The 71,783-nt window shown below is 47.3% G+C and overlaps 3 protein-coding genes across 3 annotated transcripts; 1 reads left to right on the top strand and 2 right to left on the bottom strand.

Annotated features, from left to right (window-relative positions):
• Nucleotides 1-18,470: 18,470 nt before the first annotated feature.
• Nucleotides 18,471-46,891, top strand: LOC122383523 (putative thiamine transporter SLC35F3). The gene is made up of 10 exons (XM_043370031.1): nt 18,471-18,782; nt 22,906-22,982; nt 23,224-23,364; nt 24,300-24,474; nt 24,808-24,986; nt 25,491-25,619; nt 35,417-35,606; nt 40,458-40,547; nt 46,201-46,330; nt 46,777-46,891. Exons 1-10 carry the CDS (start codon nt 18,518-18,520, stop codon nt 46,889-46,891), a joined length of 1,491 nt encoding a protein of 496 aa, XP_043225966.1. The 5' UTR covers nt 18,471-18,517.
• Nucleotides 41,095-43,960, bottom strand: LOC122383533 (low-density lipoprotein receptor-related protein 2-like). Its single transcript, XM_043370045.1, has one exon. The coding sequence runs from the start codon at nt 43,928-43,930 to the stop codon at nt 41,576-41,578; it is 2,355 nt and encodes a 784-aa protein (XP_043225980.1). The 5' UTR covers nt 43,931-43,960; the 3' UTR covers nt 41,095-41,575.
• Nucleotides 46,892-51,961: 5,070 nt separating the features above from the next.
• LOC122383532 (protein obstructor-E-like) lies at nt 51,962-68,226 on the bottom strand. The gene is made up of 5 exons (XM_043370043.1): nt 67,960-68,226; nt 64,413-64,967; nt 55,693-55,887; nt 54,299-54,515; nt 51,962-52,766 (listed from the first exon to the last, which is right to left on the bottom strand). Exons 1-5 carry the CDS (start codon nt 68,003-68,005, stop codon nt 52,655-52,657), a joined length of 1,125 nt encoding a protein of 374 aa, XP_043225978.1. The 5' UTR covers nt 68,006-68,226; the 3' UTR covers nt 51,962-52,654.
• Between the last annotated feature and the right edge of the window lie 3,557 nt (nt 68,227-71,783).

Raw genomic sequence — 71,783 nt, 5'->3', positions numbered from 1 at the left:
GTTTTTAATCCACAGCGCAATCATGTGGTCTATTTATTTCCCCTTTATTTTTTCAAGGAAGAACGGACAGTGGTCGCAGATATCAAAGGCCAAGAACAACCAGTCAATTATGTGATATCCAATTGAGCATAATCAAAAGACGCTGTCACAGACCACAGTAATGCGCAGTGAGCACAAACACATCAACCGAAAAACATTGCATTAGTTGGCGGCAGTATTCTCCTGCGAAATCGACATTGTGGCCACGGACCAGCAATCACGATCTGACAGCCCTTAGAAACAAGTACAGAAGAAAAACACATATGACGGACGTTCCAACAATAGCTGGAAGCCATAGCGCAATATTTGTTGCAAGAGGCTACCCTGACAGAGATAACTTTCTGACAAAGAAGGTGCGGGGAACAACAGAGCGCACCCAGTGCTGCCAGATGGTGAAGGCTGTAATCCTCCAGATCAGTTACAAAAATCCTCCAGATTCCTCCAAATCCTATTGGTAGATATAGCCAAAGGCGGTCTTGGACGCTGCGGGGGGCTATACCCCCCAAAAAGTTTCCCCAAATTCTAAAACCTCATCGGATTTCGAATCCTTTCGCACTGCTGTGCAGTTTAAAGTTTAAAAGATACTTTTTCTAATAAAAGTTGTTTAGTTTTCGTTTTATCCTAAAAAAAACGAAAATTTTCGTCAATTTCGGGCGCTGCAGGGGGGCCAGGGCATTTGCCCCAAATGTCCCCCTTAGATCCGCCAGTAGTTTGGTACCCTCGTAGATATAGCTACAGACTGAGACATTCTGCAGTCTCACGGTGATAAAGGACGTGATATATCCTAACGGGTAGGGTGACGCTGGGCAGGAAAATGCCTTTTTAGTCTTGAATGTGTTATATTTTTCCATGAAATTGAATATAATAATCGGGCGACAAATCCTCCAGATTTTCCTCCAGAATCAAAAATCCTCCAAAAGCGAAATTTGTCCGCAAATAGAGTTCAAAATCCTCCAGATTTGCGGAAATCCTCCAAATCTGGCAGCACTGAGCGCACCCAAGACGATAATGTATGGACTTTCCGCCTGACCGAAGCTAAAACGAAATAAATATAGCTCATAGTCTTCATTCTTGCCTAGTGATGAAGCTTGAACTGGTACCTTTATAGTTTTGATTCTAAGATTTTATTAAGATCTTAACCCGCGCCCGGCTGGGGGTTCTGGATTTCCACGCCCTGCTGGGGGGGGGGGGGGGGTTGTGTTTGAACACTGAACACCCCCTTCTAACTCGGCTCCTGGGCCACGTAGCGATACGCTGAAGGCGGCGTTCGAAAGAGCGCCAAAACTAATGACGAAATCACTTCAGTCAATTTTTTGGTCAGGTCAAAGGTCAGGTCACCAGAGGTCATTGAAGGCAAAATTTTGCCGAGTTCCAGGTCGAATGTCGACAATTTCCAAGATGCCAACGCATAACTCGGGAACCAATAGAGCTACAGCGCCGCGGAAAAGCGCATTCGATAGCCCTATTAACCCGCGCCCCACTGCACAGTGGGGATTTTTCCGATCTAGCGCCTTTTAATTCAAAAAATCTTTTTTGGATTTTTGTTTATTTTTTGTGTCAGTGGGGCTAAGAAATGTCTGAATTTTTCATATATGGCATTGTTTTATCTGTATGTCTACAGCAAAACTAGGAAAAATGCGCCCAAAGTTCATACTCATGCGTGATTACTCAATGGGATCAGCAAGGCCCGAAAGTATAGCTCAATTTCATTGTCCTGTCCTGTTGGTTTTAATCTTGCGAGGTCTTAAAGTTGCATATCGTCTGAAAGGCACCTTTATTAGGAATGGAATGGCAAACAGAAAGTATGCCACAACCTTACTAAAGTCACAAAAATGCCCTTTACAAAAAAACCCTTACAGACACCATATTGAAGGAATGGTATTCTAAATAAATGTAGGAAATCAACAATGTTCTCCACACTTTTCCACTCCGAAATATATCCTATCGAATTCGCCACTTTCTTCTGCACAAGACAACGCCTAGTTTGGCTGCCGAAACTTGCCTGAACACGGAATATTCACATTATAGTATCTTAACACCCCACTCGAGGAGCGCTAGGGCAAACAGCACGATATAGGTATGTTCCAGACATAGGCGAATAATTTTACTTCGTGATTTATATGATGCATATTTTCTGAGACACATTCATTAGGAATAGGATGACAAGCGTAAATTATACATACCGTAACCTTATTAACCCGGCGGCCGCTGGGCCTCCGCGCCACCCGCCGGCCGCTGGGGGGGGGGGGGGCATATAGTTGCCCCCCCCTTTACTTCTGCGACGATATCGTCGCAACGCGAAGAGATAGAGAAGCGAAACTTTGCACACATCTTCCTGAATACCTAGCCGATATTGTGTCCAAATTTGGTGTCGATCCCATTTGAAGTGACGTCACAGTGACGTCATAAGTGAAATTATAGATTTGCGACTCTCATATTCCTCACGATACATCAGATATATGGGACCGAATATAAAGGGTCAATTATTGGTCAGAAACTAGATGGAAGTGTAGTTAGATGTTTTAGGATGACAGCAGGTGCTGTCTAGTTCATTTACAGTTGAGTTTCATGCTCAGCGTCATCAGAAACGGTCCATATCGGAAAACGGCAAAACTTTATGACGTCACTGTGACGTCATCTTAGGTGCTACAACCACCAAACTTTCCTCAAACATTGCCTAGGTATTCATTTGAAGCTATGCCAAGTTTCACGTTCGTAGCTCATCGGGTTTCGGAGATATTTCACAAAACGTAAAGGGGGGGGCAACTTTATGCCCCCCCCCCCAGCGGCTCGTGGGTTAACCATCGCACTTGTGGGGAGGGGGAGGGGGAAGGGGTCGGATAAAACCCCATGGTTTTCCGCAAATTACTCGCGCAAAAAGCGGCCGATCGCGCCGAAACTTTCGGTGCCCTCGAGATCATCAATTTTACATCTAACCTAAAAATTTCATGACTCTGACCCAACTGACCTTTGACCTGTGGCATATTTCTCGAGACCATGTTTGGCCGGAATCGCGATTCGGCGTATGCCAGCTCACATTATCCGCAGTTTCCAGTCTTTTTGCGGTTTTAAACGTTCAAATATGTGAAATGATGTTGGTGCCATGCATAATGGTGGGTGTCAAGGTCACGTGAAGGTCAAGTCAAGGTCATTGACCTTTGATGACCTTGGTTCACTTTTTCGAGTTTTACTTGTTTCTAAGGTAGTTTTTGGTGCTGATTTCGATTTTAGCAGCCATTTGAATATTTACGAAGTAGTTCTGGTGTCTTCGTTCCATGTTACGAAGCTATCAGTAGTAGGTGACACTTCTATGGATGGCCGGCAGGACGCCTACTAGTTGATCTAACCTGACCTGACCCGACCTGGCCTAAATGCATAAAGACATCGTCTGTGATCAAAACTAACATGAAATTCGTGATCAGCACCCCAAAATACCCCGTAACACCCTAACTTTGCGAAGTTTCAAGAGGTCTCGATTTCCTAACTTTAGTTGGGTCATTAAACTGACTTGGAAAGTCAGCTTATGACCTTGGACTTTGAAATTGGATATATTCGGCCTCATTTCGTCATAGGCAGCACGTTTGACTTTTCCGCGAAGCTCTAGCTTAATCAGGGGCCAAACGGCTGAGCGGGGGGTCCAATTGAACCCCCTATACTATGTTGATTATGCACATTTACAGGTAAAATTCTCACCAGGACACACCAGCCAACATCTGTGCACAATCTGGCTACAATTCTACCCATGGTTTGCCCTCTACGAATAAATACGTGCTAGATCGGAAAAATCCCCACTGTGCACTGGGGTCTGCGTATAACACGCCCTACTGGGGGGGGGGGGGGGGGGCTCTTCACAGGGCCTCCTAACTCCGAAACTACTGGGCCGATCGTCAAAATTCAAACGGCGTCTGATAGCCCCGGAAAAACTGTCGAACGAAACCTAATTTCATTGACCTCGAGGTCACAGGTCAGTTCAAAGTAAAAATTATTACCATTTTTGCTTGTTCACATTTTGGGCTCTGGCCGCCGTCTTACAAGTCAGATCAGGCTAATTTTTGGTTTATACACTCATGAACAGATGCTCTAGATACCCTGAGGGTACCAAACTTGTACTTTGATTTTCAGGTCAGGGTCAGGTCATCACAGGTCACGGAAATATTATATCATGCGTCGGTCACGTGACACACGTTTTATGGTCCATTTAGGCCATATATTTCGAATTTGATGTCGTCCGTGTCATTTGAGGTCATTTTTAGTCGAATTAAGCTTAGGTCAGGTCACTTTCAGGTCAAAAAAGCGCTTGCACTCGAAGAGGGATCTGACTCTGACGAGGTGTCGCTAAAATCACGCGCAAAACCAACAGCGAGCAATTGATCGGCCAACGTGGCCATCTAAGCACAACAGCTGCAATCGCTCTGGCACTCACACTATGTAGAGCAACTCGCACCGGGCAATCCGTTCGTACCAAATGGTCTGGGCTGCGTGACTTGCACACAGGGAGAAATATGACACAGAGAGCTGGGTTTGAAACAAATGCCGTCATCCCCTATACGTCCAGTGCGAGATTATTTATCTGAAAACAGTATGTAGTATTCTTTGAAACATGGGCTCCGCCACGGTTTCAGGAAAGGGGGATAGATACTGCACATTCTTATACACTAGGCTGCATTGCGGAGGTGAAATAATGGGGGTCCGCACCCCGCTCCCCCGTGGCTGAGCCCCTGGTTTGGAACAAGGTTTCCAGAGTCGTGATTAATGTGATCATAAATGTACAATGAGACATTTCACGACCGTCGAATTGTAATTAATTAACAATGAATTGCCCGCTGCTATGGTCACATTTGACCTTTAGGATCATATCAGGGCAGCAGGATTACCGTTTGTATTAGACAGCCAACATTAGTCTATTTACTTTCGGAGCACATTTTTTTTGTTATCCCTCATCATCAGTCTGCGCATAGTCAAGATAATAACTGCAGATTCGTACAAGTGTGTTTACTCAATATACATACACTTGGATTACACACTGTAATCAGGGCCCAATCTTACCAAATGCCGTGAATGCGCATATTCACGGCATTTGGTAACATTCAGAAATATTCCACATTCACTTATTCATTCGTTCAGGCAACACTCATAATCATTCACGCCATCAAAATCATTAGACAATATTAGCTGGATGTAAATAAAAAGGATATCTTAGATATCAGTGCCGTAAACTTCGCCCAGTGCTGCATAATACTATTTACGGCATTGGTAAGATTGGGCCCAGGTGTGTCATGCTGAAAGAGACCAGTGTGGCAGTCTGGGAAAATTGCAGGTAAGTAGTACGGGAGTCCCCTCCACTTGGACTAGTGTCTGTTGGTCTAGTATCGTTTGGGCTAGTTCATTTGGTCTAGTGCCACTTGAGCTAGCTTCATTTGAGCTAGTGTCATATTTGGTCTAGTTCATTTGTGCTAGTTCCCGAAATTTATTTGAAATATATAGTTCCCTGAGATGCTCGTTGTCGTATATATTTCGTTCGTTCGATTATGTATAACACACTTCAGATTTCAGATGTTCGGATGTTGGTGTACTTAGTTCAGATGCCCTTTTGCCGGAACAAACATATATGGAGTTTCTTCAAACCTTAAAGGCAACCCGCCCAAATCTTGATGTTTCGGATTTAAACGTTCAGTGTGATAGCATATCCCACGCCACGAAGGAATTCCGCCCGCTCTATGGTGCCTTCCGCTAGTCTGGTTATAAGTGTTGTCAGGCGTTTATTCATATTTTTAACAGTTTTCTTGGATTTTTGAACGTCATGACCCGCCTTAAACCTGAAAAGATCGTTAACTTGTAAATTTTCTTCGCGCTGGAGCGCTGCGAAGCAACGGAAGATGGAGGGATGGGGGGAATCCAGCATGGCCTGTATCCCCCGATGCCATCCCTCAAGCTTGTTGGTTGTTCGGGGTATGCCAGATATGGTCCTTTCCTTAACATTCCACATTTCTTTTGGAATTTGGGGGTTTCGGCGAACCCCTCTGCGCCCTTGCCTTCCTATATATGTGTCCTCAAAGTAATCATAAAGGTCTGTTAATCCCTCGATGGCAATTTGCTCGACATATTCTTGAAGTTGTTCAAAAGCTTCGTTCACATTTTCAACGTCAAGGAAGGCAAGAGCGCAGAGGGATTTCACCGCTTCTCGAACTTCCGGTTGATTAATGTAATTTTCCGTTAGGCCAGCTCCCTGAACTTTCCGCCAAACCGCTTGAGTTAAATGAAAGAAACAGCCTGCTACACTCACTTGAGGAAATTCAGTTAACAAAGCGCGCTTACTAGCAAACTCAAAGTCCATGATGCAAAGATGAGGCGCAAGATTTGGGCGAGCATCCTTTAAAATTTGGAAAAGCTTTATATATGTTTGAGTAGTTTTGTTGGGCAAAAGGGCATAAATGCAAGGAAAGACGTGTCCATTTGGCCCGCCAATGATAACATGTATGGTATATAACTGAAGAAATAAAGTAGGTGCCACTTTGAATGTTCCGTCCATCATCCAAATGTTATTTTTGCTTAATTCGTCTAGCATGACTTCGGAAGAAAAGACTATCAGTCTGTCGTTTCCATCATCTTCATTGTCATACAGCAGGAAACGATGCTCTTCTTCTCCCCGTTTTGTCGTTTTGTACTTCTCTGGAATTATAATGCCTGACCTGTTGAGTGGCGCTACTTCATGTCCGATTTCTGAATGTTTTCGTTTTCTTTGGATACGTTGCGAAATTGCCTTTCTAGTTGGAGCTTCTGTTGTGGCTTCTCTACTCAAATTCATATCACTTATAATTCTTCTTGGACGCAAATTTGACGTTTCTGCCTGTTCCATGGCTTTGTCCAATGCCGAAACAACTTCAACTCTTGCCGGAACTGGGGGGTGGTTGTGAATTTGCCTAGTAACAACTTGTCTTTCGGTATGATATCGTAATGATGTTGAAACAGATCCTTTACATCCTTTGTTTTCGCATCGCCAATTTTGAGTGGTAATATTTGAAGTATTCTTTCGGTAGACAAAACCTTCGAAGCTTAATTTGTCCCCACCCCTTGATGACTTAAAAATTTCCATAGCTACAGCCGATAACCCGTAATTTGCGTCTATCACACAACAAATTTACCTCGCTTCAGTCGAAATAGAAAAGGAATGAAAGCTAAAAAAATAAAATAACCGCAAAATCTTTTCCTCGTGAGTCTAATTATTGTGCCAAGCATGATAATACACCTCCATCATGGAAATGAGTCTGCTGAAAGCTAGACGAAATTACGGCACTAGACCAAAGGCACTAGCTCAAATGAATGGCACTTTGGCACTAGCTCAAACGAAACTAGCCAAACTGGCGCTAGACCAGCTGAAGCACTAGACCAATTGCACTAGCTCAAAAGGCACTAGACCAAATGATGCTAGACGAAGAGAGTGGCACCCGTAGTACGGGTGCGGTAGCCGAGGCCGAGGCCGATATTGACCATGTCCACTGACACATTGTCCAGAGAATTGACCACAGTCTTGTCCAGATAACTGACCACAGTCGTGTCCAGTAACTGACCACAGCCATGTCCAGAGAACAGACTTGTGATCAGCTCAGTTGAGCCGGCTCAAAAATCAGCTCAGCTCATGAGCCGGCCCAACATTTTGCCAAATTGTTGAGCTGTGAGCTGAGCCGGCTCAGTAATGCATTGAGCTGAGCTGCTGTCTGAGCTGAGCTGAATGAGCTTGAGCTGAGCCGAGCTGAATGAGCTTGAGCTGAGCTGAGCTGAGCTGATTGAGCTGAGCTGAGCTGAGCTGAGCGAGCTGAGCTGAGCTGATTGAGCTGAGCTGAGCTGAGCGAGCTGAGCTGATTGAGCTGAGCTGAGCTGAGCTGATTGAGCTGAGCTGAGCTGAGCGAGCTGAGCGAGCTGAGCTGAGCTGATCCAGTTCTAATTCTTTTCAGTTCATGCTTGGAAATTAACTCAGGCTTTGATTCTTCAGCTATGATCTAGCTATGGAGTGAGCAATTACACTGCCTTCGTGATCGCACTTAAAAATATCAAAACTCTAAAGAAATCAATAGTAATCACTAATCAAGCTTAATTTCTTTCACCCATATTGCATGGAAATTGGAAGACCAGGGTCTTGGCCAATTTACAGGCTAATACAGCCAGTCTCAAGTTTCAAGTCTGACTGCAAGATGAATACCGGCTTTGATGCTTCGCCTTGACACTCTGCTCCGCAATGTACCTACAATTCAGCATTTTTCACTTTGTTATTTAAGCAGTTATTTAAATTAATTTTATCAATAAGGGTTCTTACATCTGCATAAAATATTTACAATTAGGAATTAGCAAATAAAGTTCCTCTTCGTCGGTTGAATGTGGGCTAAGCATTAGCAACCATATCCTATTGAAAGTGGGGTGGGGCAGAGGCGCTAACTGGAACTCTCACCTTCTGATGTCCATTATATGGGAAAAGCTCCCTTATTCACACGCCGACTATGAATTCTAATAGTGTTGACATTGCCTTGGTTGAGATCAGGGTGGTGTTATAGGTTTCACTGATAACAGCACGCTGCTATCACACGTGTCAAATGGGGTTTCCATGGAGATATAAACAAACTCTTATCTCCAAGTTCCAACACTACCCCAAAATGTAACGTCAGCTCCTGGCAGGGTGCCAAGAGCGGATGGCGGCGTGGGCGTGCTGCTCTCGGCCGTGAAACACCGCCTAGTTGAGATGATTGATTCCATGACGTTTTTTTCGTCTAGAAGATTTTCGTCGGACAATTTTTCGTCCGCAGATTTTCGTCCGACTTTTTCGTCTCGCATTTTTTTCGTCTGTACATTTTTTGTCCGTGCATTTTTTCGTCGGTACATTTTTTCTGAGCGGAAACTGAGCTGAGCTGAATTGAGCGGAAACTGAGCTGAGCTGAACGGGAACTGAGTTGAGCTGAGCTGAGCTGAGCGGAAACTGAGCTGAGCTGAGCTGAGCGGAAACTGAACTGAGCTGAGCGGAAACTGAGCTGAGCTGAGCTGAGCGGAAACTGAGCTGAGCTGAGCTGAGCGTGAGCGGAGCGCAGCCGGTTTGAGCGGAACGTGAGCTGAGCTGAGCCGCGTTAAACTGAGCGGGAGCTGAGCGGGAGCGGATAAGACGGAGTTGAGCTGAGCGAGCTCACTTTTTTCTTGAGCTGTCACAAGTCTGCCAGAGAATGGACCGCAGATCTCTATCGCATTAATCACGGATCCTCGGTTATCCTCGGTTTAAAAACTAAGGATCCCTGGTTTGTTGCCGGCGTATTGACAACGGATCGGCGATTTATATTGAGCACGGATAGCCGATGTATTTACCACGTATCGCCGGCGTATTGACCTCAGATCGCCGGTGCATTCACAACCAGGGCTGCGGAGTCGATGGATTTTAGGGTGACTCCGACTCCGACTCCGACTCCGGCTTGAAAAATCGACTCCGACTCCGACTCCAACTCCGACTCCGACTACGGATGGTTTTATTAAAATCCATATCATGATATTGAAGTTCATAACGGAGACGTTTTTATCTTGCCTGAAACAATCCCTTGCGCCTTCCAAAGCTTTGCGTTGCAAATATGCGTTACAGATAACATGCAGAATTAAAAAGCAGGTTCTGAGGAATTCACAGTCTTCTGCTTCTTTCGCTGAAAACGTTCGTCCAAAACAGCAACATGGTCTTTTTTCGACAAAATCTCATTTCGAGCGCAGTATCGTCAATTAGGTGCAGTGCATGACGTTGAGACATGCAGCGTTAACTCCGACTCCGGAGTCGGAGTCGGTAAGATTTTGGCGACTCCGACTCCGACTCCGACTCCGAGCAGAACTGTCGACTCCGACCGACTCCAACTCCGACTCCGACTCCGACTCCGCAGCCCTGTTCACAACGGATCTCTAATGTATTGAACTTGGATCTCCGATGCATTGAACACAGATCTCTGATGTATTGACCAGTTGACCACGGATCTCTGGTGTATTGAACACGGATCTCTGATGTATTGACCACGGATTCCCGGCGTATTGACCACGGATCGCCGGTGTATTGACCACGGCACGTCCTCAGACTGAAGAGGGATCGGTCAGCATCGACCGGTCTGGCTCTCCTTTCATTACTGCGGCGCATATACCTACCGCCGGCACGGGCCCACGGCTGTCACCTGGAATCGATAGAGACGAGTGCATGGTCCCGTGAAGGGTCGGGCACTTTCCAAGAATAGACAAACCTGTTCAGCAGACCTGCCCGTCCGCACATTGTCCGTGTATTAAACTGAGAATTTGCTATTAATCTGATGAGGCAAAATGTTGTGCTGCCCTCGAAATTCGTCGAGATGTAACGTTGAAAAGAAGCAATTAACACACAGACGCAACCCAACAATAGACCAATGTCTAAATGCTTTTTATATCTGTTTTTATAATGCCTTCATTCACCTCTGCTAAGACAGACACTTGTCATTGTTATCACGATCGAACTCCTCATTCATTCTATTTCTAACTAAGCTAGATATCCTTTTTCCCTATAAAGATACACAATTTTCATCGCATTTTCCCCATTATTTTCACTCGTTTTTTAAATGTTATTTTTTTACCACGGACAATGGGATTTGTCGAATCCTCACATCCAAAGTTGGACTTCAATATGGTAGCAAAAGCCGTTTTCACGACGGCCATCTGGTACACATTCAGTGTTCTAAAATTGGATATTGGTTGGGTGTGCCGATGAAGAAAAAAATCCTAGGATGAGAAAAAAGAAAGTAAATAACTGCAGTATTTTTGCAAAATGGTGTAATGCCAATTTTTATGCTAACTGATAAACCAGGATTTCATGTCAGGATCTTGACAGGGTGTGGAACAAAAGGATGTGGGTGCATCAACTGTCAAGTGACAAGTGAACTGGCTGTTGGGAATACATGAAACTCTTTTCAGAGATGAAGTAAAGTCGGTCATTCATATTTTAGGGATGAAAATATTTTTCCCATTAGGTGTGATTTGCCACCAAAAAGGCTGAAAAATGAAACACTGTACACATTTGGTGCAGATTAGGTGCCGATTAGGTGCAGATCTGGTGCAGATTTGGTCAAATTAGCTTCATTGTTCTTATCAAAAGTTGTCATTTTGGGCTCCATAGATGCTTATAACTATTCCTCGTTTGTCATATTATCAAACATTATTTTCGTTATTTGAAAATATATAAGGATGACCTTTCCTCGATATTGAATAAAAAAGTGCCGAAAAATGTACTTTATTGATAGAAAATAAGTAATATATCTCTATAAATATAATATATTTCGGCCACTGGCCTTTGTCGAACCTATATAATCAAGATAAACAATAGTTTCGTTTCGCCGCATCGCGTTCCAACTGCCTCTACAAAATTACGTACATCAGTTCGTGACAAAATCAAATAACTATTACAATGTTCCTCGCACAAGCACTCAACTCCATCAAACATTATTTTCGATTAAAACACTGAAAACAATTCATGATATGAATTATGAATATATTTGTTGTAAAAAATGGTGCAGCTTCGGTCAAATTAGGTGCATTCGCCAGATAGCCCGTCGTGAAAACGGCTAATATCATCCAAACCGTACTCTCGTGCGACATGACTGAATGCCGCCCGTTGATCATGCAATGCTTTCTACGGATAACAACAATTTTCTGAGCACACTCAGCCGTTTGCTGTGACCACCGCTCTATGGCATACCGGGAATATGCTATACCTACCCCAGGGCCCAATCTTATAAACGCCGTGAAATGGATATGGCAGCACTCTAAGGCTGGATATATAGTACGCAATCTTATAAAACTCTGTAAAATCGAAAACACGGCACGCTCCCTACAGCATTGGTAGCCGCCGGTTTTGAGGATGGTCTAGCATGCTTTTAACCGTGAGCAGCTGTGCACATCTCAAAACACCGACAATCATCAGCTGTTTGCGGTTTCAGCGGCGTCCATTTCACGCCAGAATTTGTGGCGTACTTTGACGAGCTTCTCAGACAGTTTAATTCATTTAAGATAAATTCAATGTTTTTATGATATAAGTATGCAATATTTTACGTTATGATATTTTTAAGATTAAAACATCCTTCACATATTAACTCATGGTTTATTATAATGATGCTTATTATACAGACAACGATCAATTTCAAAATATGTATTTTCAGGAACTAAATGCACACTAAAACACATAAAAACGAGTGTTCATCGTTATATGGATTTATTTTTCAAATTAAAAGGGGATTTTTAATAGGATTTTAGCGCCAGTAACCATCATAGATTTTCGGCAGCCACTGCATTATAGAATCGGTATGGGTCTTTAGCCTATTCTCACGTCTCACGTATGACACAAATAACGGGCACTTCATGGCTTCTGATTAGATATTTAAATTAATGATGATATACCTTAGTTTGTCAAAAAAAAGTTAATTCCTACTCACTATTCGTATCTCCTCACTTTCTGTCTGGCACAGTTACGGATCAATGTGTTGTTTCTCTTCCTGCATCTCGATCTGACATCTGAGCCGAGTATTTTTCTTGATATGCTTTGATATGTAGACTGGGTTCTTCAATCTTTTGAGGAATTGCTTTTTAGCTTTAGGTTAGGTAACAGGTACCTATGCTTGAATAAGAAGGAAAATAAGCTGTAACTTGACCTAATTCAGTTCATGTACGTAGTCTTCGAATTTTGGTAGTTTATCTTCAAGAAGGAAAATGTCAAGAGCTTATGACAAGAAGGAAAATAAGCTATATCTTGAATTGATCCAGTTAATGTACGTATCCTGATGCTCAAATTGTAGGAGCTTCATTGTCAACGGCATTACTTAAATTACTGAAACAGTAGCCGAGCTATAATTAAATGACTATTTAAATAATTCTTTAACAAATTTATTGCAATGCCTTAACAGCAAATAAATGCAAATGATAAGTAGAAGAAACACTTTATTCACTCGAATTTCTGAGCGCGAGAATGCCCTCGCTGAAATTTATTTGGTCGGCAATCCACTTTTCAGGAGAATTCTTCAAGCATGTTTGTGTTTTCCATAGTTTGCTACCACGTTTTCCATAAATAACTTATTCATTACACATATGTGTGTCTCTAAAAGAAATAAATGCCCATAAAAATTAAAACACATGACTTTTGCTGTTCGCAAACAGTACGCATAATTTCCAATAGCGACGGCGACAAGACATTGACCAATCACGTTGCGTGTTTCCTGCTGGCGTTGATTTGTACTGTGGGCAAAATGGCGTGAATAGAATTACCATACTATTCTCTTTATAAGATTGCGTGAATAGGGTGCCGTAAATAGAGTGGGGTGGAATGATAGTACGCCATTTGGTAGCACAACCTTTATAAGATTGGGCCCTGGGGTGGTCTGGTCGCTATGGCTACCGGGAACATCATCCCAAGGCCCTATATACCCATCAACCCGCGGCGAGAGGAGCTCCCCGCAGGCCTGTCGTTCGGACCGCGTGGAGATCGGGGAACGGTGGTAAATCCCCCCTGGCCATGGCGCTGAGGGGTTTACTGCATATTGAGCCGACCCTAGGCGAGGTAGTAAAGTCAGCGACCAGAGACCATCGCTGTCACGCCACAAGACTGCCTGTGGTCGGCCGAGGGTTCATGGGATGGAGAGCCACGATAGGTGGGAGTTCATTTTGGAACTACATAGAAACATGGAACACGCTGACAGAATATTATGTAGAGAACATCTTTATGTGTGTGAAAAGGGAGCAAAGGAAGATTGAGCAGTAGTGGCGGAACACCTTCGTAGGTAACGGGGGGGGGGGGGGGAGGGGGGCACTGCCGACTTTTGGTCCCATTCTTTCCATGCAATGCCCATAGGGCTAATGTTAAAATGCCAAAATCAAAGGGAGGCACGGTGCCCCGGTGCCCTCCCCGTTCCGCCGCCTATGAGATGAAGGGAGACCCCTCCCCCGAGCACCCACTCACCTTTTGGAGACTCGAAGATTCGAACCAGACATGCATTTACTTTATCTTTGCGCCTTGCGACGATAATAGGGCATCGCAGAGATACAAATGAAAAGAGAAATGACTCTCATAGTTACCAGCAGCACGGCACAATGCAAAATTAATTACACTAGACCCTTTCATATTAGCTTCCCATCAACATTCAGACCGTGCCCCACACACCCTCACACCTCACGCGGTTGTCAACGCACTGCTCGGCGTTTTCGGCCGCTCCACGCCTGTCATCAGATCCCTCGCGGGTCACGTGACATTTGCCCCGAGGCAGACTGGCGCCGGGGGGGGGGGGGGGGGGGATTCGGCCCGTCTCGGCCGGCTCCGTGGCAACAAGAAAGGTCGCGGGGCTGGTGGTAATCAGGGGACTGACGAGCCATTGTCTTGTTTGCAGAGAGGCGTTGGTGTTGATGCTAGCTGTTTGGTTAGAGATTGGCAATGCAGTGGTAATGAGTGGTAACATTTATGACGTACATTTTAGGAGGATATATGTGGAATCAACGACAATGCCATAGGCAAGTCAACCTGGCAATGTGGTCATGGTGCTGCGGCCAGTCAAGGCCAAAAAGGTTATCAAATGCTTGTATTCAGACTTCAGTAGCTTTTGAATGCATAAGTAGGTAGACTTGACTTTTCTCTACAAAAATATTAGACGCTGTTTCCATCCTATACCTAACTAAAAGTCACTTTGGATTGCTTGCCTGGCTTGCCTATTCATATTCCCAGCGCTCCTAGACTTCTCACAGCCGTATAGCCGTAAGTACCACAGCAATGACCAGTGGCGTAACCACGGTTTCAGAACTTTTCCAGGGCGTCGCCACAAACCTTTGCTTGAGTCTGGTCGCCAACACCCACCTACCCCCAAATCTGCGTTCCTCGTTGGATTTCGGCCACTCTAATTTAAAGACGATGGAGAATAATATTTAGTTGAAAAAAACGAAGAAGTTACCTACGCGGTAGTAGGCATATTCTTCGATCATGAAACGCGTGCCCACATCCTTCTGCCTATGCATGCAGGTACGGTCGCAGACTTGACGTTTGGGGGGGGGGGGGCAACTTGGCAAAGAGGCCCTGTCGACCCTCGGGAGACCCAGTGCTAGCTTGCAGGGGCCCCATTATTACCATACCGGCCTCAAAGGCCGCTTTGGTGCCCCAGAGGCCGGTGTGGGCCCTCAGAGGCCAGTGCGTGACGCCCTAAGGTAAGTCTTGGGCCCCCAGAGAACAAAATATGGCCGGTTTAGTGACCTCATAGGCTGGTTGGGGCCCATAGAGACCAGTTTGGGACCCGCAGAGGCTAGCGTGGTGCCTCAGATGTCAGTGTGGGGCTTTTAAAGACTGGTATGGGTCCTCAGAGACCGGCATCGATCCTTCAGAAGCCAGCACGGGCCCTCAGAGGCACATAAGGGCCAGTCTTGGGTCTCAAGGGCAGAAAATGGGCTATCAGAGGTCGGTGTGTTTAGAGGTCGGCTTGGGCCCTCAGATACCAGTTTAGTGGCCTCAAAGACCAGTAAAGGGCCTAATGGCAGTTTGAGACCATCAGAAGCCGACTTGGGCTCTCAGAGGCTAATATGGGTCCTTACAGGCAAGCATGGAACACTCAGGGGCCAGTGCGGGGCCCTAAAAGACCGGCATGGGCTGGCGTTGGACCCCAGAGGCCAGCAGAGGGCCTTCAGAGCCCAAGATGGCCCCCCAGAGGCCAATGCAGGCCATAAAAAGGCCGGTATCGGATCTTCCGAATCCAGTGCGGGACCCTCAGAGGCTAATATTGGCCCTTACAGGCCAGCATGGGGCCTCAGAGGTCAGTGTGGGGTCCTAAAAGACTGGCATGGGCCAGCGTTGGACCCCAGAGACCAGCAGAGTGCCCTCAAAAGCCAAGATTGGTCCTCAGAGGCCGATGCGGGCCCTTAGAGGCCCTCATCGGGTCTTCAGAATCCAGTGCGGGGCCCTCAGAGGCTAATATGGGCCTTACAGGCCAGCATTGGGGCATCTGAGGTCTGTGTTGGGTCCTAAAAGACCGGCATGAGCCAGCGTTAGATCCCACAGACCAGCAGAGGGCCCCAATGGCCAAAATAGGCCCTCAGGGGCCGATGCAGGCCCTCAGAGGCCGGCATCGGGTCTTCCAAATCCAGTACAGGACCCTCAGGGACACGTAAAGGTTAGTCTTGGTACACCAGAGACAGAAATGCCACCAGAGGCCGATGTGAGGCCCTCAGACGCCGGATGGGCCCCTGAAGCCGGTATAGGGGCTCTTAACCCTCCAGGCGGTGGGGGGGCATTTTTTTGCCCCCCCCTTTAGTTTTTTCGATATATCTCGAGAACCGTTGCGCCGATCGTCACCAAACTTTCAGTACCCTCCCGGGAGCAGCTAGCGCACATGCTGACCAAAATTTTTTTCCAAAGGCTATGATAGGTTGGCCGTTAATGACGTCAGAGTGACGTCATTTTTGCCATTTTCGACCCAAAAAAAGGTTTCGCGGGAAGAGCTGTCAGGCCTACAGCTTTAGAGATACAGAAAAATGTGTCAAACATAAAAGGTGTGAAATTAAAAGGGTTACAAAACTGCTATTTCGGTTTTTCGAATTTTTTGGATTTTGACCCCCAAAAATCAAAAAATAGATTTTTTGAATATAATAGCCAAAAAATCCAAAAAGTTTTTTGAATTTCGAAAAACCGGTATATATGTGATAGCCCCTACCGCTTTCTATCTACATACCAAATTTGAGATCGATACCTCTTTTTTTGGCCAAGTTATAGCGAAAAAACTGTTCAAAATTGATGACGTCAAATTTTCAAACTCAATTTTTAGCAATTTTAGACCTCGTAGCGCAAAACAAAGACCACCATTAGACTCCCCGTGACAAGCTGCATCGAATTAATACCCATTTTATGCAAAAATATCAACTTTGAAATTTGACCTTTTTTGACCTGACCTTGACCTGACCTCCACCAGAAAGTGACCTAAACCGTACCTGATGGTCTTATTACCAACACCATTGAGTTGGAAATGAAAAACTGGCCATAAAACATGCATCGCATAACCTTAGTAAAGTTGGGCTCATGTGGTGACCCTTGGTGACCTTTGGTGACCTGACCTGTGACCTGACCTGGTATGACCAGTGACCTCTAATAGCAACATATGTACTAGACAACTGACGCCTTATCGCTGATTTTCGACAAAATGCGTTTTACTCGGTGTTATAGCGCTTTCCCTAGAAGCCCCGTGAACGGTGAAACATTTTATCTTTGACCTGACCTGTGACGTCATCAGTGACCCCGAGGTCAATGAAATTTGGTTTCCCTGAACAAATTTGACAGGGCTATCGAACGCCGTTTGAATTTTCCGGATCCGTCCAGTAGTTTCGGAGATACGGGGGGGGGCAAAAAAGTGCCCCCCCCCCCCACCGCGCGGAAGGTGGCTGGTAGGCCCACCGCCTGCCGGGTTAAAGGCCAGCGGAGGGCCCTCAGAGGTCAATGCGGGTCCTCCACGGTCAATGTGGGCGCTTAACCACGGAAGGGCCCTCAGAGGTCAGTGTAGGACCCTCAAAGACCGGTATGGAGCTGTTAATAGCTGGCGTGGGTTTCTTGAGCCTCGTGACAATCGAATAAGGGCCGGGGCCCCATCGCTTGTTTTTTTTTTGGGGGGGGGGCAAATTATATGATGACCCCTGATTTTCCCTTGTGGGGGGGGGGGGGGGGACATGGCCCTGATGCCTCCCCCTCTACCCGCCGTCTCCGATCCCAATTCCGATGTTCCAGAGGGAATTGATTTAGGAAATGTTGGCTTGACCAGCGGCCGGCTCAGAACGGCGGCCCAGTACTGCCCTGATCCTGACCTCCCGCCGGGTCCACGCACACTGTGGCGACCAGCCCCTCATACAGCTGAGTCTGCCCCAGCTCGTAACCGGCGGGCAGCTGCATATCGTCATCGGTCGGGTTTATACCTAAGCTGAACCTGTATGTAACCAGCCGAGTTCGTTTCAGCAATCATGCTGGGCACCTCCAGAATCGGCTTGGGTGTCTCCTCGGGTGACTGGGAAACAAACTCGACCAATTTCTCGGACGAGTGCCGGCCTGCCGTATCCAGCTTTACGGCGACCACACGCACGTGCCTAGGGGCCGGAGAGCACCGTCACATCTGTGGGGAGGCACACCGCTCGCGGGTCTTTTTATTTACCGTGGCGATGTTGACGCGACCGTTCGCAAGACAAAATACATGTGTTCGGAGAGCTGAGCAAGTTGCGCCATTATCGTGTCCCGGGTTCTTTGCGTGTCCCCAGTAGAGGGAACTCCAAAAACTTCTAGGGACAATCCCTAGTAGTTTTCGATGATTTCAAAACTTCTAGGGACAATGTCCCTAGTGTCCCTAGTGGTGGTAACGCCCATGGCAATGACGAGTTGCCATTTGTCCTACCTCCAGTGCCGCAGCCGCCGCTGTGACCCGTGGTAACCCGGTCCGACCTCACCGGCGGCACCATGACCTCCTCTGCGGACGAGTCGGCGTCCGCGGAGCGTCACGAGCGTCGCTCCATCTCGTCGCTGTTCAGCTCGCGGCGCGTCTCCTCCGGTAAGCTGGCGCCGACGCTCATCGTCAACGACGAGCTACAGTTGGAGCAGACGGCTGCCGACGGTCGCAGCCTGCACTCGTTCGGCTGCCTGGCCAGCCGGAACGGCAGCGTGCTGGGCAGTCCGACACTGCACCCGCGCCACGACTCGCACCGTGGCCGCCTCACCAGTAGAGGTTAGTCCGGCACAACGCTTTCTAGAGTCCCTAACCAGAAATATAGCCTAGCACATTGTCTACATAGAGTTATCCTCTTAGATGGCTAGCGCAAAGCTTGGGCTAGACTCAGAGGTAAATATTAGTCTAGCTTAGGATGCAGACTCGCAAATAAAGGATTAGCGCAGTTTTGTTTAGAGTTTTGAATATCCGGCAGATGTTTAGCGCAGAGTTTAGGCTTACTAGCGGAAGTTATAGCCTAGCGCAGACCTCAAAATTAATGGCAAAGGTCAGTATCGTGGGTATCATATCGTGGGCCAGTAACATGAGATCAGTGTCGTAGGTCAGGAACGGGGTGCAGGTTGGGTAAGCTGACTCGCACCGTACACTGTAAACTCATTTCAACAAACGTTTGTTACTTTTACAAGGAAAATTATTTAGCGCAAATCCCCGCACCCTTTGCCATGTCATCGAACGACCCTATTGTTTGTCATGGTAGTTTTTCTTACAACCCACTCACATGTAGTTCGTTAGACTAGCTACCAAAGTTTGCTTTGTCATTGTTGTGTGAACGACTGTTTTCCTAGTTATAATCATGCGGCTACTAGGTAAAGACCTGCGCATGTTTGCATTTAACAGGGCTGAGCCATGTACTTGTTAAGTCAAATCAATGCAAATCTTAGTTAGCATAGTAATGTCTACGTGCAGCAAACCTGTACTTGTAAGCAATCTACTAGTCTCAGGTTTGTAACGTTTTACAAAGACCTTCCTTGTATTCGTCAGTTTTCTCCACAAATCGCAGGTCGCCGCTCTGCAGTCTCATTATTACAGCAAAACAGCATTACTGAAAGTAGGTCATGTATTTAAAATGGTACATACACATTACACACACAATGGTGATGACACTCATGACCCAAGGGGCAAGGGCAATAACGCATGCGAAAAGGCAATGAGCGTCATCACTTATCGAGTACACTATAGAATCACACGTTTACATGCATTAGGTTTGAGTTGATAGTCAACTTGGGTTCCCTGCCTCGCAATAACTGGTTTGGGGACTCGCAACATCGAGGAATGCCTTGATTCGGAAATATGTTATTTCTAAGTCTGCGGAACACGAATTTTAAGGGGCAAACCCATTCAAATCTAAGGGGCATTCAAATTCATTAGCCCCTTGGAATTCAGGTGCTTTTTCATTTTTAGAATTCTTGAGTTTCTGCAGTTTGCTGTCTTAAAGTGACCATCCCACCTTAACATTAGTTTTGAGTTGAGATAGCCAAATTGGTGGCCATGGCCTGAAAATACCGGTTTGGGCACTCACAACATCGAAAAATGCTTTAATTCGGAGATATGGAATTTCAAACTTGCAGTTTTCGGATTCTAAGGGGCTAATGCATTGGTATGCCCCTTAGAATTTGTGACGTCAGCGGAGATCTAACGATTTTTAAATGTGTTACTAAAACGTTTGGTAGCACGCGGTGGTATATGCTGCTTTGCGCGCAACAAATGCCGCACTTTCAAATAAAGTCGCTAGGAACAGCGGAGATCCCAAAAAGTAAACAAAAGTAAAAGTCTAATATCTTGAAAACCGGTGAATATTTTTCGATGAAATTTGGTAGATATTCGTTTTTGCTCTTTCTGAACCGAGCGACACCACTTTCATGCCAATTCATTAACTTTTTTGAAGGTGGGAGGGTCCCTTTAACCCGCGCACCGACGGGGGGGGGGCGGATATCCGCCCCCCCTGAGGTTTTTCGCGAATAGCGGGAAAACCGCGGCGCTACGGTACGACTATTCCCTCATCAATTTTACACATGGTGCGCAAGTTTGAACCTCCTACCTTTTAAGGTCAGGTCACCAGGTCACTTTGAATGACCCAACCTCAAGTCACTTTTTTGCAACTTTGTCACCGTGCCAGAGCTACAGTAGATGTCGGAGGCCTTTGAAAGTCGCAGGATGTTATAAAGGTCATTAGTAGCTACAATTTGTATATCTCGGAATTTTGATATCGGTGACCTAATTTCTGGTCAATTTCGCGACCTCCCCATTATAAGTCAATGGGGGAAAAATCAACTCCCTATTTTTACCACTAAAACGGGTCGGAATGGCCCCATATACCATACATGACTTCATATACGATCAACCTTCACTACCTTGAGGTCTGTTTTGCTGTTGGGCAGCTGTGAGGTCATGTGACGTCATCAAAGGTCACCAAAGGTTTTTGGCCAATAACTCCGTACAGGAACAAGATACAGCCGCGTGGATGGTCTCATTGTGTTCAGCTCGTCAAGACGCATCGAATGATATGCATGATGACCTCGAGGTCACGTGACCTGAGGTCAACCTTTTACCTTGACCTTTCGAGGTCAACATATATATCATTCGATGCGGATTGACGGGAGGATCACGATGATGCCCTTAGTTTGCTCCTATCTCGACTAATTCGAAAGTTATTCGAGAAAAACTCTCTCCATATCTAGCGCCGCCATTTTGAATTTTTCGACCCCTGTGACGTCATCTTTGACCTGACCTGAAAATGACCTTTGTAAAAATTGTAGATCTTGACCGTGCGTATCCGATGCCGTTTACCGCTTGTCGCTATCTTGCTTCGTTCTCGAGATCTCAGGGGGGGGGGGCGGTCATCCGCCCCCCCCCCGTCGGTGCGAAGTTGGCGCAGGTCGGTGCGCGGGTTAAGTGTAGCGACCCTTGCTTGCAAGCTGGAGCTTTCGCTCCTGATGAAAGCCTGAAAGAAAGCATCGCTATATTATAGCATATGCAGAACAATATGGCCTGGAGCAGAACACATTGTGCTTGCTTCCATACATCACGCACTTATTTAGCAAATTTCTCTGATTCAATCTGCATTACTATCAGTTGAAAGACATACATTTCATTAAAAAATGACAAAAACGACCGAACACTGTTATCACCTACCATTTTCACGGAAGTGCGCAGGAGGCCACATCACTGCACGGCGGTTGGTGCGCAACTGAAACTTTCAAAATGAAACGACCGGAAACGTTTTTGGCGCCACCTATATAACAAGTAACAGCTTTGTATATGTTACTACTAACACGTCTAACTAGCGTAACTAAGTCCGTGTTGCAAAGGTGTAGCTGATACCTTTGACAAGGACATAGATTACATAAGTATGTATCAGTATTGTTGCAATGGTGTAGCTGGTTCTTTCGACAAGGATATAAATTACAAATCATAAGCAAATATATGTTCCATATTACGAATAAGACCCTGGTAGTTTTCACAATAGCCTCCATAATCCTTGTCAATTTTATGAATGGTCGACTAGGTGCTGGGGCTGATACTAATATTTGCCCTGTTGATTCAACCAACTATGACAAGATATTCGTCGTTCGACATAACCTTTATTAGTATTTTTGACAAACGCTCGTCGTTGTACGACAACCCCTTGTCAAAATGAGTTTACAGTGTAGCCTGACAGTCAATGTTTACAGATTTCAGTGCCTACTAGTACTGTCCACGATAGGGGCAGAATCTGTCCCCCTTCCCAGCATTGTGCGTTCAGCTGAATATCCCAGCGGGGCGCGGTTGAACTGTTCACCAACGGCCAGCTGTGGCTAATACTCGTAACTTCTCCATCGTACTGTCAGCTTTAGAAGATTTGCTTTCTTCTAGAGAAATATATAAACTGTAAATGCTCATATGGAAAATATTCAATAAATCACAAAGCCACATTTATGTCTCAGCTTTAGTTACCGTCCCTAAATCATACTCATAAATACAGCGAGGGCACTGGAATGGCATAAAAGCTTGAAATACGAACGCGTAATCGGGGAATGCCGTTTGTCATGGGGAACGATCAAAGGGTCATATCGCTTGGTAATGTTTCGTAATTACATAGATAACCCTACTCATTACTGCTTGTTTATTGATCGCTCCTTGACTTCCAAAGCACGGCATGCATCATTAGTTGATGTGGATCTTTTATGGTCCATATGTAACAATGCGCTACAGACGTGCTTATACACCAGTTGTTTGTAAGACATAACAAGGGTCATTGCTTTAAACGTAGTAACTAGTAGGTCTGCTTTTAAGCGTGAACAAACGATTCGTAATTTGTGTTTGTTATTTCCCAATAATCACAAATCGTACATGCATATTGCAGGGAACAGTAAGGACCAGCCAAAGCTCAGCTGCTGGCAAAGGTTCAAGAAGGCAATATTTTCGAAAGCAACAAGAAAGGTAACGTATGGTGGAGGCACTTCGCGGTTGAGGCAGCTGTGCAATATCATGAACGCCAGCTTCATGCTGCTTTTCGCTCTAATGTTTTTCTTAATTGGTCCGCGGTAGTCCCAAGCTATAGCGACACATTTAACATAAATTCATAGCGTCTGTCCAGTAGGTCTACTCAATACTGTATAACGCTTATTTCATTGTCTGGTGCAATGCGGCTGAAATCCGTCACATTGCGTCGTCATTTCAGCTGCTATGCGGCATTGTCGTGGCGGCCTTGGTCACGATATCGTGGGTGGGCACCAACCACTTCATCAAGATGACCTACTACGGCGGCCAGGTGCCGCAGCTGCCCAACACCACCAACAGCATCCTCGAGGTCCTGCATCAGGTCAGTTAGCGGCAGGTGGACGCAGTGCTCATGTGTTGCTCTTCACACAATCAACAAGTTCAACAAGGGCGCCAGCATACACATTGCACAACCACGTTCCATTGCAAAACGTTCCAGCCATCGTGCATTATTCCCAAAGTCAGACCAAAAGCGTTTGCCGAAACGGCGTCAGCAGGAAGATGAGAGCCAAACCGACACCGTCGCTCATACGTTCGTGTGCATACGCACTTTTCAGCCATTTGATCTCCAGAGAACCTGCTTGGTGAGACAGGCCTCCAGACAACCTGATACCAATCTCCAGACGGGCACTGGGGTGCGCTTTTGCGTAGACGTGCGCCATTGATCATGCATGTATTCACGGACACGTAATGTCTCGATCTCACCACTGGCAGACGAAGGCATTGTATGCAGATGGTGACCGAGGAAGATTGAGCGTGGTCAGAAGAAATGCACTGCAGGCAGGGGAGCCGTTTTTTTTGCGATTAAGAGAGGAATCAAGTGCTCAGCTCGAGACTGTAAAATGGTCGTGTACGAGCATATACATGATGGTCCATATGCACTATGCAGCACGCACCTATGCGTTATAAACGTATTAACGCTGTTTACCTTTAACTTTTTTTTGCGCCAGAGCAAATGATATACATTTGTGTGACGTTTGTAACGATGTTGTCTTGCTCATAAACTTAAAAGAAATATCAAAGGACATTTGAAATGCCTCATGAATGAAACTGCACTAAAAAGGCAACAACATATGGTAAAGGAATTGTTCTTTCAATTTCTGATCTTTTTGTTGCAATCAGTTTCAAATGTAGCACCTACTTATCCACCCACTTATTACATTGCAGCCACCGCTCGATACCTGCACCCACCCACGACAGCGAATAGGTCGTACCACCCCACCCCACTGACAACTCTGCCGCTCTGCCCGGTTCCAGGGAGCGCCGTACGACGCGCCGTTCTTCACCACGTGGTTCTGCACCACTTGGACCACCCTGGTCTTCCCCATCTTCTCGCTGCTTCAGTGCATCAACTGCACGGCCAAGGAGGAGCCGGCAGCCAGCGAGGTGGTCGACGCCATCAGATACTTCCGCGACCGCGGGTACACGCTCGGTGAGAAATGGGGATGACTGCTGCCAAGCATCGGCAATCTATCCGTGTGTGAGAGATGCAAGAAAATTGTAAACCTGTAGCCCTGGCCAGCTGAAGAGGCAATAACTATTTCAAGGAAATCCCTTCAAAGAAACTAGAAAATGCCTTATCTCCGCTCTTCCACACTATTTTCCTTGGCTGACAGAGGGTGAAAAAGCTCATGGACTCTCACGACTGGCGAATCGATACGAATCTAAAGACTTTACAAAAGCTTGAATTGACATCGATATTCATTTTGCACTGTCCATTTTCAAGGTTGATTTCATTTCAGATGCGCTGTTCTCTCCGTTGCAGGTCAGTTCATGCTGCGCACGTTCCTGTTCTGTCTGCTGTGGGTCGTCACCAACTACCTGCACGCGCAGGCCCTGCGAGAGCTGACCTGCACGGACGCCATAGCACTCTTCTCGACCAGTCTGGGCTTCGTGTACCTGCTCTCGTGGGTGGTGCTACACGAACAGTTTGTCGGCGTCAGGGTTAGTGTAACAGACCTTGTTAGGTTTGGTCTCGGGACACATTGACCCGGATTCTGCGCAGCGCATGGAAACATGCTGACGGTGGCATGTGATTGTTTATTTTCCCGAACTGCCACGCTAACTGCCGCCGGCGGGGAACAAACACTGCCATTCTAAGCAGGGTAAACGAACATCGCAGACAAGGGACCTTGGCTCGAGCAAGTGTGAACCTCTGGCGACCCATACAGACGTTGACACGTTACTTATTCATGCCATGGGAAAGATCAATGGTCATATGAGCTGACGAGTTATAAATGGTGTCCATATGACATTTGCAGACGGAAAAGTCCGAGCTACTGGCAGGCCAATAAATCAGTTGAAGTGGGTTTCATTGAAACCAGACTGTTGCTTTGACATGAGGTTTTCAATTTGATACCATTATAATTTGCTTATGTGAGATATACATAAAGCAGCAGCTCTGATCCTCGGAATATGAGCCGTGGTGCATCTCCTGTCTTTTGTCAGATCGTGGCTGTGATCATGTGTAACACCGGGGTGGCACTGCTCGCCTATATGGACGGTATCGCCAAGACGCCCACCCTGGGTAGCGTCGTCATGGGAGCCACGGGCGCCGCCGGTTCAGCGGCGTACAAGGTGAGTCGCGACGTCCTTCAGGCGACAACACATCACTCATGAATTTAGCTCCGAAAATGGCCGCCTCACATCTGATTGCCTGGATCCCGCTCGCGTTTTTTTCCGCTTGTGAGCTGTCTGCCTCCCCGCAGCACACCTTTAGCCGGCCGGGCTGGTAGCTGCGCTGCAGAGGTAATTCAGGTCCGGGCAATATCCCAGTCAGGGCTCACCGTGCCCAGGGATCTCCATTCTCCCGAGACGCCTTTCCCGGTCGGCCAGCCGGCAGAGCTCACCCAGCCGCTAATGCAGCGACGACGGTCCCTAAATCGACCAGATCCTATAATCTCCCGTGAGCGGCCAGAGCCGCAAAGTCTCCTGCTCTGAAATAGAGCTCCTAAATCCTCATTGACTTGAGCGGTATCTAAAACGTAGCCCCAGGCATCGCGCGGGGCTCAAGTGTGTTGAGGCCGGACTTGTGCCAAGATCCCAAAAGATCCGAGATCCAGGATCTGCAAGATCCAAGATCCGGGATCTTGAGGGATCTTGGATCCAGCACTTCAGATTTTGCCGAGGGATCCTGGGGATCCAGGACTCTGGTCATCATTTTGTCGAGGAATCCTGGGGATCTTGGATCCTGGCTTTTGATTTTGTCGAGGGACCTTGGAGATCTTGGATCCGGGTTTTGGATTTGTCGAGGGATCCTGGGGATCTTGGATCCTAGTTTTTAACAGGAATATTTTACACATCAGTCTACCATGATTAAATGCCTACCAAACCTATCTATTGCTGGCAAATTCAAATCTCGTGAGGATGAATATCTAGCCAGGAAAACCAATGTGCAAAACATTAGCATGTACAACTGTTAAACTCACTTTATACTGGAAGGAAGACATACTCTACTAACTAAGGTGCTCAAGGTTTCAAAGTATATGTCAGCATAAACACAACTTAGACTTTGTGGGCCGTAGGTACTATTAACTGGATTAGGTATTTGCCAGTTAGCGTCGTATGCTTGCGCTAGCAGAGCTTGTGATGTATCAATGATAGATACAAAATTTGGTCGGTATCACTTTGGCATTGTTTCGAAAATTTCTTAACCCTCGCCAGGCGAGGGCCTTTTCCATAACACGGACGGCGATGGGGGGGGGGTGGTACTACGACCCCCCCCCCTCGCGATTAGCTTCTATGGCACTTAGAAACGCCAAATTTACAGGGTAGGTGGGTCCATAGGAGATCTCGCGCCTGTTAAGGTTTAGTGACTTTAAGTCAATATCTAGGGGGGTTTTGGGGGATATGAGTGCAAAAATTTTGCTTACACATTTCAAAGGTTTTTCGGTTATAACTTTTTTCCTAATAAGGATAGAGCAAAAATAAAAGCACCAGTGAACTCAGGACGTCCGTGCGCATCGAATGATATACTTTGTTACCAATTTAAGTGAACTCTGGAATTCAGTTGCCGCTAAGCTAGTCCAATTTTACCTGACCTTGTACCGGCTTTTGTGACCTGGTGACCTGACCTGAAAAGACTGGAACTTCAAATTTTCAGGATAGGTGCGAAAAGGTTGCCCCAGAAGGTATGCCAAATTTGGCGGCGCTACACGCCGCCGTTTTAACGTTATTTGCGAAAAACCTTAGGGGGGGTTGCATCAAACCCCCTCGCCGGGCGAGGGTTAAATTTACATCACAAACATGTCACATGTGCATCAAAAATTTCTGAAATTTACATCACTAGCATGTACAGGTCACCGCTGAAGTAATGTGGGGTATCCGTAGTGGTAAGAGTTTGCATCTGTATCTTGGGAACCATTTGTCAGATTATCATGAAACTTGGAATGTAGCCTACATGTGCAATCATCATTGCAGCTGTAAGCTCGTAGTATGTCATCTACCTTCAGATCACTCTGTATTTAAAAATCGTCGGTCAGAGCCATCTGTTGATGAGATTGGTAACTAAATTCCTGATTACGCCACTGATGCCCCAACCACGTGACTCTGCAGCAAACCAATCACCGTGTTCGGAGGCAGCATGAATGGCGCCAGATACCCCTGCGTCGAGGCTAGCGCCTCTCGGTTGTGGCGTGACCGGGAGTCGGGTCGCGGAGCGAGGTCAGTGGGGTCAGCCTCGCCAACCGCCTCCGGGCTAGCGGAGCGCTGGGCAGTGCGGGTCTGTTAGGTTGGCATACCCTCTGCGGCACCGAGCGTGCCGATAGTTCTTTCTAGGAAAATGCGGGATGTGTTCGTGGCTGAACTAGTCACAGGCTGCATAGTCACCGCAGCCAATGGACTTGTCTGTGTCCTTTTCACAGCCTGCAAAGTGGTTCTGACGAGGTCACATTTATAACAACTCACTTGCTAGTGCAATGACGTCAAATGATAAAGTGAGATATGATGATATGTTGATGATAAAGTGATATGATATGATGATAAAGTGAGTCGGCTACTTTTTGCTAATTAGAAATAAGATATTACTATACACAAACATATAATCGGCTAATAAATTATGACCGAACAAGAGTCAACGTGTATTTAGGGCCTTGAGTCAACGAATATCAATTATATTCATAGAACCTCAAAAGCTATCCCTCGCCCGCACATGGGGGGGTGGTTGCCACCCCCCCAGGTAGTCTTTCTGCTCTGCACTCAACATTTTTAGAGCTAGAAGGCTGATTTTTCGTATAGCTGCTCCTCTATCCTTTCTTGATGTCCACTGAAAATTTCAAGTTTCTGTGGTTTTTGGTTTCGGAGATATGACCTTGTTTTTCAGGTCATGTCATGACCCAAATGGCCAATTCTCAACATCTTGCGTTGGCTATGGGCCTTGTGAGCTTTTAACACCTTGATTTCGGCCTTTTATGCCAATCCTACCTCCCACCTATCATGAAACATGTTGTTCGACGATGTACAGAGGTCAAGGTCAGGGTCAAGGTCAACCTAGGTCATCTAAGATTATTGCGTTTTAGGCAAGCTGAATTTACTTTTTTGAAATTTTTTGACTACATTTTTGGTAATATATATTCCCGACCGGGGCTGGGAAAATGCGTTTTATTCACCGAGGTTTTTGTGCGGAGGACCGAGTGCCGGTAGGCACGAGGTCCGTAGCAAAAAACCGAGGTGAATAAAACTGCATTTTCACAGCCCAAGGTTGGGAAGAGATTTACCACATGCCGTACCGGCGCAACAGTTAATATCATATTCATTTGATATTTTACACTTTAATCTTAATATTGTGTTAAAATTATATTAGTACTATGTTCATATTTATAGTCACCGTGATTATTTTTTGTGTTTTTCATTATTGGGCTGCGTTGAGTATGAAAGATGAGATTCCTACTTCCCCCTTATTTAGGGTTTGAAAAAGCTGAGGATGAAGATGGTGAAGCGCCAGAAGTTAGAATAAAGATATGGAGTCCAGCAGGAGTGAGGAAACCGTGAGGAAAACTGAAAATTGGGTGAAACGCTGAATCAAACGCGTCTTGGATCCCAGCTGGAACAATATCAAATGTTTCATTGTGGCACGTTAGGATGCTTCACGCATTTAAATTGATCGTTTTTTGCGTGCATTATGTAGAAATAATTATTATTCCGATTTCCGACCATGTTCTGCAGCAATAAATACATTGGCATTGGAACGATAACCTTGTTTAGTTGAATTACCTACGTTGACAGCAAAAGTAAGTAAACACGCAGTCACTTACTTTTGCTGTTGCTGTTAGTGAACACACAATCCGTAAATATCTTCTTTGAAATTGGTTCTTCCGCTCAGAATATTCAGTAAAATTTTGTCTGGGAAAATCAAAAAGCCCTAGGGCCGAATCGTTTCCCAAATACCTTCAACATTAGCCGAGGCGGGCCGAAGCCATTTCCCAAATGCACGTGCTAATGTTAAAGGGATATCTCGGCATGTGGTAAAAGCTTCTCAGATCATGATTTCATGTAATATGGACACATAAACAATCGGTGCACACATCAGTATACACACACACACACAGACATACAAACACATATTATTGACCTTGACCTAACTTGACCTGAGATGACCTCAGCAGCAAAAACCTGGTCGGGTAGTGTGACAAAGAGGCTCTAGCTGGCTTGGCACCAGAAAACGGCATCGTCATCGGTATATGACAAGCAGCGCGCTTGATATCCAACGGTGACCTAAAACAGCAACATTTTTTAGTTTGACCTGACCTGGAAGGTCAATGACTGACCTGAGAAGGTAAAACTGGGTATCATTGGATTTGTCTCTTCCCAAAGAATCTTTTTGGTCTTTACCGCTAAGCTCTATCTCCAACAGGAACGAAACGGCGCGGGGGGGGGGGGGGTGGCAACCCCCCCCCCCCATGTGCGCTCTAGGATGGGAAAATGGCATGTGCGGGCGAGGGCTATATCCATCTCGCCTGAGCCGGCCAGAACTACGAGTCTGTGGAAAACGGACAACCCCGGCGCGGACCGAACCCGCAACCCCGCGATCCATAGCCTGACGCTCAACCGCTCCGCCACGAAGCTTCTGGTGCCACGCCCCTCAGAACAGTAGCCGCGATGTGGTGAGTGATTAAAGCAGCATGGCATGACGCCTACCGCGCTCCGGGTCAGTCGGCCGGGCCTCGGGCGAGGCCAATCACGTGACCAGTCGGCGGTGAGGGACTGGACTCCGTCCTGTAAATAAAGGGGAGGGGTCGAGGAGGGACGGGGAGGTGGTCGCCGCCCTTTGAGATGACAATAATGCCGGGTTCACACCGGATTCCGGACCGGCAAAATTCCGTCTGCCGGGCCGGAAAAATGGCCAATTCCGTGCCGGAAAATTGAAAACTGGTGTGAACCGGCAAATCTGGCAACTTCTTTTGACCGGTCCGGCAGGCCGGAGAGCCAGATTTTCCGGTCCGGCAAAAAGTTGAAATCATCTCAACTTTTGCCTTGCCGGATAGCCACCGTTTGTGATATGAAATTAAGGCACGAGGGAAATAATGTTATGTTTCAGCGCTACAGGACCAATTTAACCAACGGTGCCCTAATAGTCTTGCGATTTTTCACGAGAATATAAAATTCAAGCGTAAATTTGACGGCGTTTCATTTTTATTTCAAAACATTTGCATCTCAAACGGAGTGATAGCTACATTTCTGTTTTTGTATTTCACATGACTCATGGCCTTTTCAAATTATAAATTAATTTCATTGGTTGGAAAATATCCATGACTTTATAGTAAAAAGATAAATATTATAAGGAAGCGGTGAAAAGGGCGAATTTGTGGAACAACATTGCGGACGCGCTGGTTGTAGAAGGAGCGGAGCCAGTATCTGCAGAAGAGATTATCAAGCGCTGGAGCCGGCCGCAGGACAGGTAGCACAATGTACGTATTGCTAACTTCCGTCGTCTACGAAGTGGAGCCAGCCGAGCAGATTCTGAAATCTACATTCTACAAGACGCGCTGACAACACTTCTCTGCCCTCGATGCCCTCCTACACAAGCACATAGCAGCTCGGGAGGGTGGAGGCAGTTTTGCCATTCAATCGCAAGTAGAAGATTCAGGAAATACGATGGTACTGAATGCCAAGGATATTATCCCGCGCCCTGCTGGGGGTGGGGGTGGGGGGGGGGGGGGATATTTGAACCCTCCCTGTGGTTTTTCGCGATCATCTAAAAAACGGCGGCTGTTTTTGGCACACCTTATCATGCATCTTTTCTGCACATGTAAAAATTGTAGAGCAAGGTCACTTAAGGTCAGGTCACCAGGTCACTTCAAGTGACCTCACCTCATACAAAGTTTCAACGTCTTCCATATGCTACATCGAGCGACCGACCTCTTTGAAACTCTCAGCAGTCAGCGATTGATAAGGGCAACAATATGTACACAATTTAAATAAATAACTATCTCGGAATTTTGATATCGGTGACCTAAGGTCAGGTCAATTTTGTGACCCCCCCCCCCCATTATATGTCAATGGGAGAAAATTGATGCCAAGTTATGCGTTGGCTTGTTGTAAATCGTCGACATTCGACCTGAAAATCGGTGAAATTCGGCTTTCCATTACCTCTGGTGACCTGACCTTTGATTTGACCAAAAAAAGTGACCGAATTAATTTCGTCATTAATTTTGACACTCTTTCGAACGCCGCCTTCCCCGTATCGCTACGTGGCCCAGGAGCCGAGTTAAAAGGGGGGGGTGTTAAACACCCCCACCAGCAAGGCGTGGAAATTTAGGATCCCCAGCGGGGCGCGGGTTATGGCAGTAGAGTTCAGTGACAGTCAGATGACCGATTTTGAGACCCAGCCATCTACATCAGCAAGCGTAATATCAAGCTCGCCGTCTCTGATGCGCCCTGCCCAGCCCTCAATTCCTCTTTGTTCGCAAGTGTTTTTAAACCAACAACAGCCAGCGCGATTGAAATTTATTAGTATCTTGTTGTCGATACCAAGCCCGCATGCTGTAAATGTTAAATTGTATTAATCTTGCTAATATACCTACCAGTGAAGTATGGATGATTTTCGGTTGGGTGGAACTGCATCAGGGACTTGTAAAGCCGTCACACAAGTATGTTCGATTTCAAAATAATTCGCGAGATTGCTTGGTACCTACTTATCGTACTTGATGGTTGATGATTATGACATTTCCGGCTCGACTTTCCGGTTTTCCGGTTCTAGCGACTTTTTTGACATCTAGCGACAATTTCAACATTTTGGTGCCGGCCCGGCAGAAGGAATTTTTCCGGACCGGAAAACCGGTGTGAACCCGGCTTAAACGTTTGGTCAACGGAAGCCGTCCTACTTGCAAAACAGTTGATTTTTTTTATCGCAAATTGGAAAAATTCAAACTCATCGGCACATGGGTGGCGCAATTCACCGAGGTATTTCAATTATTTATCCCAATAGCTTCAGACCGTGTACGGAATGATCACCAATTGCAATCGCTAAAGAAATACAAGTGTGACTGCAATTACATTGCACCCTTCCATAAATATAAATTTTAAAAAGTATTGGCTCGCCTAATAGTCATATGCTTCAACGTTATTTCTTCTCTTCGTTTGTTATGAAAACGAGTGAACGTTGAAAGAAATGTTATGCTATTCATCCACTGACCATTTTATTTTAAAAACTTAATTGTATGACGAATTTCTCACCCCCCCCCCCCCCATTAACTGGCAACGCCGTCCAGAAGGCCTCTCCCAAGGATAGGGTTATGGCGGTATCGTGCTTCGCTGTGATCTCACACGCAGCACGCACACTGAGCTGACTGTGATTGGCGCTCACTGAAACAGACCAATGAGCCAATGAGCGCCCTGTTGAATATCCGCCGGGGGCGGTGGACGGGGTCAAGGGTGATCGATACGAGCATGACCTCTGGCCGGCCTCCACCTGCCTCGACCCAGTTGTCGGGCGCCCGTGCCTCTGTCATACAGCATTTCTACTCCTACCGCTAGCGCAGGATTTTGCTACAGCGTAAATCTTGTGATACAGGTCATGTCGATGAGGCCCTCAACTCAAACTGAACAAAAAAGTTCGGCGGACCACCGAAGGCAATGCGCAAATATTTTACAGAATTATACTATACAGGTGGTTAAAATTTAATGTATTCTGATAGGCTAATGTTATGCAAAACATCAATTCATTCAAATATTTTATCTGAGATTAGTAAGTTACGACTGCTCATTACGAACATCTTCTCTCAAATGCTGTTTTTTTTCTATCTTCAAAACTGTAGCCTTGATAGTGATTTCAGTCAAAGCTCCTACGTGAATCCGTGACACGCTGGCTGCTTCACAAAATGGCATCAGGCATCGCTCTCGCACACCGTTCCGTGCTTCTATCCTCAGGATACTGAAATCCTTCTCCTCCACGCCGCACCCCCCTCCGGGCTGGACAGGCAACTTTATCTCATGCGGGCTGCTCCCTTGGAGCGGCACCGCTGCTCCCGAGGGAGCGCACCCCGTAGCCGGGTGCAGTGAGTGCCTTGGGGCTGGGTGGCCTGTCTTTGGACGGGCTCAGCCCCGGCGACTCACTAGGGTGCCTGCCCAGACCAATGTCTCCCCCTATATCCTATCATCCTCCCGGCTCTGAAATGGTCTCATTGGACCGAAAGGGCCTAACCCAACAAAACAAACAAAAAAAAAACGCTCTCGCACGCCTCGGGTCAAAGCCCACTGTTGCCCTGCGGCCGGTGTCCCTGTCAGCCTACCGCCAACCAAGCCTCTCCCACTGCGCTGGCCAGTAGCCCCGCGGTCCACCCCTCCCCACCTCAGACCCTCCCCCTCCTCGCCTGTCAGAGAGAGCTTCTATCGGCCGATGCTGGTGTCCGGATCATCAATGGCTACTCTCTACTGGAGGGTCCAGCAATGGCTCCTTACTATTGCGTAGTACGCACGCGCGTAGGTTTACAACTCTGTGTTCAGTGGCGGTCACAGAAACATTACTCCGGGGTGCTCCAAGGGGCTCGATATTTCAGTTTTTCGATGATAGCGAGCATGCTGTGGCAGGTAGAATGGTGACACATTAGAGAAAGTTGTCTATCTGAAATACGAAGCTGTGCGATCCTCGCTTTTGACGATATATCTTACCGTCAAGGAATGGCGCTATGTTTTGTTCGATTACAGTAGAACCCCACATTACTTCAGCGGTGACCTGTACGTACATACAATGTACATGTCCATTTAGTGCTTCTCCAGGGCTAGAACTGAGTCAGTTGCAGTCGTTTGCAGTTGCAAATAACAGATAAATCATCCTAAAATTATGATTGTGCATTGGATCTTGGGGATCTTGGATCCTACAATTTTGATATTGCTTGGGATCTTCGAGATCTTGGATCCTGGAAGTTTGATCTTGCGCGGTATCTTGTGGATCTTGGACCCCGAAATTTTGATTTCGTGTGGGATCCTGGGGATCTTGGATCTTGCAATTTGATTTTGTGTGAGATCTTGGGGATCTTGGATCCTGAAATTATGAAATTGTGTGGGATCTTGCGGATCTTGTATCTTGATTTTTGGTCGAGGCACAAGTCTGGTTGAGGCTGTGACTTGTGCTCGTCTGCAGGCTGATCCAGCCGCTTCCCCGAAGTGCCCCAAATCGATGAAAATTATCCGTTTGTGTAGAATAGAAAGAAAACCAAGCAACTTTCATAAGATAAAGTTTTGTTTGACCCAACGAATTGAGACCCAAGGACTTCTTGAAATTACTCGCTTTTTTGGGGAGGGGAGGCCTTTCCGCAGCGTCCAAGTCCCCCTTTTTTGATGCGCCAATGCCCTCTTCAGCCGACACTCTGTCCTCTTCCCGGGTGGCAGAGTGCAGAGGGAACCTCGTCGGTAGGCCAGTCCAATGAGCTAACTAGAAGCGCTCCCGCCCGTAATGTCCTTAATGAGATACATAGAGATTTTGTAATGAAACCAATTTGTATGCTGATGCTCCCGGTGGTGAATGTAGCTGCACAAATTCTGTGACGTTTTAGTGTTTAAATTATGTGTGATTATGCTGGATTTATTCCGGAAAGTCACTGCAGCGTATCAACTATTCGTCATTCCCTATACATATTGCATACAATGTTTATGTTTGCGAAAAACTGGCGCTTAAAATGATTGAAAATAGGCGGGAAAAAAACAATATATTTCAACTATTTCTGCGCAGCGCTCTTCATGCTTTCCAGCCCCGATTTCCGTCTCTTCGGCTCCATCTTCTCTTTTTGTCTCTTCTGTTTCATCACCTCTCCGTGCCTTGTCTCTCCTGCTTCATTTCTACGTCTTTCTACTTTCATTTTATCCTGTCTCCCCAGCCATCCACCTCCACCGACCACTGCTCATCTCGTGACTGGCCTCATTCTGCCGCTCCCGGGCAGGTGTTCTTCCGTAAGGTGATGGCCGACTGCGGGCCCGGTCCGGTGAGCGTCTTCCTGAGCCTGATTGCCCTCATCAGCACCCTGCTGCTGTGGCCGGTGGCGCTGGCGCTCTCACTCTCCGGGACAGAGGTAGTCACCTGGACCCAGCTGCCCTGGCTGGAGCTGTGTGGCGCCGCCGGACTCGGGCTAGGTGAGAGGGGTGAGAGAGAGAGAGAGAGAGAGAGAGAGAGAGAGAGAGAGAGAGAGAGAGGGAGAGAGGGAGAGAGGGAGAGAGGGAGAGAGGGAGAGAGAGAGAGAGGGAGGTGGTGAGAGGAAGAGTTGATGAGAAAGGGTTAGGTGAGATGGAGGGTTAGTAAGATAAAGGGACAGTAAGATGGATTCGCTTAGAAAGACGGAAAGCGGTGAGATGGTGTGGCTAACTAGATGAGATAGAGGGAAGCGGTGAGCTGTGTATTGGTACTTGGTGAGCTAATATGGCGGTAGGCGGTTTTGGCTTAACCCGCGCCCTGATGGGGTCTGCCGAGCAACGCGGTCTGATGGGGGGGGGGCATTTTGGCCCCCCCAAGATCTCGAGAACCACGCAACATAGCGACAAGCGGTAAACGGCGTTGGATAGCCCCAACGGGGAACTACCTTGTGACCCAATTTCATTGACCTCGGTCAAACCGATGACGTCACAGGTCAGGTCAAAGGTCGAATTTTCACCGTTTACATGCATTTCAAGAAATGCGTTGTAAAATCGAGTAAAATGCATTTCAATGAAAATTATCGATGGGGAATTATTCTTCAAGCACATATTTTGCTATCTGAGGTCACTGATACCAGGTCAGGTCACAGAGGTCAGGTCACGGGGGGTCACAATATGAAAGTGTCGTGTGATACATGTTTTATGGTCCATTTTACATGACAAATGCGATTTTGTGGGTCAGGCAGACTTTTGGGCCTGCCTAGGTCACGTTTTGGTCAAGGTCAGGTCAAGGTCAGGTCAAATTAGGTCAAATTTCAAAGTTGATATTTTTGCATAAAATGGGTATCGATTCGATGCAGCTCGTCACGGGGAGTTCAATGGTGGTCTCCGTTTTGCGCTACGAGGGTTAGACTTGCTAAAAAATTGAGTTCAAAAATTTGACGTCATCAATTTTTAACAGTTTTTTTTTCGCTATAACTTGGAAAAAAAGAGGTATCGATCTAAGATTTGGTATGTATATCGAAGAGCGCAGGGACTATCATATATATTCCGTTTTTTCGAAATTCGAAAACAAAATTGGAAATGTTCTGAGCTTTTCTAAAAAAATCATTTTTTTGATTTTTGGGGGTCAAAATCCCAAAAAATTCGAAAATCCGAGATAGCAGTTTTGTAGCGCCGTCTTTTCTCCACACAACCACACCAAGAACTTTAAAATTGCTTGTTAACTGTAGAATTGGTGAGCGTTTCAAGATGTCATGTTTTTTGCTCATTTTTACTCGAACATGACCTCAGTTTGACCTCAATAACTCCTGACCTGAGGTGACCTGTGACTTTAAATTTTGTGTGAAGGTGTCAAATTGATGCTCGGTAAGGTAACCAAAATTTGGCGGCGCTGCGCGCCGCCGTTTTTTCGCTATTTAAGAAAAATCACAGGGGGGGCCAAAATGACCCCCCCCCCCCATCAGGGCGCGGGTTAAGCTGGTGTGCATTTAAAATCAATAGCGACACTGCCAGCCGGCGCATGGCAAATAGCAGAAAAGTAATTGAAATGATTTTTAAAATCAATTTAAAGCAATCCATGTTACGTTTTTTTAACCATCGCCTTTTCAGACCCATGCATGGCATTCATAAACTATCTTGACCTATCACCTATGGCTAACTTGATGAACGGTGCCTTGATGGCTATCCGTCCCAAATGGCCTCTAACGACCGACTCGATTACATCGGGACGCAAATGTCCACTGTACATAAATGTCCAAAAGGCGGGGACCGCTAGTCACGGAATAGGTAGGGATCGCCAAGAACAAATGTCGGTGATTCTCGAGAAAAGAATGGTGGAGATTCCTTAGTAAGTGCATACAGCGGAGATACGCAGAGATCAATAATGACCCTTTTCCCAACAGCAACCGCAGAATTTTAAGGGCCCGTCTTCCTAACCACCACTACAATTATCTCTAGTAGAAAAGCTGAGAGATCTTTTCAATACTAAAACATTCATGAGAGCTGAACGAAAAGGCTGCCTAACTTGTGTCGCGTGAGCGCTGATAATGACCCTGTCATGGGGCGTCAGCAGCTGGGGTCAGTTCAGCTTACCGTGAAGTGCACAGAGCGTGACAAGCTCACGTGCCTCAGTAACGACCTACTTCCGGCGGAAGTGAGCCTTCTCAGACAGAGGTACTAACCCGCCCGGCAAGAGGTGTCGGATTAGGCGTCAAGAGTTTTATTACTGGATTTTACGGAGTGGGTGTTGATGGAAACTGCCTGGCATCTTGCTTTTGCTCCGCTCCGTTGGGGAGTTTATATTGGTCCAGAGTCCCGACCTAGATAGCCCGCGCCCCACTGGGGGGGGGGCTATTTATAGCCCCCCTCCCGTTTTTCTGCAATAACTTCCAAACCGCTTGACGGATCGACGCCAAACTTTCAGTACCTTCGGCTGCATTAATTTGACACCTTGTGTCAAAATTTGAACTTCGTACCTACCATAGGTCGGCCGAAAATGACGTCAGAGTGACGTCATGTTCGGCCGATTTCGACGCAAAACATTGAACCACGGCAATCGCTCCCAAGAGCTCAGTTTTTAAGCTAGATCCAATTTCTTTGCATGAAAGAACTCAGTATTGACCGCGCTATCAAACTGCTATCTCGGATTTTTAAAATTTTGAAAATTTCGAAAATTTTATATAATAATAATCGAAGTTTATATTTTTATATTTTTTCCAAAAAGTTTTTGACTTTTCGAAAAAAAAAACGGAATATATGTGACAGAACGCATGATTATGACTAACACTAGCAAGTTTTAGCTAAATATCTTCAAAAATGGCTAAGTTATACGCATTATTGCAAAAAGATCACAATTATTAATTTTTCAAATCAATTTTTCAGTACGTATTTGACATCGTACACCAATATAAATGGCACCATCGTGTTCCTGAGCTCAAACTGCATCCAATAGACACCTTTTTTGTTGAAAAATTTTAACTTCAAAATTTGACCTTTTTTGACCTGAAAGTGACCTGACCTAAGCTAAATTCGACTCAAAATGACCTCGAATGACACAGACGACATCAAATTCGAAATCTATGGCCTAAATGGACCATAAAACATGTGTCATGTGACCGACGCATGGTATAATATTTTCGTGACCTGTGATGACCTGACCCTGACCTGAAAATCAAAGTACAAGTTTGGTACCCTCAAGGTATCTAGAGAATCTTTTCACGAGTGTGGAAACCAAAAATGAGCCTGATCTGACTTGTAAGACGGCGGCCAGAGCCCAAAATATGAACAAGCCAAAATGCCAATAATTTTTACTTTGACCTGACCTGTGACGTCATCGGTGACCTCGAGGTCAATGAAATTAGGTTTCGCTCGACAGTTTTTCCGGGGCTATCAGACGCCGTTTGAATTTTGACGATCGGCCCAGTAGTTTCGGAGTTAGGAGGGGGGGCTATGAATAGCCCCCCCCCCCAGTAGGGCGTGTTATACACAGACCCCAGTGGGGCGCGGGTTAAATTGCAAGCGACTTTATAGAAGATTTAACGGCGTAAGTAAATAAAAACTCAGGTCCTCTTTAGTAGGACGGACCATATTCAACCTATACGCAACCGGAAATCCAATACCTGATGTGGAAAGATATAACCCGCGCCCTGATGGGGGGGGGCCATTTTGGCCCCCCCTGTGGTTTTTCTTAAATAGCAAAAAAACGGCGGCGCGCAGCGCCGCCAAATTTTGGGTACCTTACCGGGCATCAATTTGACACCTTCACACAAAATTTCAAGTGACAGGTCACCTCAGGTCAGGAGTTATTGAGGTCAAACTGAGGTCATGTTCGAGTAAAAATGAGCAAAAAACATGACATCTTGAAACGCTCATTAATTCTACAGTTAACAAGCAATTTTAAAGTTCTTTATGTGGTTGTGTAGAGAAAAGACGGCGCTACAAAACTGCCATCTCGGATTTTCAAAATTTTGGGATTTTGACCCCAAAAAATCAAAAAAATTGATTTTTTTAGAAAAACTCAAAAAATTTCCAAAATTTTTTCGAATTTCGAAAAAAACCGGAATATATGTGATAGTCCCTGCGCTCTTCGATATACATACCACATTTTAGATCGATACCTCTATTTTTGGCCAAGTTATAGCGAAAAACTGTTGAAAATTGATGACGTCAAATTTTTGAACTCAATTTTTAGTGATTCTAGACCTCGTAGCGCAAAACGGAGACCACCATTGAACTCCCCGTGACGAGTTGCATCGAATCGATACCCATTTTATGCAAAAATATCAACTTTGAAATTTGACCTAATTTGACCTGACCTTGACCTGACCTTGACCAAAACGTGACCTAAGCTGGCCCTAAAGTCTGTCTGACCCACATAATCGCATTTTCATGTAAAATGGACCATAAAACATGTATCACACGACACTTTCATATTGTGACCCCCCAGTGACCTGACCTCTGTGACCTGACCTGGTATCAGTAAACTCAAATAGCTAAATATGTGTTTGAAGAATATTTCCCCATCGATGATTTTCAATGAAATGCATTTTACTCGATTTTACAACGCATTTCTTGAAATGCCTGTAAACGGTGAAAATTCGACCTTTGACCTGATCTGTGACGTCATCGGTTTGACCGAGGTCAATGAAATTGGGTCACAAGGTAGTTCCCCGTTGGGGCTATCCAACACCGTTTACCGCTTGTCGCTATGTTGCGTGGTTCTCGAGATCTGAGGGGGGGGGGCCAAAATGGCCCCCCCCCCCATCAGACCGCGTTGCTCGGCAGACCCCATCTTGGCGCGGGATAATCATGTACAATATCCCTGCCTCAACGTATATCACTATGTGTTTTCAGCGGGAAACCTTCTGATCAGCTTCGGCGGCCTGGTGACCTACGACTTCTTCGTCAGTCTCGGTCTGATCCTGGCCGTGCCCCTCAGCGCCGGTAAGACTGCTTAAACTCATTCTGATGTCATCACCGAACATCTGCCTGTTTACAAATGTCACTACATTTCAGTGGCTCGCTACTCGGGCGCCACCGAGGCAGTGTCCTCATAAGCGTTTGATCGTACCGTATCTGTTTATAGAATGCGTAGCGTGTGAGTTTGGACCAGCCTCCAGGCCAGTGATTGTGGCCGTATTGAAATAAACACAACTTTGACCGAAAGGTCCCCGGTTCTTGGCACTGATTGTGCAACTCTCGCCTCTGAGAAAAACCCACCGACAGCAGTCAATAGATATTTGAGCCCGTCGCGCGAGTGGTTCTGGCATGTCAAATGGTGGTACCGCCCATCAAACATGAGTACATGGTGGTGTCATCAGTCCCGAGAACTGAACACATGATCTCAGTCTCTCCGTCTCAGTCTTATCACCTAGCGTGCACTCATGTTTGACGGGTAGGTCATGCTGTATGATGTCGCAAGCTGTTTACAAAGGAGCCTTCGTCAGGGATATGCACTCACATATGACAGGGTTAAAAGAGGAATATGATGTTTGCACGGCGGATATCACAATTTATTGTCATAGACTGAACACATCAGCAAAGGCGAACGATGATTGACGCATGAAGACGCTGCTAGTCATTGAAAATGAGACATTGTAATTCACGGCCGTCAAGGTAATGAGCTCAATATGACGGCATGACTAGTAGACAACGCCTAAGGACAAAAAGACTTCCATTCCTGGAAAAGCAAAGAATGCAACAGGACCTCAGTGGCATCAAACTGAAAGGAATGCATAGGTATAACTGGCTGTTAACAATGTTCTGTATACCAATTCCAGCTTGCAAACTTCGCGCAATGTTCAATTGCTTCTCATCATACACAGTTGATAGTTGTTGATAATGCAAAAGTGCTTCGTGCGATCATAAGACGTCATGCAAAAGGATGCCCTGAACCACCACAAGGCAACTGAGTAATGCCAAAATGAATACAGTAAAGCCCTGATCCCACGTTGTTGGTGATACGGTCACGGTCAAGGGAGTCCCGACAGCGGCACCGCGGACGGATCGACGGTAGGCCGCGGCCTCTCCGTCACCGGCAGCAGCACCATCGCCTTGGCCAGCGCCTGCATGGCTGCGGGCGTCTCCTTGGCCCGCAGCAGCACGTAAGCCCTCTGCAGGTACTGGCGTGCCAGCTGCACCTGACCTGACCTCAGGCCGCCGCCCGGCAGCGGGTCCGGTCCCAGCAGCTCGACGCAGTCGTGCTCGTCCGAACCGTCGGCGCAGTCGTCGATTCCGTTGCAGCGCGCGGCGGCCGCCAGGCAGCGGCCGTCGCCGCAGACGACGTGGTCGTCGCCGCAGGTGCCGGCGGTGCCGCAGGCCGCCTCGTCGCTGCCGTCACGGCAGTCGGTGACGTTGTCGCACACCCAAGCGGGTCTGACACAGCGGCCGAAGTCGCAGCTGAAGTGGGTGCCGCACGTCTCCAGGGTGCCGCAGTCGGCCTCGTCTGAGCCGTCTGCGCAGTCTTTCTCGCCATCACACACCCACAGCCGCATGATACAGTCGATCGGTTCATCGGAGCCGCTGGAGCAGTGGAACTGGTCGACAGGACACGCGGGCGGTGCCCCGCAGCCGCGCTCATCCGAGTTGTCATCACAGTCGTCCTGGCCATCACATAGCCACCGAGCCGGCACACAGCGGCCACTGTCGCAGCGGAACTGCGAGGCCAGCGTGCAGTTACCACAGCCGACTTCGTCCGATCCATCGCCGCACTCGTCGTCTCCGTTACAGCGCTGCTCGGACGTCAGACAGCGTCCATCGGCACAGCGGAACTCGTGCTGTCGGCAGCCGGTGTCGGGGCAGTTGGCCTCATCGCGCGCGTCGGCACACTCCGGCCGACCATCGCATCGGCTGGTGATCAAGATGCACCGGTCGCCACACGAGAACTGGTCGTCGTTGCAGGTAACGTTGCACGCCAGTTCGTCGGAGCCATCGTCACAGTCTTTGGTACCGTCGCAGAGCTTCTGGCGGGACACGCAGCTGCCACTGGAGCAGCGAAACTCGGTGTCTGTGCACGAGGTGCAGTTGAGCTCGTCGCGACCGTCGTGACAGTCCAGAGCGCCGTCGCAGCGTGCCGAGAGCGCGATGCACTCGTTTCCGCCGCAGGAGAACTGCTGTTCCGAGCAGGCGGCCGTGCAGTTGCGCTCGTCGGAACCGTCCCCACAATCGTCGATGCCGTCACAGAGAGAACGTCGTGTTCGCAGGCATTCGCCGTTGTCGCACAGGAACTGGGTGACGGCCGTGCAGTTGCTGCAGCCGAGCTCGTCTGAACCGTCACCGCAGTCGTCATCGCCGTCACAGACCCAGCGAATGGCGGCCAGACACAGACCGCTGGCACAGCGGAATTGATTCTCCTCACAGCCACTCTCCTCGCAGCCGAGCTCATCTGAGCCGTCGCCGCAGTCATCCTCGCCGTCGCAGACCCAAGACTGACGAAGACACTTGCCGTTGGGACAGGTGAACTCCGTCAGCACGCACGTCGGCACAGATGTCGTCGTCGTCGTCGTGGAAACGTCGCACTCGGCCTCATCAGAATCATCCTCACAGTCCTCCTCACCATCGCAGCGCCACCAGCCTGCGATGCACCTGCCGTTGGCACATGCGAACGTACCTGACGCGCAAGATGAGTCCGAAGACGTGGAGGCATCGCAGCCAGTTTCGTCAGAATCATCGCCACAGTCTTCTTCGCCGTCACAGCGCTTTGAGCCGGCGATGCACTTTCCGTTGGCACAGGAGAACTGACCTGACTTGCATGACGGGGCGGACGTCGTCGTCGGGATGACACAGCCAACCTCGTCTGACCCGTCTCCACAGTCTTTTTCACCATCACAGCGCCAGCGACTCCCAATGCAGCGCTCTGATTCCACACACTGAAAATGGTCGGGTGGGCATGTCACGGCAGTTGAACAGTCCATTTCATCACTGCCGTCGAGACAGTCCTTCTCGCCGTCGCATCGCCAGGAGTCGGACAGACAGCGGCCACTGTCAGCACATCTAATCCGGCCCGGTCCACACGTGGAATGGTCGCAGTCGGCCTCGTCGGCACCGTCGCCACAGTCGTCGTCACCGTCGCAGACCCAGGACTGGCGAAGACACTTGCCGTTGGGGCAGGTGAACTTGCCGTCGACGCAGTCGGTCTCGCCACATTTGGTCTCGTCTGAGCCGTCCGGGCAGTCTGAAAAGCCGTTGCAGAGTGCCGTCTTGGGTAGGCATGGGCCACCGTGCGGACACTCGTGCTCAGAGTCGGAGCAACGCTTGGCACGTGTGCTGCTGGCCAGCGCCAGCGTCACCAGCAGCCCCAGAGCCAGCGCCGCGACGCGTCGCGCCATGGTGCCCCGCGCGGCCCGACTGAGCCGCCGGTCGACGGCCGCGCGCGCCCCGAACCCCGTTCATATACATACACCCCAAGGCCGGCGGCCAGCAGAAAACGGCGTCAGTCGACACCAGTGAGATGCAAATTATGTCTCCCGGGAGCGGTGGTCGGCACGACGGCCGTCTTGGGAGCCTGGTCCGAGCATTGATGTGCGCCGACCCATCCGCGAAGGCAGGCCTGCGGTGATCAATGCCCTGACTATTCCGGACTGCGGGTGGTCAGGCAGCGTTCCTGTCCATCTCAGCGGGCTGACGGAATGCCAAGAAGCGAGGAGTGTTTGCTCGGAGCTTGGAACCATTTGTTTTTGTTTGTGACAGTTTCTACCCGAAGTTCATGCGTCCGACAAAAACATTGTGCATTCCATCCTTCGACGTTCGATTCATTCATTTCGAGCATTCCATCCATTTCGTAAACGATCATGCTAATTGAATGTGAGAAGGTAGCATCGACTCAGAGCTGGTGCTAAGCAGGACAGGAATTCGGGAATGGTTCCAAACTTGATCGCTACAAAAGGAAAGTCAAAGTAAAAGCCAAATATAACCGTCTGAACCATGCCATACCTGCCTGCTATATAGCCTGCTATACCTGTCTGCTATACCTGCTACAGTGTGCGTCATGGATCATGGATCAATAACGTTGCCATCAATCTCGGTATAGCGTGACCCATAAGTACACATAATTCGGCATGTATACTACATGTTTCACATCCAATGAATACCGTATATGCAGCTTCAGTAGGTATTTAGGAAGCTTGTGTTCCAGGACGATAGTTGATGTGATGAGAAAATTGTGTTCGAAATGCCAGGCATGATAGGGGAAGGTGGGGTAAGACGGACCAGCTAAGGTTTGAGGCCGCATATCTTGCTACACTGCTCTCGTAATTCATATTATTTATAGTCTTCGGAATGCTCAATCCTTCCTCTGTTGATATGTGTAAAGACTAAATTTCAAATTAAAGACATGTAGGTGGTGGATGCTCTTAAAGAGGGACATGTCAAAAACTCAGACAAGAAAAAACGTGGGGTAAGACGGACCACCCAGCAGTGCCTGCTATCCGTTCATGTGTGTTACACTTCTGCTCTGTACTCTTGTAAGAAAAAGTAACCAGAATGGTAAAATAACAAAATGAGCCTTTATTCTTTACTCATGTGTGATGGAAGTGCAGTTAAAAGCTGGGAACATGCATGTGTTGATTGTCGTTTGGCATGGATGCATGCTAACTGAACACTTGCATGCATGGCTCACATGCAACAAAGACTCCTTCCTGAAAAATTAGCTTACTTAAACTTGTGTCAATGTTTTGGGAAAGAACTTTCCATATGCAGGGTACAATGGACCACCACAGGGTAAGATGGACCACAGTGGTCCGTCTTGCCCCAAATCTAAATTCTGTCATTATCATGACGTATATGTCAAATAGCCCAACATTGCAAAACCTTGCCTTTCCTAAAGTGTGACTATAACTAAGTTTATAACTTTGTTCTTCACAGTTAAGTGCAAAATAGAAACTAATCATGCAAGAAAGGCGCCGTAATTGAATCACCCGTAGACCTCTTATATTAGATCGGTTTGACGAAAAACAACATTTTTCTCAATAACTCAAAAGCTTTGCATCCTAGCAGCATTAGCTCAAGGTGGCCATTGTTACGAAGGAAAACAAACATAGTGAATGCATAAAGCAGTAGATACCAGCAGCGGTTCAGCCGGGAGGGCTGGTGGTCCGTCTTGCCCCGCTGGGCCGTCTTACCCCACCTTCCCCTAAGTACCCAAGAAGACAAGAAACGAGTCTTATAGGGAAACTATTATGTAAATTTTCTCATTTTGTAATTGATGGTAACTGGGTAGTTAATTAGTTAATCTAACGCACATTAATTGCAACATTCATTGATATTCTCTCTCTCTCTCTCTCTCTCTCTCTCTCTCTCTCTCTCTCTCTCTCTCTCTCTCTCTCTCTCTCTCTCTCTCTCTTTCTCTCTTTCTCTCTTTCTCTCTTTCTCTTTCTCTTTCTCTTTGTCTTTCTCTTTCTCTTTCTCTTTCTCTTTCTCTTTCTCTTTCTCTTTCTCTTTCTCTTTCTCTTTCTCTTTCTCTTTCTCTTTCTCTTTCTCTTTCTCTTTCTCTTTCTCTTTCTCTTTCTCTCTCTCTTTCTCTTTCTCTTTCTCTTTCTTTTTCTCTTTCTCTTTCTCTTTCTCTTTCTCTCTGCATGATTTCACTTTTGCCTGTTTCCAGCGATCGACATGCAGTGGTACAATGTCGACTTTGAGGACATGCGTCTGGCTGGAAACGTACTCATCGTCTGCGGCTTCTTCCTGGTACTGTTCCCCAGCAACTGGCCTAACTACATCCGCAGCGTCATCAGGTAAGGAGGACAATCAGGCCTATTGGACAAAACGTCTCTATTTAAAATTCACTTTTCTGTGAAAGGACGTGTCGAGTGTAATTTTACTGTATTTCGTTCAAAACAAGGGCAACTATTCATGTGGCGCAAGGCCGACAAAATAAATACATACTCTGAGATTATTGTATATGATAAGTTCCTGGTGAAGACAAGAGTGCATTAGTCATTAGTCATTTGTATGTACTCTTTGCCGTGGGAAGTGCTTTTCAGCTATCGTATAATGTATGAAGCATCTGTTTAAATTGTGTGCTATTGTGTTTGTCATTGCGTTCATAACGTATCTTGAACGTGAGATGTTTATTGCTTAATGCGGCCCACGTGTGCATTCCATCAGTGTCTCACCATGCGTATTTGAAAGTGATGTGTGCCTGTGCTAGTCTCATTTTTGTGTTTGTTCACGCCGTCAGGTGGGGCAGGCGCCACCACAGCGGCAGCTCTCGAGACCAGCCGGAGCCGGTGGACTACCGTACGGGCATCATCTCCAGGTCACATCTGCGCTCACCCTCCGGGCATGTGCGGTGAACCGTGAACACGTGCAGTGAAGTTCGGGCAAGTGCGGTAAGCTAGGGATTAACGCGGGAAGTCCAGAAAGCTGCGCTTTCCTTCATGAGATGCGCGGTGCTTGCGGACAACGGTTGAAAATTCAAGACAAAGTGTGGTCAATTCCAGGCATCAGGTGAACTGCGGACAGATACGGTGGCCTGTGATCAGTGTAGTGATCAGTGGACACTTATGATTACAGTGAGCGGATGGCACAGACGCAAAAGGAAAAGTGACTAATGTGCAGTGAACTTTCTATTCCTCATCTGATCTTTTTGACACACCTGTTACTTTTTCGTTAGCCGGACTGACACATGATTCAGAAGCAATTTTAGATTAAAAACATAAACCTAAATGCGCTCGATTTGAGCATTCGATTTGAGCTCTGCACAGATGATGAATTTTGAGCCCTCGTTCTGAACTCTCAGGTGTGGGTGGTTAAGTTCCAGATAAAACTGGGATCGTATCGCCCCGTTTCCTCTATGAGGCGGCCCACCTCCGCCGAGCGTACTTTGAACCGGGATGTGACGGAGTGAGTCATGTGGCCAACAATAGCTCCCCGTGACCGTGACGTGAGATGGTCGTGACTGTAACGTTCCGTGATCGTGACTGTAACGCTCCGTGACCGACACCGATCGCCGGAGAGCTCGTAAAACAGAGGTGTTTCGCGTTACTCGACCTACCGCACACGGATGTTGCTAGAACTGAAGTTTAGTTTTCTACTGGGAACTCTAAGCGGCATGTGTGGTAGGTACTGAACAGTGAGCGTGACTCGAGTTGGTGGGAAATGTGATATGGTAAGTGTTACGTGTTTGTATGGACGACTCTTAAACGGAAGATGTTTATTGGATCAATATGTTTCTGTTACATGTGATTGTTGTAGGACAAAGTGTCTGTTTACAGACCTCCAGAAGCAAACAGGGTCTGTGTACATAAGATAGAGTAGGGTCTATGTATAATGGCAAATCTTGTTGTACAATGTTAATTTTACATATCAACGGCAGGCATTTACCAACTGCATATATCCTGTTCATATATACGTTCAGATAGCTACAGCCAAAAGTTATTTCATCCCGTGTCTCCTCAAGGCCAAGGGACTCCTTTCTCATGTCACTAAAATACAACAAGGAACTACTGCTTCCTCCATAGCTTTCCGATGTGGTGTTCGTGCAAGCTGCGTATGAACACACACCTTCTAGGTAAGAGTTGTAGCCGAGATGATTGATAATTGACTGTTGTTAAATGCCGTGCGTTTTATTGAAAAATAATAAGATTAATTGCTTGAATAAGGCAATAGCTCTGCTGGGATCATTTTAGCTCATCTTGAGATATTTATGGCGAGTGTTTGACAATATTTAGATTCCTACTTCTGTATTACATACCTACATCGTTCATTTCTTCTCACAATGTGTCACTACGAACATCGATATCTTGAACGACTGTTGCGATTGTAGGAGGAGAATATACGTTACAATAAATGTAAAATGTTTTTCTTTATTCTCTGTTCAGATGTGACCGAGTTCATCCTACCATGAATGTTTCGTCGCTGAGGCACAGGCGTCGCTGTAACTTAACCGCTAGAGTGCGCTGCAGGCAGAGTTGATTTGAGGAAAGTGGCTATGGAATAAGCAGTTCTTCGATACGCCGAGGCCAATGCACTATGCAGTGCACGTTGTAGTCAGACAACTTAATCGGCGCTAGATACTTTGTAAAAAATTGTAGGTATTGTTACAATTGTAACCTGATCATTTGCAAAAATTCAGAGCCAGGTCATTCAAGTCAGGTAAACAGTCCACGTTTGTTGACCTCGTCTCAAGAAGGAGGTACTTACTCGCCATAGCTACACCGACTCATGATTTTGAGCCTGTGCTTGCTGACCAGATATTTGGAGCGTATATCTGGGCTTTGTTTATATCGGTGACCTAAGGTCAGGTCAACTTTGCGATATGTACTTCTGAAGTGAACGGGAAAAATTGAACTGCACCTACTTAAATCGAACTCCTAATTGGTCTCTTTATTTCGGGTCATATTTAACACCAAAATGTCGTTGATCGGATTAATCCTCGCCCGTATTGGTGTTTTTCCAGCCGCGAACGTATAAGGGGGTGGGTCCGTTGGACCCCCCCTTGCCGTTTCGCCCCTGATCGAGCTAGAGCTTCGCGGAAAAAACGAGCGTGTTGCCCGTGACGAGAGGAAGCCGATGATACCCAATGTTAAGGTCCTAGGTCAAATGACCCAAAAGTCGGGAAAATCGGGACCTGAGGCCTCTTGCACCAAACTACCTAGCTAGGTAAAATCGAAAAACCGGTTTCAGAATGAGCTAATCTAACGATGGTAAATTTGTTTGCAATAGCCCAATACATAATCCTACATGTGCTTGCTAAATTTTGCACTCAAATTGTTACATTTGAGACTTGGACTGGGTTTACGATGCAAAATAATCCAAGCATTGGTGCAAGAGGATTTTGGTGCAAGAGGCCTCTGTTAGAAAGTCGTAAAGCGTGGCTGCTATGGGGTTTTTTCGGGGTGCTGATCACGAATATCATGCTAGTTTTGATCACAGATGATGTCTTCATGCATTTAGGCCAGGTCGGGTCAGGTCAGGTCAGGTCAGGTCAACCAGTAAGGGTATTCGTAGTAGGTGGCAACCACCTCTGACAGCTTCGTAACATGTTACGAAGGCACCAAACCTACTTCGTAAATGTTTATATGGTTGCTAAATTCGAATTCAGCTCCAAAAACTGGCCTAGGAACATGTAAAACTCAAAAAAGTGAGCCGAGGTCATCAAAGGTCAATGACCTGACTTGACCTTCCGGTGACCTTGACACCCACCCTCATGCATGGGAGCAACATCATATCCCATGTTTGAACGCTTAAAACCACGAAAAGACTGCAAACGCACTGCTAATGCGAGTCGACATACGCCGAATCGCGATTCCGGCCAAACATGGTCTCGAAAAGTAGGTCACAGGTCAAAGGTCATTTGGGTCAGGGTCATGAAAATTTTAGGGTAGGTGAACAATTATTCAATGCGAGGGTACTGAAAGTTTCGTCGCGATCGGCCGCTTTTTACGCGAGGTATTCGCGAAAAACCGAGGGGGGGTCAGTTCGACACCCCCCTATACGGGCGAGGGTTAATATGTTTTTTCCCCGTAGCCTGTCCTGTAGCTCAGTTGGTAGAGCATTGGACTCCCGGTAGTGAGAGCCCGGGTTCGAGTCGCTCCGGCGCTCGATATTTGAGACTCCTGACGGGGATGGTCTGCGGTTGGTGGGAGCAGCCGCAGCCAGTTGAAGTCAGTTGAGTGGGACATGCCGTGTCCGGCTTTGAACGGCACGTTAAACCTTGGCTTCCAAATTCTCCCGTTACCCGGATTTGCGCGATCGGACGGTAGGGGTCGGGGTCTACGCAACAAACTCTGCTTAGCGTTGGCTCCGGCTCTGTCAATCCGTCCATTCAAACATTCGAACTAAATTTATAGAAAGAAAATATCCAACAACAGCTTGAATAATTAAGACCTTGACTCCAACTAAGTGATTATCCTTAACCTGAAGTTATTTTAGGTCAGAAAAGTTCATCAGCAATTTCTTCAGCGGCAATATTTGACAAAAAAAAAACACGTGACAGTAGTAAAATATCCTGTACGTAGTACATCGCCACTGCCCAGCTCAACAACACAGATAGACATGACCTTTTCCGGTCAAATCATGAATTTGGATGAGGATCAGAATTTCAAGTCGTCTCGCAGTCATCAAATAATCGGTCATTCGACGCGCTTCCACGATAAAAACATGATGCTGGTATAATTGGTGACATGCATCCTTTTTATCAAAGTTATTGGATAAGAAAAAGTTTCAAAAATTGTCGGAAAGGTGAAACATATGGGGATTAGCAGTTGACTTAAGTTTAAATCAGAGACTAATTTTGCGAGGGAGATTTGAAAGAATAATCGTGTGTTTTTTACCAGATACTCTAGCTCCATTGCTCCAGGTTCATCTCTCACGGGATATGGGCCTATTTGGCCAATCTCAAAGAATGTCAAAATGTGACATTTTGTTGTAACAAATGTGAATGTGACATTTTGGTTACCACTGTTGACCTGACATTTAAATTAATCTTAAAAAGATCCACGGTGTGCCATCACCATAGTCACGATTTAAAGTTTGGACTGCCTTCGTACGAAGCTTAGGTACCGCGTTAACCACTGACGTCCTCCAGGTTTGTTACCATGGCGGATTTGTTATTATAGCCAGCATAACCGGCGTTACCGCTGCAACATCTCGCAACCTTGCAACTCCGCTACCTCTAGCGACAGCCTGTGACGCAGCGCACAGGCCCGCCCCCCCCCCCCCCTCCCCCAGGTGCAGCCCACCGTGCAGCCCATAGCCCCAATGGTGATGACAGGTGGTCCAGCCCTTAGCCCAAGCGACGACCGGCGGTACGTTACAGCCCTCAGCCCCGGAGGAGGAGTTGCAGCCCTCAGCCCCCTTGGCGGGGGGCTGAGGACGCGACTGGCCGCCCGGAGAGAAAGCAGACGCTCCGCGCCGGCCGTCAAGTTCAAGGCTGCCGGCTGACGAGTCCTCCCCGGAATAGAAAGTGCCCGCCGAGACCGACTGACCCGCACGCGGCGTGGGCTGTCGATCTTTGGAGACTGGAAAAGATCATCGCTACACTATGCATTCGGTGAACGAGCGCGCGTGATGCATCCACTCACTGAAACTGACATTAAATTGATGGTTGGAAAGCGTGGTGCACTTACGTTGTGAGAAGAGATATCAAGTAAAAAAAGTCACAGATACTTTTGCTTTTCTGAAGCATGTTAAAACGGGGCTTCATCCTAGACATGTGATCTAAGGCAAATAAATAATCTTCATAGAAAATTTCATATCTGAGAGTTTCGCAAAGGCCTTCGCGTAAATGTTCCGCATCGCATCGCTATTCGCTACTCATCACAATTGATGTTCGATCATTTTTTCAACTAAACACTTCAACTGAGAAATATTCATCCGGGTGTGTTCCACTTCTCCTTTCTTTGCGTTGAAAACACCCAAAATATGCATACCAACCAATTTTATTCACACATCCTGCTGAAACGTGAAGGGGTAGCATATATTTCATGCCCATTAACATATGTAAATGAGTTGAAATCGGTAGGATAGTCTTGGTTCCTACGTGAGTGAATAATGAAAAATGAACTCAAAATGAGCACCTCATTAATATTTCCTTTTCGTAAAATTCATAACTTATTGTGCCATAAAACGAGCGACAACATGGTCTCAAACGATCCTTTATGTAATAATTTCCCCGAAATTTGTTTTCCAATGTCTTAGAAAATACACACACAGAGGCTCGACTACGGCACTGTTTGTCTACTAACGTCCGTTGATTATCCTATGGCGCAGTTCTATTAGGTTGTCGTACAGTTCTACAGGACAATAAAAAGCTGCCATGACTGCCCTTTTCTTTCTTTTGTTTTGATGCTGACATGCCGCCCTCGGAGCTCCTTTTGATCGGCTTCGAGCTCCCGAAACCGCCTTTTATCCCGGCGAGCTCCCGGCCGTGGCCCAGAGCTCAGCTCCCCGCCTTGGCTCGGAGCTCAGCTCCCGGCCCTGGCTCAGAGCTCAGCCCCTCGCCGTGGCTCAGAGCTCAGCCCCTCGCCGTGGCTCAGAGCTCAGCCCCTCGCCGTGGCTCAGAGCTCAGCCCTGCAGCTTGGCTCGGAGCTCAGCTCCCCGCCTTGGCTCGGAGCTCAGCCCTGCAGCTTGGATCGGAGCTCGGCCAGCCGGTTAGCCCGCCGCTCCTTCTCGTCACTGTCTCGCTGACGGAAGGCGGCCAGCACCTCCTCAGGGATCGCGTTCTCGCTGCAAAGGAGGCGAAGGGTGCAAATGTCATGGCTACACATAGTTATTTGCAAGAGAACAAGCGAAGGCTCTTGCTCAAGGGATGATAAAAAATAAGCTGAAATTGTACAAAAAGACGGTGCAACTCCCGCGACCTTAACCCGCGCCCCACTGGGGGGGGGGGCTATTTATAGCCCCCCCTCCCGTTTTTCTGCAATAACTTCCAAACCGCTTGACGGATCGACGCCAAACTTTCAGTACCTTCGGCTGCATCAATTTGACACCTTGTGTCAAAATTTGAACTTCGTAGCTACCATAGGTCGGCCGGAAATGACGTCAGAGTGACGTCATGTTCGTTCGATTTCGACGCAAAACATTGAACCACGGCAATCGCTCCCAAGAGCTTAGTTTTTAAGCTAGATCCAATTTCTTTGCATGAAAGGACTCAGAATTGACCGCGCTATCAAACTGCTATCTCGGATTTTCAAAATGTTGAAAATTTTGAAAATTTTATATAATAATATTCAAAATTTATATTTTTATATTTTTTCAAAAAGTTTTTGACTTTTCGAAAAAACCGGAATATATGTGACAGAAAACATGATTATGACTAACTCTAGCAAGTTTTAGCTAAATATCTTCAAAAATGGCCAAGTTATACGCATTATTGCAAAAAATTCACAATTATTAATTTTTAAAATCAATTTTTCAGTACGTATTTGACATCGTACACCAATATAAATGGCACCATCGTGTTCCTGAGCTCAAACTGCATCCAATAGACACCTTTATTGTTGAAAAATTTTAACTTCAAAATTTGACCTTTTTTGACCTGAAAGTGACCTGACCTAAGCTAAATTCGACTCAAAATGACCTCGAATGACACAGACGACATCAAATTCGAAATCTATGGCCTAAATGGACCATAAAACATGTGTCACGTGACCGACGCATGGTATAATATTTTCGTGACCTGTGATGACCTGACCCTGACCTGAAAATCAAAGTACAAGTTTGGTACCCTCAAGGTATCTAGAGAATCTGTTCACGAGTGTGGAAACCAAAAATGAGCCTGATCTGACTTGTAAGACGGCGGCCAGAGCCCAAAATGTAAACAAGCCAAAATGCCAATAATTTTTACTTTGACCTGACCTGTGACGTCATCGGTGACCTCGAGGTCAATGAAATTAGGTTTCGCTCGACAGTTTTTCCGGGGCTATCAGACGCCGTTTGAATTTTGACGATCGGCCCAGTAGTTTCGGAGTTAGGAGGGGGGGCTATGAATAGCCCCCCCAGTAGGGCGTGTTATACACAGACCCCAGTGGGGCGCGGGTTAAATGGAAATCGCAATTTACATTACTTCCCTTACTCATTTTAATCACAGCTCCAGGCCAAAAATTCACCATTGATACTCAAAATCCTTCTCTATATTCTTCTCTTATTCTTTTTACCTCAATTTCTAATCATCTCTCCCTCAACTCCCCTCCCCTCCCCTCCCCTCCCCTCCCTCACCTCTCCACCTCCCTCTTCCTCTTTGCTGTGCTCTAACTCACCATCCAGGGACCTGCTCGGGCTCGGTGGTGCACTGCCGTTTGACCGGGTCAAACACAGACGCCTCCGGGCAGCCCTGCAGGCGCGGCGCCACCGTGCCGTCCTCCTTGTTGATGCACACGTAGAACTTGGTGCAGTCACTCGGGTGCTGCTCCCTGGTGAATTCGCCCACCTGGTTCTCGGTGAACTCACGCTGAGGACACTGGAAGCCCAGGTACGCTGCAAGACGGACACAGAGGTGAGCGCTCAGTAGAGGGTGGGAGAAAAGAAAGGCGCGGGACCTGGTTGCCGGTTAGGGGAACTTCTTAAAAGTGAAGACGTGGGGCAATGAAAATCAGTTTACATTATACCATATCAAAGATTCAAGGTCGTGATGTAAAGTTATTATGATCGGCACTTCATTTATAATATACCTACACCTGTTGACAGCAACATCTAACAGATCATCAAAATTGACAGAAGGTGCAATAGGTGGCTAAGTGTTCGTTTATAAAAAAGGGTATTACGATTTACGATCAATAAAAAAGGGTGTTACGATCACTACAAGAGCATGCGTTTGTATTCAATTGTTCATGCAAACTAAATCTACATTTTGAGCTGCAGAGGAACAAAGTAAAAGCTTCAGGGTTTGTTTAGCATTCATGGGTCAATCACAAATGAACTTCTACGAGATCATACTTTTAGTCAACTACTAAGCTGCGACACTTTCAAAACTACAATATAGTACTTAGGCAATAGAGTTGAGCATGACAAACTACGACAAAGAGTGGAAAATGAGAACACATAAAAAGTTCAGAACAGAACTACACGCCAGCAAGGACAGCGTAATCGGCAGATTTCTGTTTTTCCTGTGCGACTTCATACAGTTGATCTTCACTCCTTGAGTACCTGCAGCGGCACCTGCGGATAAGAATCACTTGGAACTTCTAAAGTTCGCCGCCAGGTGACACTGAATGCGGCAGCCAATGCGTCTCAGCCTACTGGCAAGGATTGTCACTGCAGCGTAGAGAAGCTGCCTAGCGACAGCAGCTGCAGCAACAAAACCAGCAGCAGAAGAGGAGGAGCAGCAACGACGGTAATGGCAACGGCAGCAGCAGCAGCAGCAGCAGCAGCAGCAGTGGAGGAGGCGCGGGGTCCTCCCTTACCCTCTGTACACCCATCCTTCACCACGTCCGGGTAGTCGCACATGTGGCTATCCTGGTTCCAGAGCAGGTCGCCGGGACACGTCATATCCCAGGCCTCTCCTTTCACGCAGACCTTGTAGCCCTGACAGGCGGTGTCCGGCAGCGCGTACCGGCCGAACTGTCGCGGACAGTCGGCCGTCGCCTTGGCGCTCTCTGCGCAGACCGGGGCGGGTCAGGGGGGTCAGCGGGGTCAGAGGGGTTAGCTCGTTTACCTGTGGCGTCACAGCCCGCGACCATGTCGGCAAACTGGCAGCCCAGGGTGTTCTCATCGAAGGCCAGACCGTCGCTGCAGGCGGACTGGTAGGCGCGGCCGTTGACACAGCGGGTGAAGGAAGCGCAGTTGTCGCCATCGGCTGACCTGAACGTGGTGAACTGGCGCGGGCACTCGTCGGTCGCCTGGGGGTCCTCTGAGGTCATAACATCGCAGGTCAACGGGTGATATAATGTCACAGGTCAGCGAACAATCCTTGGCTGACTGGGGGTCAAGTGAGGTAATAATCTATCATATACTATAGTTCAGAGAGACAGTGGTCACAGGGGATCTTCTGAGTCGAGAATCATTATATAGCTCAAATGAAAAGACACTTCTCGGTCTAAAAGGTTACCAAAGTCACAAGGCGACAAATAGTCACAAACACAAACGGATCAGTAACACTTCTAGATTAGCGGGTGGGGGTCCTCTGAAGTGATAACATCACAGATCCTTGGCTTCTCTTCAGCCTGCTGATGAGCTTCCCTAAGCTCATCGGGCACCCGGCACTGACCGGTAAAAGTGCATCCCTGTGAGATGGCACACTTTGCCACACTCCCTAAAAAGCGGACGTATGTATAATGCGAAACAATGGGAGAAGATGCTTCCCTTCTAAGCGGAATAATTTTGTGGTGGAAGTGTCAGACCACTGTGATTATACCCCCTCTTCCACATTCCACAACAATCGACAAATTACACGGATGTGTTTCCCCGTGGAATTAGCGCTTCACCGTAACAAAGGACGGCGTTACACCATCCGGTCCTCAATTACAGCTGTGTGAATCGACCTTGACCTTGCCGCGCCAGTGCAGTGGCTGCCTGACTACAAGGTATAAAGGTGGGCGTGTGGGTGGGGTTTTGTGGGTTCATGCATAGTTATGGGTTCACTGAAGGAATCTGAGTGTAATAGCAGACTGAAGACAGGGCATTAAACGAAGGATCCTTGGTTGTTTCCGTGAATAAGAAATCGAACCTAACGGGCGACTTGTGGAGAACGGAAATGAGGAAACAGGGATGGCGTGTGGACAATGGCACGTCTAAAGCGACTTATGTGATTAGAACGTATTGCTAAGGCTGCAAGAGGCTCTTCTTTTCATGGGAACAGGTTCAAAATCTGGAGATCATCATCATTCATATTCAGGTTAGGCTCTAACAAAACGCGAAATTGAGACATCCAATTGACGGGCAGTGTGCTTGGATTATTCATGCAACTTTGTGTGTATATTTAAGCTCCAGCCTCCAAAGCAGCACAAACGGTCATTGGCCAATATACCTATATTAAAAATGGCGAATAGCCCGTTATACGATTATCCCGACACATCCAGCTGTAATCTTTCTTATCAATGTCAAGGATTATCTTGATGGTGATATGGTGATGTAATGCGAACTGTCTGCTGCATGTCTAAAAAAAAAATGATTGAATAAATGATCATTTATGCCTACAACGATTAAAAACTAAACAGCAACGTTCTTATATGCATGAACGCTTGCACAATGGCTTGCAGACCACAGCTTTACATTACATCTTTGTGATATGTTTTTGGCCAATATGTACAATCGCTAAATGTACGCGCGAAAAGCTGAAGACATTCCTTTGGTATCGACTGTTTGCCTCAAACCGGCACCTGCTGAGCGCTCAGATCCTAAATCCACCGTTTCGTTTTTGGCAAACAGCCACAACGGATCACGGATTTTCGGATCAGTGTCGGTAGAAAATGAACTTGGTTATCTTCAGCCTGCGAGTAACAAGAGAAAAACACCGGCTTCGACTGTAGAAACGTGTCTGCCAAACGGTGGCTCAGCAATGCTTATCTGACACGGAGTTACCGTTGAAAACGTGTATTGCGAGGATTTTGCCGTGTGCTTTAAGAGCCTGCTCGATGCCTTACTACATTTACGACACGAAACTTTTATATAAAAAGCGATACATATGGGAAACCTTTTTCAAATTATTGATCACTTATAATTTTGTGCATATGAAATTTTCAACCCCAGATAATGATCCATTTTTCAAGGCTCAGACACATATCATGTGTAATAAACCTTGAGGAATCTAGAATATATCTTAAACAGATCTTAACGAATCAACAGTTAACCCGCGCCCCACTGGGGTCTGTGTATAACACGCCCTACTGGGGGGGGGGGGGGCTATTCATAGCCCCCCCCCCCTCCTAACTCCGAAACTACTGGGCCGATCGTCAAAATTCAAACGGCGTCTGATAGCCCCGGAAAAACTGTCGAGCGAAACCTAATTGCATTGACCTCGAGGTCACCGATGACGTCACAGGTCAGGTCAAAGTAAAAATTATTAGCACTTTGGCTTGTTCACATTTTGGGCTCTGGCCGCCGTCTTACAAGTCAGATCAGGCTCATTTTTGGTTTCCACACTCGTGAACAGATGCTCTAGATACCTTGAGGGTACCAAACTTGTACCTTGATTTTCAGGTCAGGGTCAGGTCATCACAGGTCACGAAAATATTATATCATGCGTCGGTCACGTGACACATGTTTTATGGTCCATTTAGGCCATAGATTTCGAATTTGATGTCGTCTGTGTCATTCGAGGTCATTTTGAGTCGAATTTAGCTTAGGTCAGGTCACTTTCAGGTCAAAAAAGGTCAAATTTTGAAGTTAAAATTTTTCAACAAAAAAGGTGTCTATTGGATGCAGTTTGAGCTCAGGAACACGATGGTGCCATTTATATTGGTGTACGATGTCAAATACGTACTGAAAAATTGATTTGAAAAATTGATAATTGTGAATTTTTTGCAATAATGCGTATAACTTAGCCATTTTTGAAGATATTTAGCTAAAACTTGCTAGAGTTAGTAATAATCATGCGTTCTGTCACATATATTCCGGTTTTTTCGAAAAGTCAAAAACTTTTTGAAAAAAATATAAAAATATAAATTTTGAATATTATTATATAAAATTTTCGAAATTTTCAAAATTTTGAAAATCCGAGATAGCAGTTTGATAGCACGGTCAATTCTGAGTCCATACATGCAAAGACATTGGATCTAGCTTAAAAACTGAGCTCTTGGGGGCGATTGCCGTGGTTCAATGTTTTGCGTCGAAATCGGCCGAACATGACGTCACTCTGACGTCATTTTCGGCCGACCTATGGTAGCTACGAAGTTTAAATTTTGACACAAGGTGTCAAATTGATGCAGCCGAAGGTACTGAAAGTTTGGCGTCGATCCGTCAAGCGGTTTGGAAGTTATTGCAGAAAAACGGGAGGGGGGGGCTATAAATAGCCCCCCCCCCAGTGGGGCGCGGGTTAACCCGCGCCCTGCTAGCTGGGGGGGTGTTTGAACACCCCCCCTTGTGGTTTTTCGCGAATATCTCAAAAACGGCGGCGCGGAGCGCCGCCGTTTTTGGTACACCTTATCATACATCAATTCTACACATGTTGTGAAAATTTCAGACCAAGGTCATTCAAGGTCAGGTCACCAGGTCACTTTAAGTGACCTCACCTCATAAAAAGTTTCAATGTCTGTCATAGCTACAACGAGTGACCGATCGCTTTGAAACTTTCAGCGATTGCTAAGAGCAATAGCACGTACAAAATGTATATCTCAGAATTTTGATATCGATGACCTAAGGTCAGGTCAATTTTGCGACCTCCCCATTATAAGTCAATGGGAGAAAATTGAAATGCGCCTCTTTTGGACGAAAGACATTATAAACACTCCCAAACTCTGAATTACAAGTGGTTTAGACACACTGAACATAAAAATGGTGTCCGTGACCCCTGTTTATGCCCTGAGGTCATCTTAGCTCACGAATGGTATCTAACAGTTTTTCGCAAATAACTTTTGATAGAGGCATGCTAGAGCGATGAAAACGCCTTAGATGTGTTCAGCTCGACGATTCGGATCGACTGATATGCAACATGACCCTTTCCGGTCAGGTCATGACCTTGACCTGAGGTCAAATTTTCAAGTTGACCTTTCAAGGTCAAGTTATAGTTCATTCGATGCGTCTTGACGAGAGGAACACGAAGCCGGTAAAAGTAAGCTCGTGCAAGGCTTGGGTCAAAAGTTATTGCAGAAAAACTGTTTCCGAAAAAATCGGCTATTTTTGCAGTTTTTGCACCCTGCAGGCAAAACCGTTGACGTTAGTTCAAATCTGAGAGAAATACTCAGAAAGGGCGTCAATAGGGCTATCGAATGAGCTTTTCCGCGGCGCTGTAGCTCTATTGGTTCCCGAGTTATGCGTTGGCATCTTGGAAATTGTCTACATTCGACCTGGAAATCGACGAAATTTTGCCTTCAATGACCTCTGATGACCTGACCTTTGACCTGACCAAAAAATTGACCGAAGTGATTTCGTCATTATTTTTGACGCTCTTTCGAACGCCGCCTTCCGCGTATCGCTACGTGGCCCAGGAGCCGAGTTAGAAGGGGGGGTGTTCAGACACCCCCCCCCCCCAGCAGGGCGTGGAAATCCAGGACCCCCAGCCGGGCGCGGGTTAACCCGCGCACCGACGGGGGTCTGCGCAAACTTCGTACCGACGGGGGGGGGGGGGCGGATGACCGCCCCCCTGAGATCTCGAGAACGAAGCAAGATAGCGACAAGCGGTAAACGGCAGGGGATACGCACGGACAAGGTCTACAATTTTTACAAAGGTCATTTTCAGGTCAGGTCAAAGAGGACGTCACAGGGGTCAAAAAAGTCAAAATGGCGGCGCTAGGTATGGAGAGAGTTTTTCTCGAATAACTTTCGAACTAGTCAATATAGGAGCAAACTAAGGGCAGCATCGTGATCCCCTCGTCAATCCGTATCGAATGATATATGTTGACCTCGAAAGGTCAAGGTCAAAGGTTGACCTCAGGTCACGTGACCTCGAGTTCATCATGTATATCATTCGATGCGCCTTGACAAGCTGAACACAATGAGACCATCCACGCGGCTGTATCTTGTTCCTGTACGGAGTTATTGTCAAAAAACCGCTGGTGACCTTTGATGACGTCACATGACCTTACAGCTGCCCAACAGCAAAACCGACCTCAAGGTAGTGAAGGTTGATCGTATATGAGGTCATGTATGGTTTATGGGGCCATTCCGACCCGTTTTAGTGGTAAAAACAGGGAGTTGATTTTTCCCCCATTGACTTATAATGGGGAGGTCGAGAAATTGACCTGACCTTAGGTCATCGATATCCAAATTCCGAGACATACAAATTGTAGCTACTAATGACCTTATAACATCCTGCGACTTTCAAAGGCCTCCGACATCTACTGTAGCTCTGGCACGGTGACAAAATTGCAAAAAAGTGACTTGAGGTTGGGTCATTCAAGGTGACCTGGTGACCTGACCTTAAAAGATAGGAGGTTCAAACTTGCACACCATGTGTAAAATTGATGAGAGAATAGTCGTACCAAATTTCGCGGCGCCTATTCGCGAAAAACCTCAGGGGGGCGGATATCCGCCCCCCCCCCCCGTCGGTGCGCGTGTTAAACCAACAACAAAAAGATGTTCAATCCAGACCAGAGACTTATCAATTGTGTAACAATTGATAAGCCAAAGACAACAGCCAGTATGTGTCTAACAGTGATGGCAACCTCCGACTGCCGCCGAATGTCATCGCTCGAAAGTAAAAGTGTAGCCGGCTCTCACGATGGCAGTTGACGCTGCCGTCACCATTATTTACGCCATCTCTTTGGTCCCACCGTCAGTCAGGCGAACTCTGCGTGAAATGAACGAATGACAGTCTGTTCTGTGTCAAATGACGCCATTGTTCGCTCACCCCGAGGTCATTCTATGGGTCTAATTGACCCGGGGAGGTCATGATGACATCTCTGAGCCTCTGATGAGCGTATTGCAAGTCGGTCATATATCAAGTCAGAGGTTACACCCGGCTTTGTTAGTAGTTATGGCATCGTTGAAGCTATCCACAAGCTTTATTCATTTAGCTTATCCTGAGTTATGCTAATGAAAGCGAAACCCACTCGGGTACATTCAAGTTGTAGCTGCCAGATCCTCTAAAAATGGCGACCTGTCGTGTCAATAAAAACCGCCTAAAACCGGCTAAGGAGGGTGGGGAGACGGGGTGGAGGAGTGGGCGAGATGGTCGCCTCAGGCGAGACACCCGTCCCACCCGAAGTTGTTAACCTGGCTGACCTTCCCGGTCGCTATGCACATAATCTGCGCGCTGTTCTGGTCCGGTCGCCTCATCTCTGGGGTGTCCACACGGCGCGGGAGGCCGGTCTCTTGCGACATCGCACGCCAGCAGTCCGCAGCGCCCAGCGCCTCTCCTTGCGCTCCCCTCCCCTCTCTTCTCGATTATATCTCGGCGCAGTCCGCCTCAGCTACTCGGGAGTCGGAGTCTCGGGACTTGGATCGGGATTCCATATCGCTCCAGAGCTCGTTTAGTGGGATTAGTGAATAAAGAGAATATTCAGCATCGTGGGAACATATCTATTATCTACCAATGATAAGGTCTGGCTCTGGTGTTTAGAGCTCAGATCCCTTCGAAGAAGGGCTTGGTAGTTACGCAATAGTCTCAGTGCCTATAGTTTCAAGAACATCTTGAACACCTGCATGCGTTCCTCACACAGTTTTTTTTTGCGTGACAGCTCTTGTTAAAACAATGCCGGTCCCGAAGCGGCAGTCAATTGCCCAGTACCATGTGGAATATTGCAGAAACGTTCTAACAGGAGGAGGGCCCATTTAATGTTCTGGGTCTTTAGAAGGTTTTTACTCTTTGGTCGGAGTGCCACCTCCGGGTCCCAGTGGCAGATGACGCTGCCGCAGACGGCAAACAGCCTCCCTGCGGCAGCCCCACCCGAGATAAGCCTGGAGACGGAACTGGCTGGCGTCACCACGTCGCGGTGACAGAGTTATAACCCACCACTGACTGGTCATCCGCCGAGACGGAACTGCTGCCGCACTCCGCCGCGGTGAAGGAGTTAAAACTCTACCTCTGGCCAGCCCCGGAGCGTGAGTGACCTAAGCACCTCCGGGATCGCGGGACAAGAAAACTGATGGCTCTGCTTCTTTGGCGTTATTTTACACCACTTTTTACCCTGGTATTGGAGATGGACAGTCAATGGTCTGCCTCTCTCAAGACCTTGGAGCGATGTAGATTTATGGAAAGTAGCCCGTGGTCCAAGGTCCTTCACCTTGAACCAGGAATTATGCAAAGTAGAAGTGATTCATGGCCCCTAATGATAAGAATGCTGGACCGTTTTAACCCGCGCCCCACTGGGGGGGGGCTATTTATAGCCCCCCCTCCCGTTTTTCTGCAATAACTTCCAAACCGCTTGACGTATCGACGCCAAACTTTCCGTACCTTCGGCTGCATCAATTTGACACCTTGTGTCAAAATTTGAACTTCGTAACTACCATAGGTCGGCCGGAAATGACGTCAGAGTGACGTCATGTTCGGCCGATTTCGACGCAAAACATCGAACCACGGCAATCGCTCCCAAGGGCTCAGTTTTTAAGCTAGATCCAATTTCTTTGCATGAGAGGACTCAGAATAGACTGCGCTATCAAACTGCTATCTCGGATTTTCGAAATTTTGAAAATTTCGAAAATTTTATATAATAAAATTCAAAATTTACATTTTTACATTTTTTTCAAAAAGTTTTTAACCTTTCGAAAAAACCGGAATATATGTGATAGAACGCCTTATTATGACTAACTCTAGCAAGTTTTAGCTAAATATCTTCAAAAATGGCCAAGTTATACGCATTATTGCAAAAAAAATCACAATTATTAATTTTTCAAATCAATTTTTCACCACGTATTTGACATCGTACGCCAATATAAATAGCACCATCATGTTCCTGAGCTCAAACTGCATCCAATAGACACCTTTTCTGTTGAAAAATTATAACTTCAAAATTTGACCTTTTTTTACCTGAAAGTGACCTGACCTAAGCTAAATTCGACTCAAAATGACCTCGAATGACACAGACGACATCAAATTCGAAATCTGTGGCCTAAATGGACCATAAAACATGTGTCACGTGACCGACGCATGATATAATATTTTCGTGACCTGTGATGACCTGACCTTGACCTGAAAATCAAAGTACAAGTTTGGTACCCTCAGGGTATCTAGAGCATCTGTTCACGAGTGTGTGAACTAAAAATGAGCCTGATCTGACTTGTAAGACGGCGGCCAGAGCCCAAAACGTGAACAAGCCAAAATGCTAATAATTTTTACTTTGACCTGACCTGTGACGTCATCGGTGACCTCGAGGTCAATGAAATTAGGTTTCGCTCGACAGTTTTTCCGGGGCTATCAGACGCCGTTTGAATTTTGACGATCGGTTCAGTAGTTTCGGAGTTAGGAGGGGGGGCTATGAATAGCCCCCTTCCCCGGTAGGGCGTGTTATACGCAGACCCCAGTGGGGCGCGGGTTAATGCTTGCGATAATGTGCGATGGCCTAGTTAGCGGAATTCTAGAAGAGTTTCATTGAATTGTGGTGATTATCACTAAGGGTGTTCTGAGAACAGGAATTTAATCACTCGCTAACGATCACAGATTGAAACATAAAAGATACCGTCTTGTCACGCTTCCCGCCTTTCAAAACAGTGTGATATATATAACAATAACGATGGCACGTGAGCATATGACACCAAATGCAACTGGTCCGTCATTGAATCAGCATTACTAAGAACGAAGAGAGACCATCAGTCATCAGTCTGGACTGGAGGAGTACTCACGGAGTCGGCCGGAGCGGGGGCAGCTGGCCTCCACCGGGTAGACGCAGGGGTAGGGTCGCTCCGGATGGAAGAGCAGGCCGTCCGGACACAGGTGCTCCTTGGCCACGCCGTCCGTGCACTGGAAGTACTTGTCGCACTGCTCGTTGTTGGCGAAGAAGCCGTCGGGCTCGGGACAGTTGAAGTTGACGGTGGGCTCCTGCTTCAGCAGGCTGTTGGAGCTGCTGCGGGAGGCGCTGCCGCCCGTCTGGCCCAGGGAGCTGCGACCGCCGGACGCCCGAGAGTTGGTGGTCACGCGCCGGTTGGAGCCGAACGTGGACCTGCCGAAGCCGCCCGTGTTGGAGGACGTGGATGACGAGGAGGAGACGGTGCGTCCCGAGCTAAAGCCGCCGGCGCGCGAGGACTGGCTGGAGAACTGGTTGGAGCGCTGGCTGCCTCTGCGGCTGTTGAAGCTGGAGCGGGTCTCGGCCGAAGTCCTGGCTCCGGGGGAGGAGCTGGAGCTGGTTCTTCGCGAGGAGAACCGATTGTTCGAGAACTGAGCCTGTGTCTGCACCGCCACTGCAACACAGAACGGCCGGGTGTTAGGAGGAGTTAGACGGGGGTCTTTGAAACGTTTGGATGGGAGTCTCTGAAACGCTAGCAAGAGGAGGTCCACGCATTTGCAACGCAGTTCAGAGCAGATGTCACCACGGACCTACCTTTCATCTAGGCCCCATCGATCCATGAGAAATTAATCAAACTATTTTGAAACTCAATTGGCCAACGGAAGAAACAATGGAATGGAATATGACCTCTGTTCAACTGTTTGACTTATACAGGATAAAATCTTTTTATTGTCTTTTTCGTAAAAAAGGTTGCTATTACTAACACCTTTTTTAAAACACCTTTACTATAACTGAAAACGTTTGATGCAAGATGCAAGAAGTGCCAACCAGCTTAACATCATTATGTTTCTCCCATCGAGACGCGTCGAATTAATGCCACGCCTCGACGCGGATAAACATCGACTATACGTATAGGTTCTTAGAAACCTGGATAAGCAAAAAAAAAAAGGCATTTTAGCAGGATAACAACTTTATTCATTGGAGCCGTTAAGCGCTCAGCACGTGGCCGCAGTGCCTCTCTTAACCCGTCACAATCTGGTGACTTCCCGTTCTACGGTCCCCAGTCGAACTTTACATGCCGTCATCGTATGTCCATACATGCACAGTGGCTGGTCGAAAATTAACAATTGAGAGGATCAACACAATTATGCGTTTCCCAGACCTGTGTCGCACACACAGAAAAATATTGACACCGTTAGCGGTGTAATTGCACAGTACATATCTGAGCACTTGAGGAAAGTTAATTTAGTCCCTTCCCCGCTTAAATTACTCGCGCTTCTAAATGAACACCAGGAAGAAGGTAATAGAACACTGTTAGGAGGGTTGGGTGTTTTACTACATGTAGTAAAACACCCAACCCTCCTAACAGTGTTCTATTACCTTCTTCCTGGTGTTCATTTAGAAGCGCGAGTAATTTAAGCGGGGAAGGGACTAAATTAACTTTCCTCAAGTGCTCAGATATGTACTGTGCAATTACACCGCTAACGGTGTCAATATTTTTCTGTGTGCAGGTCATGTGGACTATATAAGCCGTTTTTACGACGGCTATCTGGTGCACATTTCGTTCACGTTGGTGCAGCTTTGGTGCAGATTTGGCGCAGATTGTGTAAAATTAGGATCCCGTTTTTCTTAGTAGCTACCATCTTGGGTTGCACAGTTGCTTATGTACCTGACTGTTGAATCTTCTGGGCGGACAGCTTAAACGCACCGATAACACGTCCTGAATTTGTATTCCCGACTGGTTCCACCGAAGTGATATTATGAACGCATTTGACTGCTTAAAACAAATATAAATTTACGCTAACCGTTACGCTAATTTTCAAATTATCAGTCATTATGTTTTATTAGAACACAAATTCGTGTTGTGAAGACATCTGTTGTAAAAGAGATTTGGTGCAAACTTAGCCAAGTTTGGTACTTTCGCCAGATAACCTGTCGTGATACAGCGAGCTGTTAAAAAATAAATAGAATATGCTAGGACACTAGCATGCTGTAATGCAAAAAACATTCTACCATATTTTCAGATATCTTTTGTAACTACGAACAACCCTTTTTTAACAATATTTAAGCCATTGAATGATCTTGATTACGATTGTAACGGTACATTGCAATCGAATTGCAAAGAACCGCTGCAATTGCAGCTTTGGCATTGGCCATCTCTTTGGTCCTCTCTTTGGCCATTAGAATGATATCTTGTGTGCTTACGTAATCGCGTACCAAGCGTCGATTTAAAGCAAAAACCCATATAATTCGCCAAAATGTGTTTGAAGTGGGACTTAGCCTCAAGACGAAGACAAATGCAACGATGAGATATTCGGGGACTTCGTAGATTACTAAATGATCTGGTCAGTTGCGAGTAAAAATTGCAACACGGTTGCCCAATATATGATGGCCGGAGCTCTATGGCTGCGGGCTTTTAACAGTTCTCAAGGGATGGGCGTGCGGAACATCACGCAATCTATGAACACATAGAGAAACTAGGCCGGGATGCACGGTTGAATATTGATGAGCTTATGCCTTCATATGTCAGCCGACTACATATCGCTCGATTGGTATTTGAAATGAAGCCGTCGAAGGTTACTGAAATGGTTGCTGTATTCGTATAAGGCATTCATAAACTTTACAGCATATACAATTAAATGCTTCCATCAGAATATGAGAGACGTTTGCGTCTCGATCAAGCTAAGGTCAACATGCAAATCATCTTGGCTAGCTTTGCTGAGCAAAGCAAATGCTTTTATCGCAGGCACTACATGTAGATGCCGAATGCGAGTATCACGATTATCATTATCATATCACGATTATCATTATCATATCACGAGTATCATTATCATCACGATTATCACGATATATTATGTATAGCCCACCTAATTATTACATCATCATAATACATATATGTATGCATAAACAGTTCAAGAATAGCACTGAATACGTATCGCGCTATTCAGCAATCCGCCCCGTAATTTATTATTGGTGGCCACGGCTTGCCGGTGAACTACATTTTTGCCCTGCCCAGGGCTGCGGAGTCGGAGTCGGAGTCGGTTGGAGTCGACAGTTCTGACCGGAGTTGGAGTCGGAGTCCGAGTCGATTTTGGAAACCAGAGCCGGAGTCGGAGTCGGAGTTAGCGAAAAATCCATCGACTCCGCAGACCTGGCAGGGCTGCGGATTCGGGAGTCGGAGTAGGAGTCACTGAAAATCCATCGACTCCGCAGCCCTGGCCCTGCCTAGTGCCTACCTCAAACAATTTCTAAGCGTGAAGGAAAATATATCTAATGGCTAAACAAATCACAGCTTTTAAAATCTCGAAAGAAATTTCAAATGTGGGTTTTTGAACACATTCACATAGCGCTTTTACTTTAATTTCACAGAATACCACGGGGACTGCAGCTAAGTTTTTTTACAGTTAAAAATGATAAACCTCAGCTGACCTCGTCTGGATACTCACCGGCAGCGCAGCAGAGCGCGATCAGGGCTAGACGACACGAGGCCATGGCGAAGTGAGCGGCTCGGGGACCACCGATCGTATGCCGGACGGTGGCGGCCGGCGGGCGGCGCGGCCCCGGCCCCGGCCCACCGCCCCGGGCGGGAGACGATCCGCCGCGGACGGCGGCCGAGTCAAGGCGAACCGGCCGCCGCCGCCGCCACCACCCGCTCTCCCGGTATCTGCCGACCCCCTCACCCACACAACCCCTCACCAACAACCCCGTGTCTGTGAGCTCTGTCCCGCGGAGCTCTGTCAAATACCTGTCGAGCCGATATTCACTTTTATTCATTCGCGTTATAGAACTTCTGTAGGAATTCGTTTACATATGTATATCTAATCTTCTTCACACCTTTCTTTCTTTCTTTTCTTTCTTTCTTTCTTTCTTTCTTTCTTTCTTTCTTTCTTTCTTTCTTTCTTTCTTTCTTTCTTTCTTTCTTTTTTTCTCTCTTTCTCTCTCTCTCTCTCTCTCTCTCTCTCTCTCTCTCTCTCTCTCTCTCTCTCTCTCTCTCTCCCTTTCCCATCCTTTCTCTATCACTCTCCCGATGCCGCTCAACACTGCACTGCCCGGTTGCTCCAGTCCCCTATCTTCCCTCCATCGTGAGCGCGCCGGTCTGTGGAGCACATTCATCCCATTGTGACCACCATAGAACACAGCTCTCCGGCTGAGCGGCATTGCAACACGCCGCTCAAGCGACACGCAGAGCCGATGGCGGCGGCGGGGGCGGGGGCGGCGTGAGCTCTTCTGGTGGGAATGGCCGGTATGCCAGTGCTTCGTCACGATGTGCGGGACGGGTGCGGCAGCCGAAACCGCGGAGCCAGGAGTCGTGAGGTCGTGGTTGCGGCAGCGCGAGGGAGGGATCTGAAGAATAGGTGTGTGACACACCAGATGATCGGAAGAGCCAGTGATGATTGGCTGGGTTGTTGGAATTGGATGGATGAATGGGATAGCGAGATCATTACACTCAAGGTATAAATATGGTATGATAGCGACAATAAGTTGTTTTGTAAAAGTTGTGGTGTTAGGCGATATCCCGCGACCGCCTGGGGGGGGGGGGGGTCGGATCCGACCCTCCCCCCTCCGTTTTTCTTAAATAACTCATGAACCGCTTACGCTATCAACTTGAAACTTGGCATACCTTCTCGCCTATCTATTTGACGTCTCCTGTGTAATTTTTAAGAAAAGTTTTCAAAAACTTTTTGAGATATATCGATTTAAGTGATGTAACTACATGGCGTTTTCAGTCAAAAAGTGGTATATGTTTAGAAAATCGCCAAAATCAGTCGGCCGGTGACCGCGAGCCAGGTCGGACGTGCGCGCCCGTGGCTCCGCCCCCGACACTGAGACTGGTCGGGAACGCACCGAGCGGCCTGAGCCGGACAGTGGTGCCGACGACTTTTGTTCGAACAGCCCAGCAGCGATGGCTGTGTGATTTTTTTTCTGAACGGTGAAGCCTGTGGCTAAGATTTTGAGTCGCAGTGAGACGCTCGTGACTTAGAGTGGTGTGTTTTCGTGCCTAATCTGCCGCCATGGAGAGCGCAGGTGCCAGGGACACAGACGCCGAGCACAGTGAGCGACACTCAGTCAGTGAGTTAGTGCGAAACTACAGTGACTCGCACAGTGAAGGACAGAAACGTGGCCGATCTGAGTCAGGTGACCCGGCGCCGGCAGGCAAACGTGGCGCCAGACAATCTAGCGGCGACACCAGTCGCAGTCCAGCTGCGCCGGGCAACCGAGGCTTCAAGGAGTACCTGGAAACCGCAATCGAAGGACTCGAGAACCGGATCATGTCGTCGCTGTCGCAGGAACTACACGAGTTCCGCGAGTCGCTCTCGACGGAAATAAGCAGACTGCAGGACCGCGTCAAGGACCTGGAGACGCATGTCGAGGAGCGGGACAGCGTGATCACGGAGCTGAGCGACGAGCTCAAGAGATCCAGAGCAGAAGTTTCGGCGCTACAGACACGCGTAGAAGAGGCCGAGATTAATTCGCGATTACCATGTCTCGTCCTCTCAGGCTCGTCCATGGCGCCCCGCCATGCCCCGCGCCTGGAGCCGCCCCTGCTGGCCCAGGCGGCGCCCGGGGCGGTCGGCGGGCCTCCGCTGGCGGGCGCCGGTCAAGGTCAAGCTGCGCTGACGTCACAGCCGGCCGGCCGTCCAGCCGGGGCGGCGCCGGGAGCGTCCGCTGCGGCGGCTGGTGGCGATCGGCGTGGTACGCATGGCACGAGGGGCGGCGAGCGGGATGAGCGTGAAGACGTCAACGCCCTTGTCATCAACACCCTAAACCGCTCGATGCCGGGACTGAACATGTCGATAAATGACATCGACCGAGCGCATCGACTGCCGGGCCCGAACAATCGCGTGATTGTCCGCTTCGTGAGCTCTGGACAAAACAGCGTCCGCGATAAGGTGTTCTCCCGCCGCCTAGAGCTGCGCGGCAAGGAACTGTTTGTCAACGAGTCATTGACAAAGCTACGAAGCCAGATATTCCGTTCCCTCCTCGCCGCCAAGCGCGAGAACAAAGTATACACAGTGTACTCGCGTGGCGGACACGTGTTTTTCAAAGACAAGCAGTTCGGGGCGGGCAAGAGAGTTGACTCGCTCCAGTCCGTACGCGAGCTCGGTTTCGGTGTGCTCGATCGCTGAAGATCGGCAAGCGCCCGAGCGCCCCAGAAGCGGTTGTGTTGCGGTGGTTTCGGTGGTTGACAGCCATCACGGACCGCCGACACCGCGACTTTGAGACGGACTCCTGAAACGGCGGTACTTCCACGAGGTATCGCTGTTCATCTGCACGATAAGTTGAGTACAAGTGGCAGCAATGCCTCATCGAGACATGTCACTGTTCGAAACGGTCAACGTACACGTGCGCTGTTTTCAGTCAACATTTGCAGTCAGCTGACCATCCGGCAAATATAATATTTTTTATATATTTGTCTGCCATTGGCTAGTTTGCTGTCGTCATGCCTTTTCCGCCAGTGTTTTTTTTTTTCAGTTTTATTCATGTGTGTTTTTTTTTGTAACTTAATGGCAGAATCAAAAGACAGCCAATGGATACGTAATCAGAGTCCATTGACTTTAGAGCCGCTCTGTGATAGAAATACTGCAAAGTTCAGTATTTCAGTTAGCAACTTTCCGTTTATATCTAAAAATGATTGCTTTACTGACAGTTTGTTTGGTGATGGCTGCCACAGGCTTCAACGTGTTAGTTTTGTTTCTTGATAAGTTTTCTGTTGTTTTTCTTTCGGACCTTTGCTATATAATGCTTAATACTTTGTTGCGCATCTCGTTTAGTGCAAGTGTGCGTCGCACGATGTGTCACCGGAACGAACGCGTGCTTTTGTTAGTTCATGCAGAACCTATTGCAAGAGATTCTTGCTCAGCCTCAGCACTGTTCCACAGATTATTGCCCGCGATCCGGCTCGGCCGTGGTGCCCCCCGCGGGGCGGCGGTTTTGGCGGTGGCGGCGGTGGCGGCGGCGGCGGTGGTGGTGGCGGCGCCCGCGTCTGGACGTGCAGAACAAGTAACTCGCCCTCACACCGGGGTGCGGCTGCCACCCGGCTCGCTTCATGCTGGCCGCGCCTGCGGCATCTCTTCTGCTCCTCCTGAAAGACCGTCGGTGAGCGACAACAACCCTTTCACTCTCTTTCCCGCCACAACCGAGCACCGATTGACACACACACGCACACATGCGCGTCCATCACATCACGTAGCCAGTATTTCACCAGGAGGCAAGCGCCCAACACTATCCCCACGAGGAATCACTAGTTACGCAAGGCAAGTACTATTGC

Source organism: Amphibalanus amphitrite, unplaced genomic scaffold (genome assembly GCF_019059575.1).
Source record: "Amphibalanus amphitrite isolate SeventyFive unplaced genomic scaffold, NRLGWU_Aamphi_draft 000166F_arrow, whole genome shotgun sequence".
Lineage (NCBI taxonomy): Eukaryota > Metazoa > Arthropoda > Thecostraca > Balanomorpha > Balanidae > Amphibalanus > Amphibalanus amphitrite.
The sequence above is the reverse complement of the archived record's forward strand: the minus strand, read 5'-3'. Positions and strand labels throughout refer to the sequence as shown.

Excerpts from the sequence above, each read along its gene's own strand:
- LOC122383533 (XM_043370045.1), bottom strand. The coding sequence starts at position 43,930 with ATGGCGCGACGCGTCGCGGCGCTGGCTCTGGGGCTGCTGGTGACGCTG.
- LOC122383532 (XM_043370043.1), bottom strand. The coding sequence starts at position 68,005 with ATGGCCTCGTGTCGTCTAGCCCTGATCGCGCTCTGCTGCGCTGCCG. Across the intron at positions 54,516-55,692 it reads CGCGGGCTGTGACGCCACAG|CGTACCTGGGCTTCCAGTGT; the intron begins GTAAACGAGCTA and ends TCCGTCTTGCAG. Across the intron at positions 52,767-54,298 it reads CCCGAGCAGGTCCCTGGATG|CGAGAACGCGATCCCTGAGG; the intron begins GTGAGTTAGAGC and ends CCTCCTTTGCAG.
- LOC122383523 (XM_043370031.1), top strand. The coding sequence starts at position 18,518 with ATGACCTCCTCTGCGGACGAGTCGGCGTCCGCGGAGCGTCACGAGCGT. Across the intron at positions 23,365-24,299 it reads TCCTCGAGGTCCTGCATCAG|GGAGCGCCGTACGACGCGCC; the intron begins GTCAGTTAGCGG and ends GCCCGGTTCCAG. Across the intron at positions 24,987-25,490 it reads AACAGTTTGTCGGCGTCAGG|ATCGTGGCTGTGATCATGTG; the intron begins GTTAGTGTAACA and ends GTCTTTTGTCAG.